Source organism: Thrips palmi, unplaced genomic scaffold, assembly GCF_012932325.1.
Source record: "Thrips palmi isolate BJ-2018 unplaced genomic scaffold, TpBJ-2018v1 HiC_scaffold_12, whole genome shotgun sequence".
In the NCBI taxonomy this organism is placed as follows: Eukaryota; Metazoa; Arthropoda; class Insecta; order Thysanoptera; family Thripidae; genus Thrips; species Thrips palmi.
In genome coordinates, this window is record NW_023144623.1 from 1,559,299 (window position 1) to 1,630,695 (window position 71,397).

Genomic DNA, 71,397 nt, shown 5'->3' on the forward strand with positions numbered 1-71,397 from the left:
GACTCCTCTGCTTTCACGCCAGAAATTTGTTTTTAAAATTACACCATAATGACAATTTGTACTGACTTATGATTGTCAACTTTTGAATCAAAGTTTTTTCCAGTTCATAGAATGTTATGAGTGCCTCAGATTAGTAAATTCAGATTTTCATTCATTCTCACTTAATTAGTAGGGTGCCGCGAAAAACACTTTTTTCTGAAATTGATATCGGCTCGGGTGGCAAAGTGTTCTCTCAGGGGCCAATATGAACGGTTTTAAATATCACCCCGATCGGATAATATCTTCAGCCCCCACAACGGCCTTGAAAATCGGAAAAATGGTTAAAAACGCCTTGTGGGTAGGCAATTTGTTTGCACGCTTCCGGCCACTTTCAGGCATGTCCTTAGGCGCAAAAAGGGGGTCCCCCTCAGCCTAAAATAAATTTGTGGACAACCTCACTTAATGATTAATACCAGTTTCTGCAAAGTTAACGCATGATATTTAACAATTCTGTCATGATTTGCCTGCAAATTCCCACGTATGTCAGTTTCGCCAATTTCGGCCGTCTTTTTCTCCGATCTGACTTGCTTCCTGAGGTCAGAAGGGTCGATTTAAGGGGGGTTCATTTTGGGTCGAAAATCGCTAGGACGCTCCGTTTGGCGGGAAAATTGGGTCAAAATAAGCGAAATTGCAGAAAAATTGAATAATTTGACCCAATTTTCCCGCCAAACGGAGCGTCCTAGCGATTTTTGACCCAAAATGAACCCCCCCCTAAATCGACCCTTCTGATCTCAGGAAGCAAGTCAGATTGGAGAAAAAGACGGCCGAAATTGGCGAAATTGACATACGTGGGAATTTGCAGGCAAATTATGACAGAATTGTTAAATATCATGCGTTAACTTTACAGAAACTGGTATTAAACATTGAGTGAGGTTGTCCACAAATTTATTTTAGGCAAAGGGGGGCCCCCTTTTCGACTTTTGCGCCAAAGGGACATGCCTGAAAGTGGCCGGAAGCGTGCAAACAAATTGCCTACCCACAAGGCGTTTTAACCTTCCGATTTTCAAGGCCGTTGTGGGGGCTGAAGATATTATCCGATCGGGGTGATATTTAAAACCGTTCATATTGGCCCCTGAGAGAACACTTTGCCACCCGAGCCGATATCAATTTCAGAAAAAAGTGTTTTTCGCGGCACCCTATTAATTAGTATGGATGTCACTTTATACTGTGCAAATTTTGTAGCCTATAGGGTTTGAAATTTCTTGTCACGATTTTGTTTGGAAACTGTGGACATGTGACTCTTCTGCTTTCGCGCCAGAAATTTGTTTTAAAATTACACCATAGTGACAATTTGTACTGACTTGTCAACTTTGAATCAAAGTTTTTCCAGTTCATAGAATGGTTTTGAGTACCACAGATTAGTAAATCATTTGCAAGTGTTACATACTTTTATACTACAAGCGGACCACCATTTGTCAAATATATTGAGATTGAATTATACATTGTGTCAGTGTGGATCCTGACTTCTTTCGACTTCTTTCGACCTCTGACTTCCGGTCTGAATTTCCTCCGAAGTACTCTACTGCAGGGGTCCGGAACGGAGCCTTCTCCGTTCCAAAATCCACGAGTTCCCCGTTCCGTTCCGGATCCGAATGCGGAACACGTTGTATTCTTTTGGAACCGCTCCGGCAACGGATCTACCTGACTGTGTACCACTCGGACCCGGTCTGCGGACCATTTTAGCTCCGTTCCGCGCTCGGACCCGTTCCACGGACCAGATCACTCTGTTCCACTCGGACCGGACCCGATCCGCGGACGAATAAGACGAGTCCGTTCCGCTCGGACCCGGTCCGTGCGCAAGGTCGCTCTGTTCCGCTCGGAACCAAAACGGCAATGAATCGGCTGATTTGATCGACCTGTTGATTACGGAAGACTAGGGCATCCGCTTTCTGCTCTTCAAAATACAAATCTTATCTGAGTCAAAGGCGGTGAACAATGCCATCGTGATGTCAGACGATGCGACCGCCTCGTCTGAGCCATCGTTGACTACTCATGCCAGCGAGCGACCCCGCGGGGCGCACCTGCTGGACGTTCATTAGAGCGCTCAGACCAGGCAAAATGGCAAAGTACCTCAAAACGCGAGGGTAGCGCCGCGAAACGACACTAGCGCCATCTAGCGGGCCGCCAAGAACGGGGAGAATCCAACAAAATGACTTGATAGAGCGACAGCCAGCCGTCGCAAATCCATCGGAAGCTGCACGACGTTGCCGTGCTGCTGGGAAGCGGCAACACTGCCCGTGAAAATGAAGTGGAACGTGGATCAAACGCTGAACGCACTCTAGAGTTCTTACGGATCACTTCATCCGTATTACAAAGGAATTCATCCGTACCTTACAAACATTTTTGCGCAAGCGTAATACGGATAGCCTGATTTGTAACTTACGGATGGCTTTGTCCGTAACAGATGTAGCTTTGTAACTACGGATAGTCTTACAGAATCCAAAGGAATTGCATTCATCGACACTCGTTAAACAAACAGAATTCATAAATTACTCGTTGCCATACTGAGCGGAAACAGATAAGCAGTATATTATACTTTTTAATGCCAATTATCTTTTTTATGCACTAGCTAGCACTTTTACTTTTATTTGGCACATAATAGAGCTATTGATTGAGTTACTTGCTGATACGATAGACACTCTTGGCTAACGGTGGAGCAGGGCCACAGCAGAAAAAGGTGTACTTACCGCCCAAATTTGGTGTTGATTATGAAATCACTGCATTTCAATAATCATACTGAGCAACTGTTCAATCTAACCAACCAGTTATTGTGGGCAGTTCCACAAAACATTCTACCATACTCAAGTTATACTGTAAATGTTTTCTTTTGAAGTTGGTGGGCTGGTGAGGTTATACTGTCTGCTGATCTGATACCATATGCTGGAAGAACCGAGTGACAACAAAAATCACATGCACTGACTTCTTCAGTGTATGCAAACAATGCCATCCTTGCTGGACTTTGGGGTGAGGCACCATCGCTGACACCAATTGCGAAGGCCTTAATTGTGCCTAAAATCGGCAGCAAAAACAGCGGAGCGGAGTGTTTTCATTTTTTCTAAACACCGTCCCGCTAAACTTTTCATACGTGAAAGTATGAGAAATCCAACATTCACAGTCACCCCTTTGTGTCTGTTTAGATTAACCTCGTTCAGGTTGGTTTAAAATCAGTAACTACGATGATTTACAAGTTTCTGGTTCATAAAAGTTATTAATTCACTTATTCTTTGAGAAGTGATGCTTGTGTCTGCGAAAACTGGACGGCTGTCAGTCATGTTAACACACACTTATCTGCTGTGGAAGATTGGAGATGTTGGGGGTGCTTTTATTATCACAGGTAAATTCTCTGCTTCCCAACAACATACATTTATAAATATAACTATACTTTTGTATATATTTCAATTCTTTATTCAATAAAAATGTTAAGTGAGGTTTCTTAGAGTGTCATTTAATAACTGTTGGACTACGGCCAAAATGGCACTTAGAAGATTTTAGTTTGGATAATCAATAGGTGAATGATGCAATATACAGGAAAAGTACTATTCTTAGTTTGAAAACTAATGAAACTATATTGCACCTTACTCGCGCTGCTCGCTGGGGGCTCCGCCCCCAGACCCCCGCATGTGTGGGGCGCGTGCCGAAGTATTTTCAGTACGTCCAAGGTGACCAAAGGCAAATTTTCCAAGGAAGTAAATGTACTGCTTCTTTGAAAGGTCTCTTTAACAACTTTTGACCATATAATTAAGCTACTTTTACTGCCCAAATAGATAGCTTTTATTGCATTGGCTACTGTGGCAGTCAATGGGTGCACACAAGGTCCGGAAAATATTGAAGACTGCTTTGACAAGGATAGAGGTGAATGGAAAAAACCGAAAGTCTCTACGACCACCCCTTGACCCCAAACATTTCTATGAGTGAGTCAGTCAGTCAGTGTCAGTCGGATTGCCGGTGACGGGACCCGATTGCGGCACAGTTTCGGAAATGTCTCGACCAGACCTGCCGATAGAGCGAATAAAAATTTTCAGTCGGTCGGTCCCCTTTTTTAAAGATTGAGTGGATTTTGTTGATTTAAGGCCTTTTTAATCGTTTTGAGAATGTTGCCGGTGACGAGGACCCGATTGTGGCATAGTTTCGGAAATGTCTCGACCAGGCCTACCGATGGGGCGAATAAAAATTTTTAGTCGGTCGGTCCCCTTTTTTGAAGATTGAGTGGATTTTGTTGAATTTAGGCCTATTTAATCGTTTTTGAAGATGTTGCCGGTGACGGGGACCCGATTGCGGCACAGTTTCGGAAATGTCTCGACCAGACCTACCGATAGAGCGAATAAAAATTTTTAGTCGGTTGGTCCCTTTTTTTGAAGATTGAGTGGATTTTGTTGAATTTAGGCCTATTTTATCGTTTTCAGGATGTTGCCGGTGACGGGGACCCGATTGCGGCACAGTTTCGGAAATGTCTCGACCAGACCTGCCGATAGAGCGAATAAAAATTTTCAGTCGGTCGGTCCCCTTTTTTAAAGATTGAGTGGATTTGGTTAATTTAAGGCCTTTTTAATCGTTTTGAGAATGTTGCCGGTGACGAGGACCCGATTGTGGCATAGTTTCGGAAATGTCTCGACCAGGCCTACCGATGGGACGAATAAAAATTTTTAGTCGGTCGGTCCCCTTTTTTTGAAGATTGAGTGGATTTTGTTGAATTTAGGCCTATTTTATCGTTTTCAGGATGTTGCCGGTGACGGGGACCCGATTGCGGCACACTTTCGGAAATGTTTCGACCAGACCTACCAATAGGGCGAATAAAAATTTTCAGTCGGTCGGTCCCCTTTTATGAAGATTGAGTGGATTTTGTTGAATTTTGGCCTATTTTATCGTTTTTGAGGATGTTGCCGGTGACGGGGACCCGATTGCGGCACAGTTTCGGAAATGTCTCGACCAGACCTGCCGATGGGGCGAATAAAAATTTTTAGTCGGTTGGTCCCTTTTTTTGAAGATTGAGTGGATTTTGTTGAATTTAGGCCTATTTAATCGTTTTGAGGATGTTGCCGGTGACGGGGACCCGATTGCGGCACAGTTTCGGAAATGTCTCGACCAGACCTACCGATGGGGCGAATAAAAATTTTTAGTCGGTCGGTCCCCTTTTTTGAAGATTGAGTGGATTTTGTTGAATTTAGGCCTATTTAATCGTTTTTGAGGATGTTGCCGGTGACGGGGACCCGATTGCGGCACAGTTTCGGAAATGTCTCGACCAGACCTATCCCCGGGTGGAAGGATCTGCAGTTAAAACTATATGACAAAACAGGAGTTTTTCTGTTGTAAAATGTATTGTTTTAAGTGAAAAAAAATTTAAAAAATTAAGAAGTTAAAAGTAACTTCTAAGAGAAAAAAAATTGCAGTTAAACTGTAGTTAACTGCAGTAAAACTGCAGTTTAACTATGCAAAAACTACCAGTTATTTGGAACAACTATAGTTTCTCCCTCATTTTCGTGCTAGTTAAACTGCAGTCAAACTGCAGTTCAACCTTAGTTTCGAACAACTTAAAAGCCATTTGAAATAACTAGAAAGAGAGTAGTGATGGTTCAGTTTCCGAAAAGAGAGTGAAAATTCAAAAGAGAGCGTCAGCCCTGCTATCAAGTTGCCACCTTAGGTGTTTTGAACCTAAGGTGTTGGTGAGTGGAGTCACCTCCTCTCGGAGTTGATCACTCGTAAAAAATATACTTCGCATCGAGGACTGATGCACATGGGGGCACAGCGATCGGAGCCTAACCAAACTACGACCCGTAGCCGTACGCGAGAGGAAAGTTGTACTCAAAGTTATTTCCCTAATATTCCACCAATCGAGGTCAATCCTTTTGTGGTAGAGTCATAGCATCTCAAATATTTGCCCTGCACAGAGTTTGATCCAAAAATATTCCTCTGATCGGCTGCAAGAACACTTTTAACTCGAAGACGTAAATGATGCGACACTAGCGCCACCTAGCGGATGATGCACTAAGTGTCCATTTTTGCGGTAGCCAATATGTTTTGCTCCAACTTCACTCAACGAAAGTGTTATTTAATACTACTAGCATGTAATATAATGTTTATTTTAAAAAGGATATATGAAGGACTTAACAGAATTACTTTGATTTAGATTTAATGAGAAAAATTCAAAACTAAGAATTTTTCTACATCTTTTAAACTACAAGCAATTTTAGAGTAATCCTATGTAAAGTTGTAGTCCTCTTCATGACAAACTTGCATTTTATGACCAATTTTAATTTTTAACTGTCAGTATAAAAAATGTAAGCGCAAAATATTTTGGACCTTTGCGACAAGTCAGTTTACGTAAACTTGTCGCAGACTTTGGGTTACTTTGTCTCTTTAGGGAGGCTAACTTTAAAAAAGGGGAAACTTGCATAAATTTTTAAACAGCGAACAACTATACCATTTAAAGTAAAGCCAACTGTATTAAGTATAAACCTTAAACGTTTGGTTTCAACCTGTTACTTTTTTTAAAGGGAGACGACAAAAAATTCAACGTAAACCTCAACTGCTTTAAAAGCAATGAAGCAGCCACTGTAATTCTGAGTTCCCCTAGTGGTATGTAACTTTTGCTTGATACAACTAGAAGATTGCATAGGAAGTATGGAAACGTACTAGTTTTGAGACATAACTATCAACGTTAGTATGTCGATAAGAGAATATGTTTAAAATACATACTAAGTACGGAAACATACTAGATGAGAGACAGTTTTTGAATATTTATTTTCAGCAGTCGCTTTACTTCCAGAAATGGATATTAAGTAAATTGTAACTAAAACTTAAACCGAACCTCCAACTGAACTTCAAATCAACACTAAAACTACATTGTACACTGACAGAAAACTACAATTTCAACTGCAAAGTGGAATTGTATTTAGTCTTCAGTTTCTTTTTAAAACTAACTTTAGTTCGGGAACTGCAGTTTTGGTACTGTAGTTGAAACTACAGTTTAACTAAAGATCCTTCCTCCCGGGTCGATGGGGCGAATAAAAATTTTTAGTCGGTCGGTCCCCTTTTTTGAAGATTGAGTGGATTTTGTTGAATTTAGGCCTATTTAATCGTTTTTGAGGATGTTGCCGGTGACGGAGACCCGATTGCGGCACAGTTTTGGAAATGTCTCGACCAGACCTACCGATAGGGCGAATAAAAATTTTTAGTCGGTCGGTCCCCTTTTTTGAAGATTGAGTAGGTTTGCTCGGAAACGGTGAGAAATTTGTTCCCCTTTTTTGTAGATAAAGTAGGTTTTCTCGGAAACGGTAAGGAATTTTCAACTTTTAAGATTTTTCCCAATTTTCCCATAAAATTTGGAATTGAATGGAAAAAACCGCAAGTCTCTACGACCACTCCTTCACCCCAAACATTTCTATGAGTGAGTCAGTGAGTCAGTCGGATTGGGGCTTTATAGGTTCTTGATTAGTCTTCATATTGAAGTTAAGTTGATGTTAGTATGGATTGGTAGGTTCAGATCAGGATTACGGACAAGTTGAGTTGATAATACGGATGGGTTTAGTAGCCGTAATTATGGATCAATAGTTGTGTTTGTATTTACGGATAATTTTGTCCGTACAGAAATTCTCAAAACCTGAAGATGCTTTTTATCCGTAATACAGATGTCAAACTCCGTAATATGGACAAGCCCATCCGTAATTACAATGAATCAATTTTGTCCGTAGCTTACGGTGATGACTTATCCGTAAGAACTCTAGAGTGCGGGCCGGTTCCGCCGACTGTTCCGGAACACGGAACCGGAACCGTGGTTGCACTCGTTCCGGAACGGCGAGATGGAACCACGGCCCCGTTCCTTCATATGAGCGTTCCATTTGGAACCGAGCGGTTCTCGCTCCGCTGTGGAATGGAACGACACAGCGATTGCAACGTGTCGTTCGATCACGGAACGTGGAACGGAATTCGAGAAGCCCCGTTCTGGACCCCTGCCCTACTGACGCAGTGTCGGCCGAAACTTTAGCTCGCGGCTGTCTGCACTCAAGACTCCTTACGGACACCATGTATCCGCAATACGGACGGTTTTGTGCAAGCGTAATTACGGATGGATTTTGGTTGTAATACGGATGATTTTATCCGTAATACAAAGGTTTTCGTGTCCGTAACATACAGACGAAAATATCCGTATGGTACGGACGTAAAACTCTTTGTAATACGGATGATTTCATCCGTATTACAAGCAAAATCTATCCGTAATTGCAATTGCACAAAAATGTCCGCAATACAGATAGGATGTATCCGTAAGAAGTTTAGTGTGATGAACGTTGAAGAAAGCGGTTCAGCTTCCAACCATCCACACACATGCGTTGTAAATCATTTGTAAACAACCTATACGTTGCATAAGGGTTTGCTATCACTGATGAACCAGAAGCATTAATGCTATTCCCTGTAAAAGCGAAAATGATGAACGCCCCTGGAAGGGCGTGAATCGTTAATGCCATTGAAAGGGCATATCAGTTCCGCATGCTCTAAAGGTGTCTCGAGCGACCTGCATTGGCCGCATCACTAACGGACGCGGACTTGCAGAGCAGGACCCAATTATTCACCGAGATAACTGTATTAGCACTACAAATCCAAAGGTCAGACTACTCGCCACTCTAGAGGCAAGATATGAAAGTCTCGCCAAGTTTTGGTCAGATCTAAAAGTCTCGCCAAAATTTGGTCAGACACAAAAAGTCTCGCCACAAAACGGTCAGACTCAAAAGTCTCACCACAAAATGGCGAGACTTTTGTGTCTGACCGCCACCTGGGCCGTAATACGCCGGATGGTTACGGCCTAATGGCCGTGGTCAGACACAAAAGTCTCACCGGTGAGACTTATGTGTCTTACCGTTTTGTGGCGAGACTTTTTTGTCTGACCAAATTTTGGCGAGACTTTCAGGTCTGACCAAAACTGGGCGAGACTTGAATGTCTCGCCATATTTTGGCGCGAAGTCTTTCCATCCAAATTGCAGTGAGTGCAATTAGTGCCAACACCGACCAACATGGCGTCTTCAGACTCCCTCAGTCTATAGTCCTTTCTGTCAGCCTCGGTGATAAGCCTTTCAAATCGATAGGTCGGATTTTGACACAGCTTGGTGGTAGTGCTCTTGATAGCAGTGCTGTCGAAATACTACACAGAATAGCGAAAGACATTGCTTAACGCTCGGATGTTAAACCGTCGTGAACAAAACGATCCAAGTGTTCGTATGCGTACACTTGTAGACCGCAGTAGACCGAGAATATAGTTAGGACACGTCCGAACGGTCAAACAGCACGTATCAGACCACACCCCGTCCTCCCGTATTTACTTGGTCAAAAATCAAGCGCCAGGGAAACTGCTAGGGGCTCGACCCTCCGAAGAGAAAGTGGATCCAGTCAGTACCTGTCAAATTACCTTGAAAGTTGTTCTACCGTCCACGGAAAAAAGTCCCAAAACATTGCAGCCATCCTCTCCCTGGTCTAATCTTTCAATGAGAAACCGAACCTGAAAAGTTAAAACTTCGTTAAATAGGGTAAAGTTTCTCTCCAAGCGAAATTCGTCAAAATAACTCAGTGGTAGTTCAAATGTCAGCTGCACCACTTCAGCCTAGAGAATCTTCACTCAACAACCTTTAGAGTGCAACCAAAATAAAACAAAGGAAGAGAAAAACACATTCGTACTTGGCCGGACATCTGCCCAGAACTGAGGAAACCTCGGTTTGTTGGTCACTTTCATCAAAATGAACTGCCGATAACCCCCGGGGACGAGGTGCTACCACGAACCTGTGTTTGCTAGAGCTTCATAACGCTCGAAAATGCGCCTTCGAGGGTTTGGGAATGTGGGATGGTGAAGCTATTGGCGACAATATGTCCCACAAGGGGCGCCAAATCAGAAATTTTTGCATTTTTGAATGAGGTTTCGTTCAAGTCAGTGCGGCGTTTCGTTTCGCCAAGTTAGGCAATTCCTCAATTTAGACGAAATACACTATTCCTATACGTTTGCGAAGGTTTTCGACAGTTCGCATCAATGAAAGGAGACCAGAAACTGGGTTTAGTTGTTCTTCGGTCAAGTGTTTTCTTTGGGCGTGGAGCTTCACAATTATTTTTTTTTAAGATTAGATACTCACTTGTTTCCTAATAAGTGGCGTCGTGATCCTGCCGTGAAGGAACGAGACCAACTCTACCTTCAGCTTCTGAAACTGCATCAAGGAAACCTTCGTCTCTTTAGTTTTAGAATTTAAGTCATAGACTGTTGTAACGGCCTGGTTTTGTTTCGTTATGGTTTCTGTTGGCATCGACTGATTAAAGTCAGTGGGTTGTCAACGCGTTTCCATCACTGAGAATGAAAGAGTCACCACCATCGCCCTTTCATTGGGTCACGCACGCACCGTTGCCAAAATTTGGGAGACGAGCCCGCGGTGACCAAATTTTTGGCAGTCATAAAATCGTCGCCCAAATTTGGGTAACGTCGTCGGCGACGCCGTAAGGTCCCCGATGACGCTCTTCCGGGGCCAGCACGATGACCCAATGTGGCGTTGAGGCCTCCGGCCATCGTGGTGGCCCCGGAAGGACGCCATCGGGAACCTCACGGCGTCGTCGAAGGACGGCGTTACCCAAATTTGGGCGACCAAACGCCTATTACCAAATTTCGGGTGATGAATTTTTCGTCACCAAAATTTGGGCAACGAAGTTGCATCACCCATTTAAAGGGTGATGGTGGTGACCAATTCATTCTCAGTGATAGTATGAGCTCAGTTTCCCTCTCCAAAGTTGATTCGAGTAAAATCAAAAAGTTATCCTTCGTCAGAGCGCTGAGTCTGAAGCACTACACTCTCAGCCCCGTTCTGACCCAATGGACTTTACCTGTCCCTTAAGTTTAGAGCAGACGTAATTTGTACAATTTTCCCCATTTCTTTGAACGATTTTTCAATTTTATAAAGTATTCAGTCCATCAAACTTGACATTTTGTCATTTGCAACGCAGTTTTTGATTTCTACATGATTCATTAGCAGTTTTATGTAAAAACGATCACTGTTAAAAAAAGCCTTACATTTCGAGGGAAAAGGTCCAGCTAGACGTTTTCTCACGGTGTACAGACCAACTGTACCCAAAAACCGTGCTTCCCATAAGAGCCCATGTTATGAAAAACCGTTCTCTGTACCCCAAAAGCCGTTGGCTGAGGTACGGTGGTACCAGGCAAATTGTCTACCAGACTGAGCTTGTACCTTTCCCCGTGGATTTTTTCTACAGTGATGGACATTGGTCTATAGAGAAAATAGTACATTTTACGTCTACTCAAAACTTAATAAGCCAGAGAATGAAAGTTTTTACGGTGAACATTGTTCTACAGAGAAAATAGTACATTTTACGTCTATACTCCAAGCTTTACAAGCCAGAGAATAAAAGTTTAAAGTGCAAGTTTCAAGCTCTTTGTTTATCTTGATTTTCATCTCTTGCGCTGTTTTTGTTTATGTTGCACGACAACTCACAACTTAGAGCCCTTTCCACAGTGCACTGACCTCCAGTGCCGGCCACATGTGCAGGGCGCACATGAGCCCGAGCTGCACCACCGAGGTCGCGGCCATGAGCAGTGTTCGGCCGAACAGCCACAGGTTGTTGTCGACGACGAGGTAGGCCAGCGCGTCGGCCGAGTTGACCGTGATGAGGAACGTGAGTCGCAGCAGGGCGGACAGCAGGGCCGGGCCGTGCATGGCGCACGCCCAGCGCAGCAGGTCGCGCAGCAGGCCCAGCCGCGGCACGTGCAACGCGCTGCAACGGGGTGATTCTGGGACATGTCGACGAACACCACACTTACAAATGCATGCTTGGCGCACTGAGAAAACCTTGCAAACCATTTTGGGCCTTACAAAGAAAAGTAGTTTGTATAACAAAGTATTTTGAGCATACGTAAGCTTACAAAGAAAATACTAATTAATTTACGAACTATTTCTTCGTATAACAAAGTATTTTAGTTTGTTATACGTATGCTCAAAATACTTTTTAAGGTTTTAAGAGTGCGCCGTTTAACTCCATGCCAAGCATAGGAGTTTGTAAGTGTGTACTTGCCTAGCATGCATTTTGTAAGTGTGTACTTGGCCAAGTATGCGTTTGTAAGTGTGTACTTGCAAGCATGCATCTGTTTGTGTGTTCATAGTAGACAGTTAGGTTTGTATTGCACCCAATCAGCAAAAAAAGGCTGAAAATCCATTTTATTGACGCCATCCTGGACACTGTTAAAAAAGGTTGATGTATGACACCCTCCAACACAATTACCAACCCTGACAACGCTGTTGTTTTTGAGAAAATTTCCTTGTTTAAAACGACGAATTCGTTTAAAATTGATGCTCACAAGGCTGTCTACTGGGTTACTAACGTATTGTTGACGAACAACGTCGTGAGTCATCAAAACAACTTAAGCCAAGGCAACTTTGTTCATTCAGAAAATTGACAATATATTTTCTGTAAAATTTCAACACCATTTTTATCAGTGGAGAAACTGCTGGCCGGAACTTGTCCAAACTGTGTTCCCAGGTGGGCCTTGGGGACCTTCTCCCGAAACACAACCATGAAGTCAAAAGTCCCGGACTCCAGATACTTGGTTCGTGACTAGAGGTCGAGGTCTTCTCGCGCACGCTCAAAACCTTACGAAGTATTCTGAGCAAACCCAATACAAATCTACTTCTGGTACGAAGAAATAGTAAACTTTTCTTTGTAAGGCGTGAAATAGTTTGCAAAGTTTTGCCAGTGCGGACACGGGGTGTCACCTCAGCTGTGCTGGATTCCGTTGGCGCAGCAGCGGCTTGTAGCGCCGTGGAAGTCCTGGCGGCGAACCAGTCCGAAGCAACGCAGCTAGCTGACGTGGCTCGGCGCACTGGGCTGCCTCTCGTGTACACTCCGCGCGGAGCGAGCGTGCCATGGCCCCCACCTTACGAGTGTTTTAAGATTTACACTCTCATTCCAGGAACGTGACATCACTTGGAAACGAAAGTGACTTTATGCCACGTTCGTTTGAGCATTGTGTCGCACATTCGTTTGGATGTGAATAAGCTAATTTAAAGTACATTGGCATATCCACTTCCGAAGGAAATAAGACACGACGTCCAAAGAAACGTGACATTTTGTCACGTTCCTGGATCGAGAGCGTACCGGATGTGTCCTGAGTTTTTCAACCCTTAAGGTTTTCAAAAATATTCTGTTTTGTTCTATCGCTTTCCATGCTTTCTCCGTTAATTTCACATGTTTTTGGTGTGGGCCGGAGTGGTTAGCCCCTACTATTCCTTAAATCTTTGTTCGTCACTCAAGCAAAGCAGTAAGTTAGACGAAATAGGTCACCTTAGAAAATCTTCTAGACCTCGACTCTCCTTAACACTTAACGTGTCGTCCAATAGCGGATATGGCGGACATGGCCTTCTCCGCGATCGGGAACCATGTTCTTAAGGAAAGAACGCTGCTCTAAACGAGTTGTACTACAAGGAACACCATGTGGAGTGCACTTTTGCAGCTGCACCGCACCATGGCTGGGGGCAGCACGATGCGCAGGTACAGGAGGCTGACGCACAACCGGCCCACCGCCGAGACCCACGTCCTGGTGGCGAAGAGCGGCCCTAGGGTGAGCCAATTCCGCAGCCACGCAGCCGAGAGACCCAGCGCGGTGACGCCGAGAAGGACCCACCACGAGCTGCGGCACAGGGGGTGGCGTCGGCAGTACGCCTTCGGCACCAACATCGAGGTCAGGATTAAAGTTTTCTGAAATGTGTATACTGAGTACTTAGCATGTCTAGAAGTTTTCTTGAGTACACTGCAAGAAAAAACCACAACAAAAGTACACCCATTCCTGGCAAACTTTTTATCAGGAATTTATTGTACTTTTAGAGTACAACAATTCTTGCTCCAAGTACTGTAGAATGGAATCGCCATGATGAGTGCTGTGCAGTCCAGGCCCCGTCGTGGTTTTTACAATCCTCGTTGTACTCTCTACAATCCCTGTTGTACTTTTTTTGTATAGTTTTTGTTGTACTATTCACACTTTTATTGCGGTGTAACTGTACTCCTGTAGATGCGTACTTGTTTTAGCAGGGGCCGCAACGGCCTAGGGAAGCGCGTGAAGCCATGCGCGAGTGAGGTGCAGGGGTCACTTATTTTGCTTCGATTGTAAGAACTAGCCCGTTGATTGCGAAACGCTTTGCACAGATCAAAAGAGCACAAAATTTAGGGTGCATTAGGCCTAGTAGACTGCCCGATACTTCCAATTCAACCGAACACAAGGGCGGAATCATTTACGTCAACATGGCGCATTCAAGTTTTTTCCTCAATTTTATGATTTTTGTATTTTTTGGTGTTTTTACTGCACCTTAATATTAGGTAAAGGGGGAGTTTCGAGAAGAGCAATTAGCCTAATGCACCCTAAATTTCAAGCCCTTTCCATCGGTGCAAAGCGTTTTGAAAAACCAGTCTGTTTTCATAATCTCGAACAAGTGCGCAACCTCTGCACTGACGGCGCGAGCATCGCTTCACCCTCTCCCTAGGCCGTTGCCACCCCCTGGTTTATGACACTCCTTGGGGGCTCACTCTCATATCATCTAAGATGATTACTAGTCTTGACACTGCTACACATCTGTACATGGCACGGACACTCCAATAGGTGTGTTCTCTGGTCAAACTAAAGCGTAGTATTGTTTCCAAGCAACAGGCTCATCCAACAAAATTTCCCCTTTCTAAATGCATGGGGGAATTTCCAGAGTATGCTCCATTTCAAGCGTAATGTCTTCAACCGTAACTTAATGCTCGACTCGAGCTTAAAGTTACGCTTTAGTTTTACCAGTGTACTTGTTACAACACTTCTATGTGGACTAAGATAATAGTGTATCTTGCAGTGCAGGGCTGCCACACTGCAAGAAAAAGTGTGAATAGTTCAACAAATGCACAACAAAAACTGTACAATAAAAGTATAACAGGGATTGTAGAAAGTACAACGAGAATTGTACAAACCACAACGAGGCCTGGACTGCCCAGCACTCGTCATGCCGGTTCCATTGTACTTTGTACAACAATAGTTGTACTTTGAAAGTACAATAAAAACCTTGTGTACTTTTGTTGTGGTGTTTTTCTTGCAGTGCACATCGCTCGCCCTGGTGCCTGCACCTCGGCTGCCCCGATGAAGGTGCAGAAGTGGCTGCGGCGTCGCACGGTGGTGACGCCGTCGATGGCGCCCGCCACCACCCAGGCCACGAGGGCGAAGACGAGGCGCGCCTCGCGGAAGGGCGCCAAGTAGAGCCACGCCGAGGTGGCCACGTACAGGAAGGCCACCGAGGCCACGGCCGGGGCCAGGCGGAGCGGCCTCGGCCGCGGCGTCCACACGGACACGGGGAACACCCCCAGCAGCAGCGCCGGCACGCCCAGGACGCGCCACAAGGCGAGCGTCACTCGCACCAGCATGGCCCGCGACGAGCACTGTGGCAAGAAGCTTCTGAAAACTCTGTAAGCAGCTTGTGGCAGTCCTCTTGTCAATATCCTCCGTATGACCTTGCAGTATTATCCGTAGGACCGCACAGTCTTCTCGGAGGACCTTATAGTGTTCTCTGTAAGACTGTAAAGTCTTCTCCGTGGGACCTTTGTGCAAGTCCACACACCGCCCTCAGGCTGTTTAGCGAGCAGTGCCTATGGGCTTGGGCTTGCTGGATTGAACCCAGTTCTGGTCTGGGGGACCTTTTCGGTTTGAAGGTTGTGGAATAAAGAAGCCTGGGTTACCTGGTTCAACTCCCCGTTTTCCTCTACACGGAAAAAACTCCGTGGTCGTGGCGACCGAAAGTCGATCGCCACGACCATCTTCGATAGTGGTGGGACTACCGGATTTCTGATGTGAGAAACCAAAGCGCCGAGCTGAGGCAAGCTGGCCATCAGAACGACGGTGTTGATTGTGACAAAAAGAATAGGGGATCCTAGAACCGTCGTCCATAGTTGCAGGGATAGAATAATTTTGGAACGCTTCGAGAAGACCAGAAAGTGGGCGAGAGGACCACTCATTTGACACTTTAGTCAACGGATCTCGTTTTTAAGGAATTTTACCCTGACGCTGCGCTCAGCATAGGATTGGTTAAAACTTTTCTTTGTGGTCCTCGCATTCTTAGCGTTCTTGCACTTTCAGTGGGGTTTTTGTATAAAAGTTGGGTGGCGATGAAGCCACGAAAATCGCGCCTCACTGCCCGATACAGGTATCTGTTTCGACGTGAGAGCGCGAGCGCGACCCGCCCAGTGGAGGATCATGCCTGCACCTAACCTAATGGGCGAAGTAGACGCCAGCGAGAGGCAACATGAAATGCGTTCTTCTCGACTTCAGTGTCATTTTTGTTCAGAACTTTTAGCTGACAGCTAGAGAAGATATTTACCAAGGCAAAAGAAACATTATTTGCGAAAATTTTTTACTTGAGTAAAATAAATCGGAAATTCTAATAGGCAAACGGACCCCCGTCTCCAAGCTGCAGGCCCGTGAAACCTCGACTCTCAAAAACCGAATTCCTTGGGCAGAGCGGTCGGTTGTGACGATCGGCTCGGGCCGACCAAGTGACTTGTAAGAGGATAGATACGCTAGTTGGTTGCTGAATCAAGCCTTTTGATGCTTACAACCACTGTAACGACAACTGGGTAAATCCGATCGTGAGGAACACGGTTTTTTTCCGTGTAGGTCCCGGCCTCCCCCCGGAGCGCTCTGTGCCCCTCAGCTGGCGCTTACCGACTGACGAGCTCCGCTCGGTCAGGCGGGCTCGGTGCAGCCTTGCTTACGTTTTGGAATTGGGTTCGGGCAGTGCCCCGTTGTGACAGAACGCAACACCTCATAGTATTCTCCGCAGTCTTCCGGAAAACTGTAAGGTCCGACGGAGAAGACTGTATGGTCCCACGGAGAATATTGTTAGATCCTACGGAGAATATTGATAAGAGGGCTACGGAGAATCGTGGCAAAACAATTAACTGAAGTTTGCGCACCTTTCAGCCACAGTGAGGCAACTTGAGTACAGAAGATGTGGAGAGGGAAGAGATTTCGTTGGCTATCGCAAGATTTCGACCGATTTCACGCTCAAAATGTTCTTGGCTTTTGCTAACTAAGGGGAAGATTAAAGATTTCGGGTGCTGAAGTGGAAGGGGAACCGGATTTGACGAGTGATTGCTCCCTCGACGGCCCCAGTGCCGCGTCGCGTCGAGTTGGCGGTAATGGGCCGTGCAGGACGTCGCGGCCGCCTGCACCGCCATGGCCTCGCCACTCGCTGCGGCTCATCCAACAGCAAGGCAGCCACGGATCAGTGGCGCCAACAGAAAAATCGACAGATGGTGTGATTCATGGCAGGGACCCACCCACCCCACGACCCCCCTCGTCTTCCCGCCCCTACCGGCGTAATATTCTTCAAAGATACATGTTAGGTATTGGTATAACTTAATGCTAAGATTCAGTTTTATCAGTTTTATTGATTCCTTGGTACATGGCAGTACAGGTCGAAAGAAAATGAAACATTGACAAAGTGAAAAGGGGGAAAAAAGTACAAACAAAAACAATAAGTATATACTTTAAAAAAATTCCAAAAAACTCAAAATTGTCCCTTAGCACTGGGGCTTGTCAGGGACCAATGATCTATCCTTAGTTAAGTCACAGACTATAAGTCAGTGGACGCAAAACATTGTTTTAAACTCTTATATCTCCTCTAAACTCAGAAAAATAGGGTTTTGTAGAAGATGAACGCAAACCCATAGACCCTCATCCCTCGCTGAAACAGTATTGCCATTGCCGAGACCTGACGAAAGTTACGGGCAGTTACTGAACACAGTTTTCAAAATAAAATCAAATAACTGTTACAATTTTTTTATTTTTATTTTCTTAAAAACTATTGCAGGTTAAAAGAGCATTCCAGTCAATTCTATGACTCAACTAGGGATGAGTATCCCTGATTTTCCCCCCACAGATCTCAGCAAGTATGCGCACTGTGCGAAAAAACCACAGCGAATCCCGTTAATTTTTTTGCCGGGATTCACTGTAGTTCAGAACACAGGGTTTACTGTGCCTGGCTACAATACTTACTGTACCTGGTACAGGATATTCCGTACTCCATCCCCGTGGTACGATAAATCCCGTACAAAGTACAGTAGATCCTGTAAAAAAGTACAGTAAATCCTGTACTCTGAACTACAGTGACAGCTGTACTAATCACAACAGGATTTACTGTGATTTTTCCCCACAGTGCGGTCAAAATCTTACGAGAACCAAAATTTGACACGTTTCTACTAAATTTCCAAAAAATTACTAAAGTCACTTAACCTTATGTCAACATGAAGATTACTAAATTATGTAAAAGGGTTTTAATGCAGAAAGCATAAAATTTTGATCCTTCTAGACCTAAAAGTTGTTTTTACAAAGTGCTTTTAACATATGTGTCCCTTTAAACATCCAGCTACCCTGAGGTACATCAGAGAAGAAATTCGGGAGGAGGGTCGGGAGAGCGCGCCGAAATATCCAATGGGTCTTCAGCTTGACTTCCTGGGTGACACTCGTTCAAAAACGACACTCTAGCGTGAATCTGCATGTCAATCAGCACTGCACTGTCAGCCAGTTCCGCTAGAGCGGCCATGGACTCCTGGCGTTTCCGGTTGCTTATGCTTGCGAGCCACGTGGTGAAAGGGCTGAGCAAAGGACGACTTTCCATCAAGGTTCTGCAACAAACGACAAGACGCTGATAAGACATAAAATCCTTGTTATCCACGGACATAATTGTAACATCATAGCACACCGCTCCGCCAAACGCTGTTGCCCGTGGGTCAGCAACGAAAATAATAGTTTGAAATTATAAGCTCGTATAGAACGTTAATATTAAAAATGCAACTTTTGCAAAGAGAAGCGTGCGCAGCGAGTCCAGCAATGTCTTGTCCCCGCGCTTCCCAACGCCGCCCGAGGAAAGGGCGTCATTTCAACATGGTTAAGATCCAACGGTCTGGGTCGAGAGTCTTACCTCTTGCGTTAAAAACGCACTGAAAATCCAAGTGTGGGACAGGCATGCACTAGATAACGTGGGACAAAATGTCCCACGCTTGCAAGCGTGGGACACGGTTTGTCCCACGCTTGCAAGTGTGGGACACGGATTTGTCCCACGCTTACAAACGTGGGACACCGTTTGTCCCACGCTTGTAAGTGTGGGACACGGATTTGTCCCACGCTTGTAAGTGTGGGACACGGTTTGTCCCACGCTTGTAAGCGTGTAACACGGTTTGTCCCACGCTTGCAAACGTGGGACATTTTGTCCCACGCTTACAAGCGTGGGACAGTTTGTCCCACGTTATCTAGTGCATGCCTGTCCCACACTTGGATTATCAGTGCGTGAAAAGGTGTCCCAAGTTACCCCCGTTGACGGTAGTTTTACCACTGCATGATAATACTTCGCACCGTGCTCTTACCTGTAAACGAGACTCGAGTAAGTAGGCTCTGACTGATTATCGACGGCAGTTGTGTACATCAACGGTACAGGGGGAGTCACTACGTGGCGTATGGTGTGTCCACAGTGGTAAAAGTGTTGACCCGAGTGGGTAAGATTGAACTGAGCGCCTCGCAGAGCCTTGTCTAGCTTCTCCTGCAGCGAGCTGTTTCGAGAGGACAGGCGGAGTTGCGTTTCACCGACCTTTACTGCGTGAATTGAAATATTCTGAAACAAATCACACAGAGAAATTAAATGTTTTTACCGTATTATTCTACTTACAGAGAAATGATGCAACATTTATGAAGCATTTGTAAGACATGGCAGACTCTCCAACCTGGGTCCGCCTTTACCTGGAGGGCAGCACCAATCGTGTCAATCAGCACGATTTCTCCTCGCAGGAGCTGATAAATTGTGTCAGTGTGCCTGTCTCCACGCCAAAGGAAAAGGGCAGACTCCTGAGGAGGCAAGTTTGACAGGCCGGAAGATGTCATCCTGTTGGCAGACAGAGGAACATGCTATTGGAATCACAACAAGCAGCAGTGAAACCTTTGCGTCACTTTGATCTGGACCAGGATGGGATCAGCCATGCACTCAAATAGTCTTACGAGAAAAACCAACACCAGTTCGAAGAACTTTGTGCATACATTTGGAGTTCCCTTCGCTTTTTCTTTGTGCCTTAGAAAGATAAACCGGAAAAGATCCGTAATATTAACAAATTCAGTTCGTACTATATTTGCACAAATTTCTTCGTACACTGCTTCCAAGTTCACTGCAAGGAAAAGTGCGTCTTTTCATTGTGCGTTTTTCAAACCATACGTTCGTAATCGTAAGCTTGTGCAGACGCTGAAATTAACCGAACTTAAAAACAATTGTTATTTCTCATTAGAATAAAATTTTCCGATCAGGCCAGCAATTTTTCGTAAAGGGAAAAGGGATCCCTCTCCGAAATGGCCAAGACCTACCCGAGAAAAAGCTTGGCTCGTTTGAAGCTTGGCTCCTCCGAAAAGGGACAGGCCCAATCCAGTTCAGGGCCTGCACTGTGGGGAAAAATCACAGTAAATCCTGTTGTGATTAGTACAGCTGTCACTGTAGTTCAGAGTACAGGATTTACTGTACTTTTTTACAGGATCTACTGTACTTTGTACGGGATTTATCGTACCACGGGGATGGAGTACGGAATATCCTGTACCAGGTACAGTAAGTATTGTAGCCAGGCACAGTAAACCCTGTGTTCTGAACTACAGTGAATCCCGGCAAAAAAATTAACGGGATTCGCTGTGGTTTTTTCGCACAGTGTGCTCCGAGGGGTTATGCACTCGCGTAATAGTCGGTTCACTCTATCTGTAATAGCACGCGTAATAATACGCGTAATAGCCTAAATTGTCAAAATTTTATCAATTTTGGTGTGTTTTAGGCCGTTTTTAGCTAAATTCCGATTAATTTGTGGTGTAATAGAGCGTAATAGCGTAATAGTCGGTACACAGGTTCAGAGAGCGCATACCCCCTCGGCCTGCTCTGCACGAAAAGTTGGGGATCGGCCCCATGGACTTACGGGAAGGCCCAATGGACTTAAGATAGAGACCCTTCAGATCGCAGTAGGGCCCCTTTACTCAGTCGGGCAGTGCACTGAGGCAAAATGTTCAAGAGGCAGATGTTTTTGACAGCTCGCGGCATGTCCCTTACTCAAAAAGATATTTTGCGGGGTCATTAAAGGTTTCAAGGTTTAAAAACTCCAAACACGAGATCACAATAGGCGATGCCCACCAGTCCACCCAACCCACACGAGGTGGTGACTGTCATGGCGGCCAGCGGCAGGCGACTGCACACGGTAAAAACGGTTCCTGGTTTTCCCAGGAACTCCCTGGAAATCTCCTACGCCTTCACCATTGGCTTCCTGGGAAAACTAGGTTCCGTTTTAACCGTGCAGGCAGCGTGAGGTGGTGAGTGGAGGGGAGAGTACGATGGGCTCGCATATGCTGTGCTGATCCACCCTTTGACCCATGCTCGGTAACCGACCCACACAGGTTTACTCACCACAGTTTAGAAAAAGTGCTGCTTCGCATGCCTAAATCCAGTTTCATTGCCGCGAAGTCGTCTACAAAGGCACTGGCACTTATGATTTCGTTTGTATTTCCTACTGCCAGTTCAGGGACCTGAAATAAAACATTATCTAAGCGCTATCCACGCCATCATTTTCTTTCGAAATTAATGATTGTTAATTGGTAGAAGGTCAAAATCGCTTATGAAACTGTGGGAAGCATTCAGTCGGACGATATTAAGCTCCTATACATCCTGATCACCGTGTAGGGGGATACGGTGGGGACACTCGGGCCCTCCGCCACGCGGCCGAGTGAAGCTCGTTTTTGGGCCGTTTCGCAGTTCCGAATGCTCCGCTAGTAGCGCTGTTCTCCAAGTGGGCCGAGGTGGAGGGGGAAATGGCCCGGCCCACCATTGGCTGGTCACTGTCCCACAGGCCGCCGCGCGAAAACGACAAGGCATTCAAATGTATTCTCGTGCGGTACTCACGGAAACGCGACAATGCCCCAAGTCTCGCGGGTGCTGCGCGGCCCTGCGCCCCCGACCACCTCCGAGACACACACCCCCAGCGCCATCATGCCCTCGCCTACAACGCCGGTGCCCAGGCGTAGGCCGAGCCAAGGTACTCCTGGCGTTGGTTGGGATGGTTACAGTGATACCCCAGACATGTCGACAGATTCGAATTCATCTGTACATAGCCCTTTTGAAAAAGAGGGTAGCAAAAAATAGTTGCAGTAGTTGATAACAAACTCAGACTAATACAAGAAACTAAAAATATTTTTTGACGTTATCAGTTTTGTCAGAAAGACACTCCACCAGAGACTGCATTCAGAAGTGACAGTCAGGTAAAAGCTTTTCTATGGTAGGCATAGAATAAGGCGCAAAAAAATAACATAGAATTAATTCATTGAATTTATAAAACAATCAGCAACAGTCTCCGCCAAGTCCCTGCATTCCACCTTTCCGGCTTGAAGTGGAAGCACAAGTACATGCAGAGCCAAGTGAGGCAACCCGAACGACTATTCCCACACATTCCCGACTACTCCCCCCTCGTTTGTCATCACAACCAAGACGCATCATGCAAAGCGAACAAGACTTAGACAAAATAGAATTAATAAGCACTGAAGTTACGGACTATGTGAATGTTCACAAGATTGCAGAGTCCATAAAATTACCAGGAGAAATGTGGAAACAACAGTAAGAAATCACAAAATATAATTTTTGTTTTACAGTTTTTAATATTTTCTAGTGTGAATCTTTTTCTTACTCAACTTCACTGCTTTCTGCTGTCACAAAACAACTGCTACACGTGAAAGATGTGATCTTCACAGGGACGGAAGAGATTGAAATCTATATTTATGGTCGGCTGTACAAAGCCGACAGCCACTTTATCAAAGAAAAGTCGGACATTGAAAAGTTGCAGAGAGATGTGAGTAAACAGTGCAAAGTTAGCTTCACAAAAAAATCATTTTGAAACATTAACAGTAATAGCAACATTTTTTTAGGTGCATTATACATATGAGTGTGTGCCCTGGCTACACAGATGTGGGTGCCAGAAAGCCCTTACACTCATCTCTTTGTACAATGGAAAAGGCTCACAATTCTGTCTGTTGCCAACACTATCGGCACATAAAGCGAGCAAACAGTTAAACGGGGAAAAAACACAGTGGAAAGCATGAAATGCGCAATGAAGACAGTTAAACAAAAATTGCGCATAAAAACAAAACAGGTTGAAAATTAAAGAAAGTTGAAAAAAATAGGGCAAAACTGAAATAAGCCAGTATGATCTTACTGTCCACAGAATATCACATCGAATGATAAATTATCAAGTGCAATAAACCGTCTCAATTCAATAAAAGCTGAGACCATACAACAAATTATATCAGACCTTCCTGAGGAGAAAAGGTTACTTGTCACAACTTGCATAGAGATGGCAAAATGCACAAGGAAAGGCAGACGTCACAAAATTGAATGGAATTACTCATCGGAAAACGACAAAAGACAAAATCACGGACAAAGTGGCGAAATGTTTAAGGGGCAGGGGGAGCGGGGTAGTTGCGCAAGGTGGCGGGACGCGGCGCGCAGCAGCCGGCCAATGGTGGGCCGGCCCACTTCCCCCTCCGCCTCAGCCCACTTGGAGAACAGCGCTACTAGCGTTCGGAACTACGAAACGGGCCAAAAACGAGCTTCACCCTAGACCGCCTAGTGTCCCCACCGTATCTCCCTAAACCGTGATCCTGATATAACGTGTCTTCCTTACGCTTAACTATGCGCTGACCAGAAAACTAAGACCTCTGAGTTCAGGCTGTCGAGGGCGAGGGCCACTAACGGTGGTCAGGTCGGCAGTGGTCCTCGACCGCGAGAACTCAGAGGTCTTCGGTTTTTGTTCAGAGTGTATGTAACCTTTTAGTGTTTGAGAAACTGACACAGCTTCTGGAAGCTTCATTTCCCTCCGCTTTTCCCCCTCTCCAGTCGTGTGACGCAACACGGCCGTCTGATCTCAGCACATTTCACACTTACCTTGAAAGTCTGTAATTCAAAGGGAAAGGCCCATTGGCGGTAACCCGATAATGCGTCTAAATAATTTGACATCAAAACCGCCTCCGAGTACAATGCGATTTGTTTCGAGTGATGTTTTTCTTTGCAACCTGATGAGAGAAAAAAGAAGACACAAATTAGGAAACAATTTCGGAAAAATGGAAGCTTGCGCAGCAAATAATAATGTGTATGCATCTGTTACGGTTTATGTTCGGTCGCCGGCTAATCTTACACTGACCAACATATTTCCAAACGGTCTAAAAAATTTACTTTATTTTTAAACATGAAAATTTGTTTGTGTAGTTTATGGCACTATTAGTGGGAAGGACGGGTAAAGGACGACAGTGATTAGAGGTTGACTTAGTTTATTGGAGAGAACCACACGGCTCGAGACTAGGCTACCTATTGTTGGCCGTCTCTGAGGAGCGATTCAATTTATAGTTTGGGCAACAGTGACACCTTGCTAGGTTGGTGAATTTAGAAAGCGAGACAATAGTGGAACCTTCGTCAAGGAAGGGAATCCACACCAGAGTCAGGAAGACGAAAAGAAATCAGAACTGACACTTGTTGCTTTTCACCAAGTACTGTAAATAGCTACATTTGTCTCGCAAGTTAATAGATTTTAAGAAATCACCAGTCGTGCTTTAGATCAGAAGTCTATAAATGTTCCGAAACGTCCAAAAACACGTTTTGCAACTTCAAGATCAATATTTCTTTGATAAAACATTTTGTGTATATCAAAACTTGAATTTTTAAACAACTTATTAGAGCATTTGATCAAGAAGTTGTGATATCGTCTGGAACCTCAAAAAATATCCCTTTTTCCATTTTGGAAGAAATCTGTGTTTGGTCATCCAAAAGTACTCGCACTGTAAACAATATGTTGTGACCTTACGGTGGAACTTTCTGCAACGGCTCGTTGAAATGTCCAAAGTTAATTTGAATATGTTTGATTTTACAGCGTTTCTCGCAAATGTACGGAAATCAAATGAGAACACCAGTTTACATTCTATCAAATTCAATCATTGTTTTGTCATATTGATAAAGCAGATGTTGGGACAAATTCCTGAAATATCGCTGACATGAAAAGCATCAAAGAAGTAAGTATAATTTGCTTTCTATCAGAATTTGAATAGTTCTCCTTTTTCTCGGAAAAGTACACTTTGTCGAATAATGTTTTAGATTTGCACATAACCGTGTCATCATATTCCCATTAAAAGTTAAACATTAAGAAACAGATAAAGTGCTGGTTACTTTAAGGTGCGTAATTAGTACAGAAGTGGTTGTCTCGCAAAAATTGATCGGCACACAAACTATGCCGGCGAATGTTAAGGCGAGCTAGGGGTTCTCGGCTTATGTTGCGACGCTAGCCGGCGAGACTCGGCTAGTGTCAAATAAAGTGAGAGGGCACAGGACATCATCAATTTTACTTGCTTGTGCAGGGCCTGCTTCTGTGGCACTTGGAGGTGCAGAGGCGCCCTGCCCTCCTGCACCCGCACCTGTCTGTACAACAACCAGTGGTGCAGTTGCATCGCTGCTGGCCCTGGCCCCCAAGTTGCTGTCACTCGCAAAGTTACTTGTTATCAGCTTGTTATTCTGCTTTTGACACCGTGGCCTACGGCAAGGTGCGCTTCCAGGAGTTTGTCACACAGCTCCTCGTTGGTGACGTTGAACTTCATCTGTTGCTCCTCCCCCTTCATTGGCACTATAAGCTACGGGTCAGCGTTGAAGCCTTGGGGTTTTCGCGTTGATATTGGGCATCTTTCACTTGTTATAATTTTGTTGTACTGTTCTTGGTCTTAAAAGCCGGCGTTATCTACTAGTTTCCTGCTCAGCAATTCTTAAATTTTGGAGTCTAAAATTGTGCGATCTTTTGGTTCCATGTTTACTTGGAAATTGTTTTTGGTGCCCCTCCCCCGTAACTCACGCTAACTCGGGTAATTCTTTTCCAAATCGCGGGAGCCCCGAAACAGGTGAGAAAAAAGACCCGCTCCGGACCCGCCGGGCCCGCTTCGAGATACAAGTGTCGATATCTCGTAAACTGTGGGGCTTTCGAGTGTTATGTGAAGAGTGACTTGTTTTGAAAGTTTTATTTCCATTCGATGTCTTGACTTTACTATCTCCGTGGGCCGTTGCCTGCCGCCCCCTGAATTGACACCTAAGATATGTTACTTACACTGGTAACCAACGAATGTGACGTCTTATTCGTTCAAATGTGAATTTTGTCACGTTCGTTTTAATATGATGTCACATTTTTTTGAATGTTGATCAGCATTCAAATGAATGTGACACCCCACTTAAACGGCCGAGTGACGTTTAAAAGAATGTGACATCATATTCAAAGGAACGTGACAAAATTCACACTCCTACGAATATCACGTCACATTCGTTGGTTACCAGTGTACCTGTACCCTTTGGTATCTGCCTTTGAAAGTTTGCCAGGCATGATTTTAAAATTAGGACACTGTTCAGCCCACAAATTTAGTTAATTTTCACAGAGTACTACTTACTTTCACTCGCCAGAGCTGCAGACAAATTGGCAGCCAGGACATGCGTCGAGACGAGGTCTAGATCGCGGAGGACCTGTGCCTGATCTGAAAGCGCTGTATCCAGCACACTTATGTACGTGGAAACTGATTGTAGAACAGCAAAGGGAATGTCCCACCTTAAGAAAACAAAACACATAACAGGTGCAAATTTGGTTTGTCCGAAATGTCGGTTTAAAAAAGACAGTAAAGATTCTTAACTTCACGTATCGTTTTAACATATGGGTCATTTAGGCACATTCAGTATATTTAAAGGTGTGCTGGAATCTCAGTTAATTCTCTTCCTTCTTGGTTAGAAGCGAACGGAGTACCGATCGAACGTCACTCCGCATTGAGCCTGCCATGATGAGCAAACACTGGACTTACCGAGAAACTTCGAGCTTTAGGTTCATTAGTTTTTTTGCCATTCCATCGTAATTATTAATATTACTGCCATTCAGAAATTCAGTAAACAAGTCAAGCATTATCTTGATGTGTTTGAAAGGAGCCAATTCAGTTTTAATTGTCTTGACTTTGTTTTTTAGATCTTCTAAGCCCAGCTGACCAGCAACGAACGGCCCGGCTTTCGCTACAGCGCTAGCTACCGCATTACCGGAAGCGGCCCCCACGGCTCCGATTACTTCAAGAACAACTTTTATCACTTGCTTTGTCTTGATAGAGGCTTCCATTTCTGTCAAGGAGGCGTTCGTTTCTTTGTTGTGTGTCGCAATCCGCGCGCTTTGTCTCTCCAAGTCGTCCTGGAAAACAGTACCAAAAACTTATATCAGGGTAAGGTAAGTTTCATCCAAGCCCAGGATTGAAACTGTTGAAAGTTTCAATACATCATACAATTTATTGAAGCCCGCACCCAAACCGTCTTCTACACTGAGAAAATGGACTTTGCCCCATCAGAAACGTGGTCAAATCTTACAGACCATTGACCACACCATCTCGTGCGGAATAGACCACGTTTGTTTTCTCAGGGTTATGGTACGATTGCCCGTCAGATTTGAAACGATTCCCTCTCATCATACTTCACCTGGAGTCGTCTTAGAGTCTGTTGCACGTTGGAATACACAAACATCTGCTTTGATTCAGCTCTCTCTTGCAGGCTGCTTATAAAGGTTTCGTGCTCCCGGTGAACCAACTCATGACACCTCTCACCCAATATCGAATTGAGATGATTCCTCGCAGTCTCCAGCAAAGCATCGATGAACTTGGCGCTGTCGGTGACGAGAACAGAGGCGCCGCCGAACTGCAGTGACCTTTTCACGTTGGCCAGAATGGATTGGTACCATTGCAGGTCCACCGACTTCGGCGGGAGACAGGGGCTGCAAGAAGGGATTCAATCAGAGAGTCGGCGTTAGGTGAGTACTACCAGTCGCAAACGACCCCTTGGGCGCGGCTTTCCGTTCACAACTTCGAAACCGTTCACACTGCCAATCCAAGTATGAGACAGTCTCACACTATTTACTGCGAACCACGATGTCTCACGCTAACAAGTGTGGGCTAAAGACTAAATTGTCATCAATTATTGACTATTTTTTAAGTCAATTGCGTATTGACCGTTTGTCAATAGCAAGTTGACTTTACGTCAATATAACGAACAAAATCCTACATAAATATTGAGGAAATAGTACTTTTTATTGCTGTGTAAAATACTCTTTAACAAAGGACAAAAAGTCAATAACAATCTGAGAGTGTGAGACAAATGATGTCTCACATTTTGCAAGCGTGGGACAAACGTGGCTCACACTTGTAAGCGTGAGACATCGTGGTTCGCACTTAATAGTGTGAGACTGTCTCACCCTTGCATTGGTAGTGCAGTTTGGAGGGGTAAACAGTACACTGAGATTCAAAACGCTATGAAAACAGCACGAATGGTGCAAATGCACCGGCACCATACGTGCAATGCGTCCCAAACATGACCTAAGCTGATGCATGGGAATGCAAAGGCACTGCACCAATGGACGCTGTATCCATTGCGTTTGGATTCTGAGTGGGAGAAAGCTACGCGCACTTATTGAAAACTTACCGGAGACTATTTAGATGCCGCTGAACAGATGCCACCAGCCACTCGAGGTTTGGGAGCGATTCGCGTGCAAAGACTTTTGTCTTCACACGTTGAGCTAAGTCCACGAGGCGCTCACCCACAAATAAAAGCTCGATTGGAGCTCTTGTTGCAGTCCGAGGTACGATGTGACCTTCATCGATATGCGAAAGAAACCGCTGTCCCACTACATCTTCCATTCTTATGTTGCGAAACCGTTGGGTGACGGCATCCTGATACAATTTCAATGCTCGGTAAGGCATCTCAGCTTCCATGGTCAGAGCGCCAAAAGCCTTGCGACCAGAATCGTTGGCGCCAGAACGACCTTTCTTGCCACTTTTGGCTCTGCCACCAGGCCTTGTGCGCTTCAAAGCTGTTTTTCTCCCTACAATGGTACTGAAAGATATGTACCACATCTGATCAGGAGCGTTTTTCCCACCCTCTCCACCCTCGCCCCCTTCACCATCACTGCCCTCTTTTCCCTCTAGGACAGAAATACGCACATTTGATGGTTGCCGTGTAAAGACTTTGACAACTCCAGCGGGACCTCCAGTGCCGCCTTTGCCACCGTCCCCACCGTCAGCTCCAGGATCCCCTTTCCATCTTACGTCATTTTCGACTTTACGTCTGCTGCAGTAAGCTTCTGATAAGTCGATTTGCGAGCATGCGCGTTGCAATTTTTCAGCATCAAGATAGCATACGAATCCATTAGTGGTGTGGTACTCTTCAGAATCTTCATCTATACAGATCCTTTTTGCACGAGATCTAGTCGCTGCAAACGCATCGTAAATAACGGATCCTCCAAGTGTAAGAACTCCACCGACTATTGTAGCAACCTGCTCAGTGGCGCTGTAATCATCTATCAAGATCAAAGCGCCGTTGCTGCTCTCGTCAGCGCCGTCTGCACCGCGGCCCCCTTGCTGCCCCGGCCCGCCGTTCCCACCGTGTGCCTCAATGGTTAACTGTTCCGAGTTAATAATTGTATCGCTCAGCAAAATAACCCTGCCACCAGGGCGACCAGGGTGTCCGGGTTTGCCGTTTTCGCCACGCCAGCCAGGCACGCTGGCCTGGCGCGCCGGTTCCTCCCACTTCCCTCCTGACAACCCGTTAACTTTTAACGAACGAATACCGACCACCACAACCTGCGAAAAGAAAAGCAACAATGTTAAACCCAGCAGGGACCCTTAACTTCGCATAAAACACAACGGACAATGGTTAAATATCTTACTGTAAGACAACGTTGGTCAAAGTACATGATAGGAAAAAAGCAGCAAACTTACCGTGGGAGCAACTATGGTAAGGTTCGAAACTGTGTCCAGATCTGCGTCAATGATGAGGGAATGTATGGCAATAATTTCCAGGTTGGGTTGGTCCGCAGGTATTAATGACGAAATTTCACTTATTTTTAATACGTAACCAGTAACTGAAACAGAAATAGAGTGATAGTATTTGACCATTTCAACAAGTTACAATTGTGGCTCCTCAAAAAGCCAAGTTACTAGAGAGGATTAAACATAAAACTGACCCTGCCTTAAATAACATTTAAGATGGGATCGTATTTATGAACAACTTTTATATCGGTGGCCCTTCACGAGATGAGATACATAAATTAACTTTATCGCAAGATTGAACTTCAGTTTGTACCTTGAATGGAACTCAACCGTGTATCCGAATAACCAGCCAAAATCGAAAATTTCATAAGTCCAAGTTTTCAGAAGAATGAAATGAAAGTGTGAAAGTGTACTCTTATAACAAATCTGAGCGAGAATACTATCACTCTAAATGTCTTACGAAGAAATTTTCCATAATACGAAGAAAATAGCGCAAGCATAATACGAAGGTGGTTTTTCTTCGTATTACGAAGGTTTTTCTTTGTATCTTACAATGAAAAAGCTAAAAAGATTCGTATTACGAAGGAATATTGCTTCGTATTATGCTTGCGCCGAATTCACTGTAACATACGAATAACATAGGTCAAATTTCATTGCAAGACATTTAGGGTGATCTGGCCATAAAGGTACCCGGTTCCAAACGCTATGAGTTCAGCACGTATGGTGCAATGCAGCTGAGATATCGCACCATACGTGCATTTCGATAGCCATATCGCACCTTACGTGCGATGCGTCCCGAAAATGCCCTATGCTAATGCATGGGAATGGGGAGGCATCGCACTTCATGAGCAATGCTTTTGTATCGCACCAATTGACGCTATGCTCATAGCGTTTGGATTCTCAGTGTACTCCCTTTACCACCTGAATTCGGGTGAGGATACCTTCCTCAACCGAAGTTTGGCGAGGATATAATCCTTTCGGTAAGAATATAAGCCTCTCCCAAATTGGCGTGATGAAGTATACCTCGCCCAACTCAAAGACTTTTTCATTTTCAGTGAATTCACTTCAACTCACCCTGATGGACTGACATCTGCACACTCATGGCCGACTTTATCTCAGAAAACCACGATTTCCCGAGTGGGCAGGCGTCAAAGGCATTTGTTTTTAAGGGATATTGTTTCCACAAACCTGGACTGGATAATTCGTTCAAAATTGTTTGCATTGCTTGTCCGCTGCGGGAAAAAAAATACATGTATAATTTAGTTAGAATCTGAACAAACAGTTAAAGATTTTCGTTACACGATTTGCGCTTGTATAGTGTATAAAGAGATTTCCTTTTTATTGAATTGGTGGTGTAGGATAGTTGCAACGAGGCTACATGCCGGCGTCAGGAACACCTTGAGGTGCACGTGCAAGTCAAAACAGCTTAGGCTATGCAAGAGACAAGGGCTTATTAGAAGGTTCATTCTCAAAACCTTACCAACTATTGCAGGCCTTACAGAAGGAGCTTGTTCTAACAAAGTATTTTGAGCAAATGTAAGGTTAGAAGGTTAGAAGGAAAATACTTCGTAATTTACAAACTATTTCTACATAGAACAAACTAAATACTATTATGTGCCTTACATATACGCCCAAAATACTTTAAGCGTGTAAGAGGATTGTCGTTCGGAAGTGTTTCCTCATTCCCGGTGGAGGAGATTCTGTTTCACCACGCAAAGCTGCATCTCACCTCCACACTTAGAAACTATTTGGCGCGGAAGATAATTGACCTGAGCATAGTCTAGGAAGATTTCATGCTCGTTTTTGAAGGAATTTTGTGCGGAGGGTTTGTACCACTCGCGTAAATATTTCTGGCATGGTATTCATGTTAACCAGTAAAGAACACACTAAATGTCATGGCACTCTTTTTGTCCCACGATTTATGCAATTTTAAGCACATCCGACGCCGATACAATTTTGTTCCTGTCTGGTGACACATTTTGTCCGGCGCCTGCTGCAACTTGTACTTTCACTAGACAATTTGTCCCGCCTGGCGGACACAAAATTGCATCACCACCGGATGTGCTTAAAATTGCATCATTCGTGGGACAAAAAAGTCCTATGACATTTAGTGTGAAACTTCTTTACCCCCAGTGAAAGAAACTGCTTCTTTACCAGTGTGGCTACTTTATCTTACCAAAGTAATAGATTGGAAATATTAAATTGTTCAAGCCGGACCTCAGAAACCAAAGGCATCTCTCTAGGAAATATTTCGCCAATCATCTAAGAGTCACAAAGATTAGATGAATTTTTACAGCACTAAATTTTCAGGGGTAAAGTTAAAATGTAACTTTTCTAATGAATAAAATCACACCTTTGACAAATCACTCGTGATTTGACGGATTCGAATCAGCATACCAGCACGATGTTGTAATTTCAGGAACCAATCGCCCGCTCTGCCTATGCCACCTACGCTGCACATCGTAGGAACTTCACTTCGATGGAGGAAGGACTCTGAAAAGTCAAGAAACGTAAAGTGCTTGTCTTCTGTTCCACCCACTTAGTTGAATAAAAAAGTAGTACAATATTAGAAAGTGCCCAGGGTTTAAACGATACAAGGAGAAGCAGCTTCATACGAGCAAGAGAAAGATCGTGTTCTACACGAGTCTCATTGGTTTTCTTCTAAACAGAACGTCTTTAAAAACAAGTTGAAAGATTACCTACCAATCTGGATTTGGCATCTTTTGATTGAGTATAGCTGCTCCATGAAAGCGTTGACTCCAATAACACTGGTGACATGCATTTGCAGCTCACCCTCCCAGCCGACGACAGCACCATGCAAGTTAATAGCTGCCTCTTCTTTCGTCAATCCAGCAGCCAGTTCCAACTCCAGCTTCTTTTGGTATCGTTCCCTATCACGGAATGAAACCTCTTTACTCTCAAGGAGGCCCACTAGACGCTCAAAGAGTAGATTTGAGTTTGTAAGGCGCCACACCTAGAAAGCACAGGTATTTGGAACGGAGATTAGTTCACGGTCTGAGGAGAAACGTCTCCCGGCAAATCATCTGCAGTGGGTGGCTCCAAATCTTGAGTTATATTGCACGCTCTTTCTGATAGGCCTGCACCGGACACCTGATCATGATCTTTTATTGTGCATTGCCATATTTGTGCATACGGAAGCTATGTAAATCACGGACGATATTCCTCCCCCATATTGTAAGTAAGTATTTGTACGCAAGTTACAAATTTGTACTGCAGTACATAACTCATAGGCCTACTATATGCACAAATATGGCAATAATTAAGGACAAAACGTGCATAGGCGCTTACCGTGAGGAATTGAGCTTAGAGCATTTGGAAGGAAATGCAAAGCTCAAAGCAGAGAAGGTTCACTCGTGTGCAATGCTCGTGTGTCAGAACGTCAGAAACCTATTTGAAGACCTCATAAAAATTCGCGCACTTCTGAAGGCTGAAAATTTAATCCGACATTCTGTAGAACTGAGGCTATCAAATTTAGAATAAGTTATCAGAATTTCAGCTTTCAGAGGTGCGCTAATTTTGATCAGGATTTCAGACATGTTTCTGACATTCTGAAAAAAATTACATGAGTGTTGCAATTTTTGTTTTGTAGACTCATGCGCATTAGCGAGCGAGCTTTTATGTCCATTTTTTCTGAAGTGAGGAGGGACACATACCTTGTTGGACGCAATGATGACACATTTCAGTTTTGAGAGGAACCAGGCAACGTCATTGATTGGTTTCAGCAACTTTGTGGAGTCACTTGTCCAAGCACCTTCTAGAAGATCTTCCATTTGGGAGTAATGCAATAGCTCGTTCCAGAGCGACGGCCACCATTCCAAGGACGTAATCTGATGCAGACGTTCAGAGACAGAACAGGGATCACTTGAAGAGAGGGCCTCGCCGTGACCGCTAGAACACGAAGCAAGGCCACATCTCGCGTGGAAGAAACGTATAGCAAGATCGATATGAAGACAGTAAATTGCTCGTTTCCTTCCATTTGAAAGTCCGCTAGGCTTCCTCGTGACAGATGCTGTATAGAAAACAAATACGAACCTGAGAGCAATACAAAGTTTCTACGGTGGCCGAATCCGCCGTATCCAGGTCCACTAGGCAGTCCTCTATCTCACGGAAAGAAAGAGTTGGAAAAGACGAGTCCCGTTTGGTGGAACGGAGGTAGTCGATGAGATGATCATTGAGCTTCCTGGCCAAGGTGTCGGATGATTGATGCAACAGGTGTGTGATTTTCATCTCGGAAAACTGTTTAAATAGAAAGCAGAAATTAGTCGCACCCTCGTCGCTGACTGATACGAAAAAAATGTTCGTAACACAAATCAAACAGCTTAAGTATTACAAGAGAGTTGCTTTGAAACTTGGTTCCTAAAAATACAGAAGAAAAATTTACAAAAGAAGTTTTATGCAGACTTAAGTTTCGTAGTACAAAGAAAAATCATTCGTGCGAGCTTCTGAGTGTCACGATCATCCCGTTTCCACGGCAGTGCCTGTGCCTTACCTGAATTTGTCGCTTGACCTCTTCGGCAGCAAATTCCGTTAGACTGTATCCAAAGTCGGTTAGTGATGTCTCCACGAACTCAAGGTCATATTTTAACAGGTGCAAAATATTTGAGCGAACCTGCCATGGAGGAAAGAAAGGTAAGCTGGATAAATGCAAGAAGGTTGTGCATGCGACTAGTTTTAATATTCGTGTAAAAGATGACGCCGCCTAGCAGGTGGAAGTACACACTAAATGTCATGGGACTTTTTTTGTCCCACGGTTTATGCAATTTTAAGCACATCCGACGCTGATACAATTTTGTTCCCGTCTGGTGACACATTTTGTCCGGCGCCAGCTGCAACTTGTACTTTCACTAGGCAATTTCTCCCGCCTGGCGGACACAAAATTGCATCACCACCGGATGTGCTTAAAATTGCATAAACCGTGGGACAAAAAAAGTCCCATGACATTTAGTGTGTAGCTACTTCTGAACGGAGCAGCAAGAAAGCGAGACTGGTAAAACTAAGGCGTAACTATACGCTTGAGTCAAGCATAAAGTTACGCTTGAAATGAAGCATAGACTATAAAGTCTACCATGCATTTAGCTAGGGGATATCTCGGATCTGCCTGTTACGCTTGGAACAGGGGGTATTACTAAGGTTTAGTTTTACAAGTGAATAAAAATGGACTTCCTAAAACGCAATGAAGTTAGCCGCTAAAAACACTCAAAACTTCAAGTTTTCAAGAAAAAATCCTAAAAGTAAAGTACAGCTCGACAGCATGTTTTGTTTACAGTCATTGCAGAGAAACCAAAATATGTATAACTGACTACATCACGTGTGACCCAGGCTCAAACCTATCACGACACAGTGCACTCTTAGAAATTAGGGTCACTCAAACGGTTTAGTCGAGATACGTGATCGTGATTCCGCATACGGACATCGATTCAACGAACCGACGTCATTTCGAACACCTCATTCTGGCTGGGTCCTTACCTTGAGAAGCATTATTACCTTTTGCAGAGACGGAATCTCAGAAGCACGTCCCGACTCGTCTTCAGCAACGCCATGGCCAAAAAAGGCAAATTTGGGGTTATCCAAGAGCTTGGACATATTTTCGCGATATTGCTCAGGTACTGTCGTGAAATCGCGGTTTATGTAGCTTCGTACATTTTTTATTGCATGTCGGGCAAAATTTATCATTTGGAACTCTTTTTTCGTTCGTTGAGCTTTCGTAAAAATGAAGCCAATCGATTTACTGTATTTAGGACTGTTCTTAATCAGTTTAACTGTATACAAAAGAAGTTGTAAGAAATCATTGGCTCTATCCTCAAGAGACGAAAAGGGTGCGGTCAGAAGAATTTTAACCCTTTTTGTTTTACGGAAGTGTGCGTTCATAGCCATTGCCTGCTCCACTTGGAGACACGAGCCTCTGTTATCAGAAAATCCCGGAAAATCAACAAACACTAATCCGTCTTCTTCCATAATGAAAATCTCTGGAAATTTTGTTTTAGACGTCACGCCATTTGACGTTTTGTTCAGATCATCGTGAAAGGTGGTAGTTCCATGATTTTCGTCTTGTTCCACAAGAAGGTGGAATGGATGGGTCAAAAGGAGGCTAACTGTGGTCTTTCCACTTCCAGACAGTCCTAAAATGAATGTTGCTGAACCATTTGCCGAAGTTTCTTCTGGAAATGAAAACGGCGGACAGGAAATCTGTAGGCAACGAAAGAGTACTATGTAAACAGTAATGTATAGCCGATAAAACTTTGCAACCCCTGTGCTTTTTTTCGTCAACAGCGTTAAGGTGGCAGCCATAAGAAAATAAGTATTATTTTTATTGACACTCCACCACTTTCTGCGTATCAAAAGTCCACGCCTAGTGGCTGGGGCAAAGGCCAAATTGACCCTGCCAGTATGTTCGAACCCCGCCGGTTCGGACGCCCCTGGGTTAGGGTGGCCCACGCGAAAAAAAAAGTTTCAAAATCGAGAAGCGCCGCACGGAATCTTAAAGTTCGGCCCAAAATAAAATTTTTCCGCATTTTTTCGATTTTTTTGGAGCATTTTTAGGGGTTGCGCAACGCGCTCAAAGTTTTTTAAAAAATAATGAATTTTAGTGAATAATATTTTTTGGTGCTGTAATTCGAGTTTTGGTCGTAAAGAGAAAAGCGAAACGCCGAATTGTTCGTATTGATGCCTAGAATAAGTTAAAAAATACTGCATACCGAATATGCACATGGCCTACTTTCCAGGGGCCAAAAACTGCAATAAAATAGGGGGAAAATGCCGTATTTTCATCTTTGTAGGCAGATTTGACAACTTTCCCGCCGTCGGATCGTCTTCTCCTATGCGCCAATCGATTCCTCACACTGAGAGGACCCCTAGAAACACCTTGGACTATGCAAGTAAACGACTGCCTATTTTCTAGGGGCGATCAATTTAAAGAAACGTTCGAACTTTGTGCCTTTTTTCACCTTAAAGGGCCAGTTTGACACCTTTCTGGGCGTCCTATCGTCTTGCTCTGTGCGCCAATCGACTCCCCATGATGCGATAACCCCTAGAAACAACTTGGACGATGCGAGTAAACGAGTTCCTATGTTTCAGGGATGAACAATTTAAAGAAACGTTCGAAATTAGCGTTTTTTTCACCTTTTGGGGTCAGTTTGACACCTTTCTAGGCGTCCTATCGTCTTGTTCTATCCGCCAATCGATTCTTCATGATGAGAGAACCCCTAGAAACACCTTGGACGATGGGAGGAAACGGTTAATACCTGATTGGCGGTGATCAGATGGCGGTTAAGGCTGCAAATTGTGCGAAACCGGCCAAAACGGCTTAAAAAGAGGTCCCTTTCATGCTTTTCTTGATTTGATGGCACCCGACAGGTAGCCAATCCTCAACCCATTGTATCAAAGTTGTGTTCCAGGGTTCTCTCATCATGGGGAATCGATTGGCGCATAGCACAAGGCGCTAGGACGGCTAGCAAGGTGTCAAACTAACCCCAAAAGGTGAAAAAAACGCTAATTTCGAACGTTTCTTTAAATTGTTCATCCCTGAAACATAGGAACTCGTTTACTCGCATCGTCCAAGTTGTTTCTAGGGGTTATCGCATCATGGGGAGTCGATTGGCGCACAGAGCAAGACGATAGGACGCCCAGAAAGGTGTCAAACTGGCCCTTTAAGGTGAAAAAAGGCACAAAGTTCGAACGTTTCTTTAAATTGATCGCCCCTAGAAAATAGGCAGTCGTTTACTTGCATAGTCCAAGGTGTTTCTAGGGGTCCTCTCAGTGTGAGGAATCGATTGGCGCATAGGAGAAGACGATCCGACGGCGGGAAAGTTGTCAAATCTGCCTACAAAGATGAAAATACGGCATTTTCCCCCTATTTTATTGCAGTTTTTGGCCCCTGGAAAGTAGGCCATGTGCATATTCGGTATGCAGTATTTTTTAACTTATTCTAGGCATCAATACGAACAATTCGGCGTTTCGCTTTTCTCTTTACGACCAAAACTCGAATTACAGCACCAAAAAATATTATTCACTAAAATTCATTATTTTTCTAAAAACTTTGAGCGCGTTGCGCGACCCCTAAAAATGCTCCAAAAAAATCGAAAAAATGCGGAAAAATTTTATTTTTGGCCGAACTTTAAGATCCCGTGCGGCGCTCCTCGATTTTGAAACTTTTTTTTTCGCGTGGGCCACCCTACCCTGGGTGTCAGCCTGGAACGTCAGGACAAAAACAACGTTAACGCTTAGTGAAAGCAGATGATACTGATGCCATGTTAACTTGATGTATCGCAATTCCCGATAACACATGCATGGTTTAATTTACGAAAATGTTAATTTTGATTCAACTATATTTAATGTTCTGTGCGAACAAGTTTCTCTTTCACCTATAACATATAATACCTCGTACGCGGTTCAGGATAGTAAGAATTATAGGTTCTTGTATTTTTAGGATTGTGTACGAAGTATTGTAGGAGAAAGTGTCGTGTATGGCAAATTACGTGATACGTATTATATACGGCTCAACAAGGCCGTGACTTCCGGATGGTTGTACTCTTCTTCTTATCAGTTCAATGAAGTTACTTCTACGAGAACCGGTGTGTTGATAGACGTGTCTCCAGTCCCCTTGAACACCTTGAAGAAAACTAAATCAAGCTTTATCGGACTAACGGCTCACAAGCCTACCCAAAACTCGGAACACGTTTGTCAGCCCCCTTGCTTCTGCCTTCACATTTTTAGCCCTACTTTTCACTTTTCAGTTTCCCCGTGATTAGCAAACGAAGACAAAGGCAATATAGACTAAATGTCATGGGACTTTTTTTGTCCCATGAATGATGCAATTTTAAGCACATCCGGTGGTGATGCAATTTTGTGTCCGCCAGGGGGGACTAATTGTCTTGTAAAAGTACTATTTTCAGCAGGCGTCAAGCAAAATGTGTCCCCAGACGGGAGCAAAATTGTATCAGCGTCGGATGTGCTTAAAATTGCATAAATCGTGGGACAAAATAAGTCCCATGACATTTAGTGTGAACAAACCCCTGCACTGTTTCCGATTTTGGGGGCCGGTCCAATTTCTGTGAAAGAAAAGAAGGATGCAGTTAATGATAAAGTGTCAAATGTCCCATTCCACGACCAGTGGTAATCACACCCGTCTCAATTGAAGGTTGATGTACGTCGGCCCATGATGCTACGCCCGTGACTGGAGAGATTGTCTGGACAGTTGACAGGAAGGCAGGCCAGGGGCCACGTACCTTTCTTCGCCATGTTCATCCGATTGAATTTGCCACTTGATATGATGGACTCAAACTGGGTTACTGGGTTGCGGAATCTCTAATTTTGCGGACTGACTGAGGACTGAGGAACATGCTCCAGTGCGAAACTTTGCTTTGAAGTTGCTTCGCACCCTGACGTCTGATAAACACCATTAAGGCTAAATATGCTTCTTATGTAATGCCCGAGAGGCATGTCAGGGAAGAGTTAATTGTATCTAGTAGATTTCAAGCAATCGTATGTTCAGTTTTCGGCCATTTTTAGTGAGAGTAATTGAGTCACCACTGTCACTCATCACATGGTGATGCAAATTTGAATGATCAAAATTTGATCACCCGAAATTTCACTTCGAGATCATTGGTTAAGCGCTTGCAAAGCGCAACTCGGCTTGGGTTATAAAGTCTTGGCTGTCAGTGCGTTGTTGTTGTCGTCGTCGTGGTCTGTGCACAAGGAAAGATCTGAACCAGCGTTCCCACATTTGGAGGTTACTTCAGGAGTATACCGTCTGTCAATGGTGTCGACTCTGTCAACCTCAGTGTTGTACATTTGTAGAGTTGGTGTTGATGGTACTCACCAGCCAGATCGGCCGCTTGGACGGCCGTGACGAGCACTAATGTTTTCAGGAAGCGCAGCATGAGTACCTGCGCCCACTGGGCGCGCTGTCCAAGGCAAGGAGCAGTCAGCATGCGTCCATGCGACGATCCCACCTTCTCTGAACTGGCACTCTGTACACACGGGACGCACACACACACATTGCCCCTCCCGCCCCACTCGATATCGCTTCATTTCGAGCAAAGCCCTCACAGCAGTACACGTTATCGGCGGCGCGAGGAGACCACTTTTCCTTCAAAACAATAACACGGAAATTTCCCAAAGGCCGCAGCGACTGCGCGAGGCGTAGTTACAGCATTTGTTAATTGTTTGGTCCCTGCGATTTCTCATCCTTAAAGAACTGACAGCTTCCACGCAGTCATCATCCATAAAAGTTCCATCGGTACGTCATCATTGAATTTATCCGCCATCTCATCTGAAGTTTTAGCATTTTCTGGAGCACTTGCACTACCTGTTTTGAAGATGTGGAAGAAGGATTCAGTGGTCTGCCCACCGGACATGATGTGGTACAAATTCATTTTTGTGGCTGGGTCAGCAAAAGGTAAAACCTGTGAACTTGAAAGGTGGTAGGTTTTTACAACAGCATGAAGATGTTTGCACAGTGACCCTCCCACACCTGCTTCACAAGAACACAATTCTTGGTTTCAAGATCTTTTTCATGTGTTTTGTTTTTAAATTTTGGTTCGTGAAAAGTTTTTATGAAGTCTAGAGTCTTCATTTCGTTGTGACGGACAATTTTTTTTTTTTTTGAAGAGTTTTGCAGAATGGGAACAAAAAGGGGTGTTCCAGTGCCGCAGATTCGTGTGTTAACGCAAAATCAAAACAATTTTAGTTTTGTTTAAGTTTGGTTGCAGAATATTTATTGTGTCTTCACAAAGCATGGTTTCCTTTCGGTGTTTGGTAGCTATTAATAGGAGAAGAAAAGAAAAAAAAAGATCATTCCGCCTCAAAAGCATTAAGAGTCCTCCTTTGACGAAACCCCTCTGAAACTGGGTTGGTTAGAGCCTGGAGTCTGTCTCCACAGGATCAGACTGTACTATCCTAAAGCTGCACAACTGCCCATAAAACGTTTCGTGGCGAAATTAATGCACAATAGCACTTCATTAAGCGTTGACGACTAAGGACTCCGCCGTGTGGCTTACTGATTCGCTCTCGCTGAAAGCCTTACGAAGTATTTTGACCATACGCACTGCACGAAAAGACCACAACAAAAGTACACAAATTTCTGGCAAATTTTTTATTAGGTATTTATTGTACTTTCAAAGTACAACAGTTGTTGTACAAAGTACAATCACTGAAAATCCATCGGCGCGACTTCCTGCCGCTGCAGGGGCGTGAATTCAGTGGCGGATCCAGAGGCGGCCTGTGGGGGGGAGGCAAAGTCGCACTGTTTGCCTACTTACAGGGGCAAAGTAGCACTTTTTGCTCCCATTGCTACCCCCCCCCCCCCCCGGTATCCGCGCCTGCGTGACTCCAAAATTCACGCCAATTTTTGGCGTGAATTTCTTGTCATGCCGCTTTTTGGCGTGACTTTCTCTCATAAAACGCGTCGTCATTCACGCCAAATGAGGTTGTGACTCCCCTGTCACGCCGTTTTTCGGCGTGAATTTGGTGTCACGCCAATTTTTTGCGTGACTTCTTGTCACGCCATAATGTGGCTATGTGTCCGACCATTACGTTTTCAGTGATGGAACCGGCATGACGAGTGCTGTGCAGTCAAGGCCTCGTTGTGGTTTGTACAATTCTCGTTGTACTGTTTACAATCCCTGTCGCACTGCTATTGTACAGTTTTTGTTGTACATTTGCTGTACTATTCGCAATTTTTCTTGCAGTGCATAATACAAACTAATTTACTTTGTTATACGAAGAAATAGGTCATTAACTACGTAGTATTTTCTTAGTAAGCTTATGTATGCTCAAAATACTATTTTATAACAATAACTGCTTTTCTTAGGAAGGCCCAAAATCGTTTGTAAGATTTTCTCAGTGCTGTGCGCGTGCAGCTGGAAGTCTAGCCTAGGCTGGCGATGCGGCCGTTGATGCAGCGCTGCAGCTTGAAGAACGCAGCCGGCTCCACGCAGCGCTTCATGTTGGCCAGGTAGTTGGGCAGGTCGTCTTCGTAGAGGTCCGCGTGGCAATCCGTCAGGTCCGAGTGGGGCTTGCTGCCCGAGCTGAAGCCCTTCTTGGCCAGGGCCATGCACTGCGTCACGAACTGGTGGGCCTGGGCGGACGTGGGCTTGGTCACCTTGGTGCTGGGCTTCGGGAGACCAATGGGTCGGCGGGCCGCTTCCACCTGCGCCAAACAACACATTCGCTCTTCCACTGCACTGTTAGACCTATGTAGACTATTCTCTCTCTTGCTTATGACGTTTTTTGAGCAAACATTAAATGTACTATTTTCTCTCTAACTTTGCACAATTTTGATCGTTGTAAAGATAAAATTGTCAATAGATCATGTAGAAATTGAAAAGTACACGACAAAAAGTCAGGTTAAATGTATTTATAAAGACATTATAAAATGAACAAAATCGTTCATAGCTAAAGAGAAAGTACACTCTAAATGTCTTACGAAGAAATTTCCCATATCACGAAGGAGATGGCGCAAGCATAATACGAAGGTGGTTTTTCTTCGTATTGCGAAGGTTTTTCTTTGTATCTTACAATGAAATAGCTAAAAAGATTCGTATTACGAAGGAATATTGCTTCGTATTATGCTTGCGCCGTATTCACTGTAACATACGAATAACATAGGTCAAACTTCATTGTAAGACATTTAGAGTGTAGTACAAATTACGTTTGCACACAAACCTTTATAGCAAGAGATGAAAAGTCAATACGAGACTGAGAGAGTAATTAAAATCACACGGTAAGAGCGGTTCCTCGTTTCGCAAGGAACTCCTTAGAAATCGCCCACCGTAAGCCGGGGTAATATGAGACCATTTCGGGCTACTATGAGACGGAGTTTGGTTATCGTAATATTCACTCTGAGCCCGTGGTTAGGCCACAAAGAGGGCCACCACTATAACAATGCTCTTGATGATACCATTTTTCGGCGTGAAGTTTGACAGGGATGAGTCATCAATGCCACGAGCATTATATTTCTTACGGTGAAAATCATGCGTCTCATATTACGCTTTTTTTAAGGGGTAGGGGTCATTATGAAAAGATCCAATGTCAAAGGGTTTTGCGATCTCTCCCCGTTCGGCTGTAATAACATAGCGAAGTTTCCACTTTGGTCAGAATCGTGATATTTTCTTTATTTTTCTCCGTACTTACTGAAAGGTTTCAGATTTGTTCCGAGAGTGGTTCTTTACGTAAAAAGAGCTGGGGAACACGATGGAAATAGTTTCGAGACGATTGGGTGAAGTTTTGATGTCGGTTTCTCCAAGGGTTTCTCCATTTAACGTAATTTCTTTCCGAAAATTCCATGTTTCCAAAATAGCTCATCTTTGATTTCGATGTGACATTCCTCACATGATCCTCTCACATATTGTAAGAAAATCCTAAAAGGATTTGGTCGGCCCACCGTAAGTTTTTTATTTGCACTAGAAAAGATGTATCATTTTGTACATCATTGGATTCGTCTCGACAAGACAAAATTTAATTTCTCACGGGACATAAGCTTTAAATTATGCTGCCGTTTCAGAGGGGAACAGATTTTTTCGCCTTTGCAATTTGCAAAGCCATGTGAACCGCCAATAGATGGAGTGTTGAAGGACTCTAGCAGCTCCAGCAGCAGCTCAGGGAGTTGGCCCAGCTCTCTGCGCGCTGTGCAAGCGGCATGCCGCGCAATGCTTACCGCGACGCAGAGCGCGACGACCAACACGAGGAACACGCAGTGCTTCGAGGCCATGGCGTCGTATGTGTCACGCCGCCCGTCCACTGCCAATTTAAGGACTGCAAGTCGTGCCTCGGCGTCACGCAGTCCGCTTGAAAGTCGTTAAAAACCCATACCTTGGATACCTTAGATGGTTGTTTACTCCCTAGACGCCAAATTACATCATCGGCCTGTGAAATGTGAAAGCAAGTACGTCTGAAGTAGCAGGCAATAGTTCGATGGGTCCTATGAACAAAGACCGATCTCCATACCCTAACATCTCAACGCGTAGAAGCGGCGAATGCAGAAACGGCCGAAATGGATAGATCGTTCTTTGTTCGAGCGACCCAAAAGACATCGGCCTTTGTTCATACGACCCATCGAGTTAATCCCGTTTTCGTAGAGCAGTTCTATATTTTTTAGCTGCCCTAAGTTGCTGGCTGAGCCGTAGCGAAGCCGGTTACTCGGGTGAGGTTGAAACGTGTGTCACTCTCTGTGGACAATCTCATACCTGTAAAGGACTTTTGTCTCTTGCTTATAACGTTTTCTCAGCAAACGTAAAATTACTATTTTCTCTTTAACTATGCACAATTTTGATCTTTTTAGAGATAAAATAGTCAATAGATCATGCAGAAATTGAAAAGTACATCGCAAGACAAAAAGTCAGGTTTAATGGATACGTACAGTATACTATGAAGAAAATAGTGCATAGCTAATAAGAAAATAGTTCATATTACGTTTGCACAAAATACTTTCTGACAAAAGATGAAAGACCGTGAGAGACTAAGAGTGTCACTGTGAAAAAAAGATTCTAAAATTTCAGTACAATTCGTTCAGACTTTGCAGTCTGAATCGGTTATTCAGACAGTTGCTTGAATTTTCAGACAAGGAAGTCTGAAATTTGAGATCACACCAGGTAGTCGAATTTTTGAAAGAAGGTCTGAAAATTCTGATTACGCTTTCAGACTTGTCGTCCTGATACATGTTTTCATAATTTTGACAGATTGTCCACCTATCAAGTCTAGGCGTGAGGCATTGTATAAATTTATTGGATATAATATGAATACCCGTTAAATCTGTTACACTACTTTCGCATAACTAAGCACTCTTCATGTACTTCTGCGTAACTATGCACTTCCTCTGCGAAATTATGCACGCACAGATATGGACGCAAGGTGTGAATAATATTATGCATGACTGTTCTTTTCATGATGAAATCTCTTGTTTGTTCGATTGTGCACTTCAGACATTTGCTTCAAGAAACTGGCCGTGACCGTCAGTTTTGCCCGATCCTTTGGCATGACACTGTGTGACGTCGCAGATTTGTCGTGTACCTGTTGATCAAGTGACTCGACTCCCAATGTTGTCAACAACAAACATCTGAGGAAGGCCGGAGTCAGTGATTGGCTTACGAAGCTACAAACACAATAGTACGATATCCATCCCTCCAACCATTCATGTAAGTGGGTCATTCTACAGAAATGTTACAATTTCGCAGTTAGAACCGTGAAAAAAATAAAAGTTGTCCGATTTCATTCATATTGGGCTTGTTTTTCTTGTTTCGGCATGCAGAATGCGAAACGATATCAAGCGTCACACTTTTCGAGAAAAAAAATTTTCTCCACTGAAATCATAGGCGAAATGTCTACGGAGTTTACATAAATTGACGCCTACGGAGTTTACATTTTGAAGCAAATACCTGGATTGCAGCCGTATGAGTTGGAACAGTAGAACGCGCATACACAGCTGACTAAAGGACCACCAAAGCATTGTTTTTATCCACAATTCGAAAGTTTGACGCACAGGGGATCCGTGGCAAATCGGGTACGGAGTTTACATACAAAAAAAATACGCGACCCCCTTTTTGAAATTTGGGTACCAATTAGATGCTAGCCATTGGACTCACATCCTTCAAACTTGGTGGCTAGATGTGTTTTTTCATCCGGAATCCATTGCAGTCTTCAGATTGAGGCTGCGACGTCCCGTTTGTCTCCTGTAGTGCCAAACTCGTTACACTGCACATGTGGATTTTAGGGAAGTAAAAACTTCGGGACAAAAGTTAATCCTGTGCAGGCACAAAGCTTCAAACTTTTTACTAAAGTCAGTGGGATTAAGTTAAAGTATAAAAGTGCCTTAGCAAATAGAGCCGTCGGGAATTATTGTCCTGCGTCTCGTTTAGACATACGAGAGGCGCAAACTTAGTGAACTACGCATCGGGACAGCCACGGAGTTTACATTTTGCACCTTCCGGAGGCCACAGCCATCTGAAAACCTCAGAAACTTTCAAACCCAATAGTGGATCATTTTGAAGCACAAAAAGCACCATCTCACCGCGCAAACCGCGTCTTTCTAGGACGAACCGTTTCGTCACAAAGGGGCAGGGACATCAAATTGTAACATTTCTGTAGAATGACCCAAGTACATGAACTAATAAAGAGACTGCACGGCTGTGCTGCGAGACTTACGCAAGCGGATGTGAACGGAAGGCAGAGCGATCTAGCGGCTATCTACCGTTACTTCTGGAACAGATATTTGCCTCTCAATATCATTCAAAAACGAATTAATTTTCATAAAGAGTCTATAATTGATGAGAATATTTAATTTGTGTTTCCTCACATCTAATTGATGGCAGGCAATTATTGCCATATGTCGGCAAACATGCGATTCCCGCCCAAATCTTGCCGAGAAAGTTGACTTTTGTATCTCGCCACAGAATGTCGAGACATTTTTGTGTCACCAAATTATGGCCATCGGTCTCGCCATTCGATTTTCAGTGCACAGTAAAGGCACGCTTCCGCTTGGCGTAGGGGTCGTTCAAGCGACAATGTGGCCCGGCAAAGTTTCTCTAGAATTGTTCTTTTAGCGCTACTGCACTGGTAAAACTAAAGCGTAGTCTGACCCTCTGTTTTCAAGCGTAATCAGGTTAAGGGAGAGTGGGGTGATTTGTAACAGATTTCGGAATTCTTTGTAGAAATAAAGAACATTCTGCATATCGGTGCCAAACTTGTGCCAGGTGAGCAGTCTGGCCCTTCATCTAGACTGTACAGCTCCATTGGATCAATCCGGAATCTTGGAAATCAAAGACGTTTTCCAAACCCTTGCATGCTGTTACGAATCGCCCCACTATGGGGTGATTTGTAACAGCCTCGGGGCATTTTATAACATCCTACACAATGAAACAACGTCGGGAATGTTATCTCCTCCAGCAGTTGTTCTTCGGTTGTCTTGCAGACGCCTTTAAATCCATATTACAAGCTGGCGTTGACCGCCTCAGCATTAATTAACTGATCGGCTATGTCAACCCTAACCTCACTTTTTTCAATCGCAGAGTATAGATTAGAATAACTCGCTTTAAAAAGCGTTTTGTGCTGTCTAAATGTATTGAAATAAGGCAACAGATGATTTGAGAAATAGTTCAAGCACTTAATTACATAAACTACGTTAATTCTTTTTCTTATGAGTCTGTCACGAATTACCCCAAATGCGTGTTACGCTAAAAGTACGTCCCCAACCATCACTGGACAAAGTTAGGGCAACGTATGCAGCGTGGTTACATTATAAAGGGGTCACGTCTCAAGGCCCCAACGTTACTTTGATGGTGATTCATACCTGGGGAGCCTCAGACAGAAACTTCCCGGAAGTCAAAATCTAAGATTTGCCTGTTTTCGGTGTACTCTATATTTCAGACTCCCTCCAAAACTATACCTGAGCACCGATCACATCCGCTTCAATTGTTGAAGGACCCTCTACTTATAGCGAATGAGGGGCTATACTAAGATTTTCTTCTGCACCCTCCACTCACATTAATAAACGGATTTGTTACGAATTGCCCCACTCTCAATTGACTTCAAAAATAGTAATTAACTAATGACAATTGAGTCTTCATAGTGAACAATATTGTACATGGTTACAAAGGACATACTACATATTATGGCTGTTTAAGAAAACTACGTAAGCAAAGGACAAAAAGTCAATGATAGGGAGGAAAAAGTCAATACGAGTCCGAGAGTGTATTCGGGCTCCTTTTATGCACCATTTTCTGAAAATACTGTGGGGTTTACAAAACCTGAATGTACCGCTGCTTTCGGCCGCTACGTGCTCCAAAACCTGTTGATTTGACGTTGAGCGTTGAATGGCCCGGTTAGGTTCGACGTGTGGCGAGGTTGGCAGTGTCTCGCTCGCAACAAGACCCCTGGCGACGGGCGAGCACGACCCACGGCTCTGCTATCGGGATTCCTGGAAGGCTGTAACAGACACCTGTCAGCCGCACCTGTCCGCAACGGCGGGTTTAGAGGGGGAAGTACTTTACCGGGTACCAGTGCATATTATATAAGAGCTGTTTGAACCTCCGAACAACTACTCGCGAGGTCTTAGCGCAATGTTCAAGCTCTTCTTCGTATTCGCATTGGTGGTGGTGTTGGGCTTGGCCCTGGCTCAGGTAGGTGTTGCGACCGATTAGAATATCTTGATGCAAACCGGTTGACCACTCGGTATGAAGACTAGAAAGTACGAAGCGAAACGAGGGCATTTCAGAATTACTGAAGAAATATTTCACCCACGGTAAAAACGGCACGGTAGAGACATACAGGGTGAGTTTTCTCAATGTGTCAATAATTTGTAGGTAGTTTGGGCACCCCAAGGGGATCATTTTCTACCAATGAACTAATGGGCGCAAACGTCTAGGTACGGAGATAATTGGTGTTTTGTAATTGGCCTTCGCGCCTGCGAGGTAGGCACCCGCTGCCACTGATGGGCGCAGGACCTCACGTGGGGGTGTCGCGAGTCTAGGAGGGGTGCTTCGAGTCTCGAAGGGGTGCGGCGGACCTTGCAAATGTCTTTTGGGAGGGGTTGCCGCGGGTCTCAAGGGGCTGCCATGGTGGCCCCCGTTACAGTGGATCTCACGCCTGTCTTTGAGAGGGTGGCGGGATTCCACGGATACTTCCGCGAGCTAAGTGGCACTCCCGCGAGTACTGCTAGTCCCGCGACACCCCCTCGACAGGTCCTGCCACCCTCAGTGGCACCGGGTGCCTACCTTGTAGGCGCAAAATCCAAATTCAAAACACCAATTATCTCCGTATCTAGACGTTTGCGCCCACTAGTTCATTGGTGAAAAATGGTCCCCTAGAGATGCCTAAACTGCCTGCAAATTATTGACACAGTGAGAAAACTCACCCTGTAGACTATTTCCTGGGAGTTACACGGTAAAAACGCTTCCTGGGAATCCCAGGAATCTCCTGGAAACTCCTATACCTTATAACATAGGGCTCCTGGGAATCCCAGGTTTCGTTTTTACCGTGTACTGGGAAAACCAGGTTCCTTTTTTACCGACACCTGACTAAACACATTTGCCGATGGGTTTAGTCCCTTAGGTTGAGATCCGATGATGATGAGGATGTGACCAGTTGAGACGCGGTTATTTGTGTTCGTTCCACGGCCGCCTGTAACGTGGTCAAGTGTGTAGTGCGAACAGTATATACTGTTAGTAAGGAGCTCCGAAATTTTATGGAGAAAAAACTATAATCACGTTCATGGAGACTCCGTTGTTTCCATCTTTTACCGGAGAGATTTTCTCAGGGCAGTAAATGTTCTTCGGAGCATTACTTGGGTCCTAATGGGAGGTACAAGGTAGGTGTACGCCGGACCGTGTCTTGCCGTAACAGGCTTCGCGATGCTGCGCCTGTTTCGACCATCCACGCCTGGCGTATTCACATACCTTGGCCTGCGGCGCTAACCTGCCTCGGCCGGCAGGCTGCTTTCCTAGGCAGACCGTAGAGATGGGCGTGATCCCCTCAAAAATAGCATTTGGTCATCAAAATCTACACCAATCGGATTCAACTTTCGGTCGGGGGTCCGAACGGGTTCTATTTTCGTCATCAGCAGCCTCAAAAACATATGAAACGATATGAAACTTGACACAAAGTTGAAAGAGCCTACAAAGTTGTCTTTTTTCTGCCGTTTTTTAAGTGTTTTTTGGCTAATATGACCGAATGGATTGAGATAGAAAGCTGAATTTTGGTGTGTGGCGAGCCAAGGACATACCTAATGACCCTGCAAAATCTCAGCCAGATAGGCCGAGCCGTTTACGAGGAGTAGTGCACGCACACACACACACACGCAGACAGACAGACAAAACTTTTCAACCCCACTGGAGTAACGGGCTTCGCTATCGCTCAGCCAAAAATATTTTTTCAGATATATTAAAGAGAGCTAAGCCGAAGCATTCTGAAGTCAGAAATGGCTAAAGAAGGGACAATCTCCTTTGAGCTCGTTTGACTTATATCCTGAAAGTATCCCTTAATATTATGAAAACTGGGCTAAAAACGAACTAAAGTGAAAAGTAGATGAAACAAACAAGCTTGAAGTGCGCACGAGAGAACCTGTCCGACGCTGTTCTGCTCTTTTCGTAGGCTGCTCCTCGCGAGAGGCGCATGCTCCAGGATGACATCAACAACGCCGTCGGAGCTGGCGTCAATGCCGCACAGAAGAAGCTCAACGACTACCTGAACGCAGCACAGCATCGCGGTTGAGCCGATTCTGATAATAAAGGTGGCGGCTTTGTCCTGCCAGAGTGTGTACTTCGCGTATCCATTGCACCAACGGGACCAAATCGAGGGGGTGTTAATTCACAATTCGCATGTCATTTCGATTTTTAAACACAGTTTTTGAAAGCTGAATTTTGGTGTAAGGCGAGCCAAGGTCATACCCAATGACCCAACAAAATCTCAGCCTCAGCCAAATCGGCTGAGCCATGCAGAAGTAGTAGTCCGGACAGACAGACACGCCGACAGACAAAACTTTTCAACCCTACCTGAGTAACGGGCTTGCTTTCGCTGAGCCAATAAGATGGACAACGTGACCTAATCTAACCTAGATGTAAGGCCTTTGTAGGTGGATGGATATTGCCCCTCCCATCATAATAGGGCACGACCTTGGCCATCCTATTAACATTCTGGCGAAAAAGATAATGCTATACAGGCGAAAGCAAGGCGAAGCCAACTTTCACTAATAGGGTGCCGCGAAAAACACTTTTTTCTGAAATTGATATCGGCTCGGGTGGCAAAGTGTTCTCTCAGGGGCCAATATGAACGGTTTTAAATATGACCCCGATCGGATAATATCTTCAGCCCCCACAACGGCCTTGAAAATCGGAAAAATGGTTAAAAACGCCTTGTGGGTAGGCAATTTGTTTGCACGCTTCCGGCCACTTCCAGGCATGTCCTTAGGCGCAAAAAGTCGAAAGGGGACCCCCTTAGCCTAAAATAAATTTGTAGACAACCTCACTCAATGATTAATACCAGTTTCTGTAAAGTTAACGCATGATATTTAACAATTCTGTCATGATTTGCCTGCAAATTCCCACGTATGTCAATTTCGCCAATTTCGGCCGTCTTTTTCTCCAATCTGACTTGCTTCCTGAGATCAGAAGGGTCGATTTAAGGGGGGTTCATTTTGGGTCAAAAATCGCTAGGACGCTCCGTTTGGCGGGAAAATTGGGTCAAATTATTCAATTTTTCTGCAATTTCGCTTATTTTGACCCAATTTTCCCGCCAAACGGAGCGTCCTAGCGATTTTTGACCCAAAATGAACCCCCCTTAAATCGACCCTTCTGACCTCAGGAAGCAAGTCAGATCGGAGAAAAAGACGGCCGAAATTGGCGAAACTGACATACGTGGGAATTTGCAGGCAAATCATGACAGAATTGTTAAATATCATGCGTTAACTTTGCAGAAACTGGTATTAATCATTAAGTGAGGTTGTCCACAAATTTATTTTAGGCTAAGGGGGGACCCCCTATTTGCGCCTAAGGACATGCCCGAAAGTGGCCGGAAGCGTGCAAACAAATTGCCTACCCACAAGGCGTTTTTAACCATTTTTCCGATTTTCAAGGCCGTTGTGGGGGCTGAAGGAAGATATTATCCGATCGGGGTGATATTTAAAACCGTTCATATTGGCCCCTGAGAGAACACTTTGCCACCCGAGCCGATATCAATTTCAGAAAAAAGTGTTTTTCGCGGCACCCTATTCACTAAGTTCTGACGACATGAGGTTCAGATCGTCTCCACCCCCTTGAGTCTACAAAAGTGATTCGCATCAGCCCCCATTAAGGGCCCGCTAAGGGGGCGTTCAAATATGACGTCACACTTTTTTGGGGGGGAGGGGTAAGCCAAAATATGACCAAATGTGACCGTGGGGAGGGGGGGGGGCAAAGGGCACGTGACATCACATTCCGTCGTTACTGCTTGAGGTGATAATAATGCTAAATTTGAAAGGCGCGCGCAATCCCCGGCGTTCTCAGCGCATGCGCTTGGCGCGATCTAGCGGCAGAACGCGGTACTACGCGCAGGCTCTGCGAGGTTGCCGCACGCGTCGCAACACGCCCACCATCTGAGTGACAGTGACAACTTTTTAACCTTCGTAAACACGCGGTGTTGTGGGCGCATCAACATGCCAGTGGACAAAGACAAACTGTTCCAGAGCCTTTTTGGTGTTTTCAAGAAAAGCCATTGTGGAAAGCCTGCTGGCAAAGTGCAGGCGTTGTGTGTTGCCGAATGGAAACAGATACGCCAAAAGTGCAAGCAAGATGACAGTCTCTTTGAGGCCGAAGTGAAGGCAGTGATGGCTCGCGAACAAGCGACAATAAGAAAGGGCAACATACTGAATTACTTGTCCAAGGTAAGGATTTTTTATTGGCGGAGTATCTTGCGAATTGACGCGGGGATTTGAGGTTATGTTGCCCTGCGTTCACGCCGTATAGTTCTTTCCAGGGGGTGGAAACGAGGCCGATTTCGGGGGTCCGCGCTGCGGCGATGCGTGCACGGCGCATACACTGGAGGGGGGATGTTTACATTCGGGAAGCGGCGGTGGCGTAAGACATTTTTCGCTTGGAATTGAAAACTACTGAACTCATCAGAATCAAAGAAACATGCATGGAAAGAAGAAAGATCGCCAAACACGACGGTGTGCTTGGTTTTGCGGTGGGATTATTTCTTCTGGTGGAAAAATAATGTTAAAGTTAATATTAGTTGCACCGCGTAGCAGAACTCAATTTTCAGTCCTCAATATCGGACACTTGGAGGCGGAATAGACCCATACATAAAGCGAGCCGATTTTAGGTTATGGTTTCCTCTTTCCATTGATGTCAATACATTTGAGGATTTCTCAGAAATACGCAATCCCCAGCCCAAAACCTAAAAAGTGAGCGCCGCGTCATTTCGGCGGCCATGACACTTGCAACTCGAGACGAGTGCCACCAGTTTGAAATTCAACTCATCGCGGTTCACACATTGTGCACTCCACTTACCACCAAAGGCACCCTACCGAAACAGAATTTCATGTAAAATCGATACGTGCCCGCCAAATCTTTCCAAAATTTCTAACAATGACGTCGCACTCACTTTTCTCGCCGAAGGGAACGCTGGTGGATGGATGTTGCCTTGCCGCCTCGCCAGCTGGGAAACCAGCCTGTACACAAACTAAGGATCCAATCGACAAAAACTGCACACGCACTGAAAGAGTAATGATGTACGGTCAGCAAATAAGAGTATGCGACCAATCCGAAAGACACAGAAAGATATTTCATTGATTTTGTGATAAGGCTGGGCCGCGAACTTGGTTCGGCGCCCTTCGGTGCGAACCGAGCCGAGCCGTGACGAGCCGAGCCGAACCGAACCCGAGCGTCGCCGAAGGCGCTCGGGTCTCCGTCATATTCACATTGCCGCGGCGGCGCTGTGACGGCGAAAAGTAAACAAACTAGCCAGCACATGTAATGCTGAGCATTGCTCGTTAAATTTTTGAGACGAGGCTCTCCTACTTTGTTGTCATTAGTATTTCATTGAAGTGTTGAGATGGATGAAATCTCAGTACAGGTTAAGTGCAAGTTTCTTTGGCGTACTATCGTATTTGCTGTGGTGTTTCTGTCTTGTGCAACTTGTGGTGTCGTGTTACAGGAGTCAGCCGATGCTGATGAAAACAATGATGTTTTGAATGAAAAAGTTTTGGATGAAACTATGGAAGTAGAAAACGAAGTTCTAAACGAAGTCAAACTGAAAGCCCTGCCAAAAAAGAGAAAGACGCCTGGCAGACGGAAGAAAGTTTCAAATAAGAGAAAAGCATCAAGAAGAGCACCTGTTGGTTGTGGTGACGTTACTGTTGATGCAGTTGAAGACACAGTTGATGCCAGTGATACTTTTGACACATTTGAAGAAAGTGATGATACACTTCCTTCATATGAATCAGCTGTACGTCTCTCTCTCTCTCTTTCTCTCTCTCTCTTGCACATTTTTAGGTATCATTGTCAGTGCACAAACTAATTATGTTTCTCTCTTGTCTTTGTTAAGGATGATTCCTGTGACCGTAGTGACACTGTCAGCAGTGTGCAAAGCTGGAGCACACTGACAGCCTCATTATCTAGTGTTGTGGAATATCAGAATGGTTGTTCTGAAGAAGAATCATTGACGGTGTCTTCTGAATCTAGTGTGATGTCATCCAGTGAATTAGAAACCAAAACAGAAAGTGAAGACGAGGAAAACAACTCAGGAGGAATAATAGTAAGACATATTATTTTCAATCTTTGCCTGTGAGCATGTTAGTTTCTATAATTCGAACCTGCTCTCTGTCCTAAGGTGGGCCAGAAGCTGCACCATCCCTTTTTTAAAAACAGAAAAAAGAGGAGGCGGGAAAGGGCTGAGACCCGGAGAAGAAAGATTTTTAAACGAGCCAAAGTGCAAGAGGGTGTTCGAGTGAGTTTTGGATTCTTGCTAGCTCCTCTGTCTGAACTTAAATTTATGAGTCCTGTTCATTTAATTCATTCTTTCCTAACAGTTAGTAAAGGCTCCAAAAATGAAACCCAGAGGCAAGAAAACTCATGGATGTTTGAGGGAGTACGTCTCAAATTTCTTCGAACACCAGGTGAGAGTGAGAGGTGGTTTGAATGCAAGTAGAAAACCTGTGTTCCAAATTATTTTATTTTGTGAAAAGGAAATTCTATCAAATGGCATATTATTATTTTTTAAAATAAGTATATGCTTGCAATAATTTGGTTTATTTCTTTGTTTCAGAATAGAAGTTATTCTTTCCCAGAAGATTCAGACGAATCCTTTCCAATGTCCATGCCTTCTCATGAGGGAGCGCACTTTCTTGTCACGGATCATGATGCAGATCCAACCATGATTCCTCCATTTGATGAAGTAAAGGTATATAAGCTAACTTCAATTTCATCTTTATTCTAAATTTGACATAAAGAAACAATGTTGTGATTTTCTTCCCTTTCTATTTCTTAGGAAAGCCCAGAAAGCATAATTGTGAAACAGGAAATCCTTGAGGCTCTCAAATTAGACAAACTCTGGAATACTGACATACAAGAAGGAATTAAAATAATGAAAATGACTTTGGACATGAAAGTTGAAAGAGCTATTGTGTACAACAACCACACAAAGTCAATTGAAGTGCTGATTCATGATCAACCACTGCCAAATGATCACCCGCTTTGGCAGTTGGCTGTGATTGATGATGTAAACTCACCGAGCAGCATCGCAGCTTGCCTAAGTAAATTGGCTCACCATATTATTAATTGGGAGATATGCCATGGATGCCCCAATCAAGAATATGCATATCTATGGAAAGATGGAGTCAAAGGAAAAATTGATCGAGTATCAGATTTGCCATGTTTCCGCTCCAGCAACTGTTCAATTTTACTCTTCCGTCCAGAAAGCTGCCCTCAATGCAAATATCAGACTACAGACTTCAAGAGGAAGTACAATCGGCAACATAAAACACAAGATCATAAAAAGGATAAAAGGAAGATTAACCATAGATTCATGACTACTGAAGAAATATCTGGCAAGACTAAAGCATACTACAATAGAATTAAAAGAGAGAAAGAGAGAAACCAAAGATTAAAAAATTACATTGAAGCTACAATCAATAGCATCCAGGAGCCGATAGAAAAGGAAACAAGCGATGACTTGGTAGTTTTATTGCAAGAGGTGCTACCTAAAATGTCCGATTTACAGAAATTATTTTGGGAGGAACAATTAAAAGCCATCAAGATGCAGGACAATCCTCGCGCTATTCACTGGCATCCCATGATGATTAAAATGGCGTTGGCCCTACAAGCCAATGGGCCACGCTATTTTGTAGACATTGGCTGTATTAGTCTCCCTTCCAAAAGGAGACTGTACGACTACAGTCACTTTGTAGATGCAGAGGAAGGCTGCCAGCCCGAAATTATACTGAATATCAAGAAAAAAATTGAAAATTTGAATTTGACCAATGAACATTACGTAAATTTGCTTTTTGATGAAATTAACATTCGGGGGAATGTGGTTTATAATAAAAAAGGTGAGTTGGTTGGTTTTGTCAAAATGACAGAGGTTGAAGCAGAGCTGGCTAAAATGGAAAAATCACTTGTCAACATGGACTTTGAACCCCCACTGGCAAAAAAAGTTCTCGCATTTATGGTCACAGAAGCTGGCACCATTCAATCAAACATCCGTGAAATAGTGGCCTTGTATTCTACTGGAGATTTGACAGCCGCTCAGCTATATGTAAGAGGATGGGAAGTCATGCATGTTTTAGAAGAAGCAGATATCAAAGTGTTAACAATGATTTTTGATGGTGCCTCTGTTAATAGGCGCTTTGTTCACATGCATACTTGCTCTGACAGTATTTCAGATGTAGTGTATGTAACAAAGAATTTAGCTGCTGATAGTGAGCGTCCACTATTCTTCATCCTGGACCCACCACACTTTATAAAAACAGTCCGGAACTGTTATTCAAACTCATACGCTCACAAGGGGACAAGAAAGTTATGGAATGCTGGACAAGACATCAAGTGGCCTATTCTTCAAAAGCTGTATGAAGTTACTTCAGCAAACCAGTATTTAAGCCACAAGTTGACAGCCAGTCATTTGAAACTAACTGCATTTAGCAAAATGAATGTTAGATTGGCTGTCCAAGCAATGAGTGGATCTGTTGAGGAATGTCTTTTGAAACTGAAAGATGATCCCAGATTCAAAGACTTTGGTGTCGAGGAGACTGCTAAGTTCATTGGCACAATGAACAAGTTTTGGGACTGTGTCAACTCCAGACAAAGAAAATCAACAGACATTAATGTGAAAGATAATAAGGAGCCCTTTTTATCCAAAGAAGACCCAAGACTAGCTTTCCTGACAGGAGATTTTCTTCAGTATTTCAAAGATTGGGATGAAAGTGTAGAAAACAGAAAAGGAAAGTTTTCAAAGGAAGAAAGAAACAAAATGAAAATTGGGCATCAAACAATGGAAGCCATGAAAATTTCTTGCAAGAGCATTAAAGCATGTACTGAATTTTTATTGGACAGGGGTGCACCATTTGTTGAAACTAGATCTTTCAATCAAGACCCTATTGAACAATATTTTAGCACAATGAGAAGAATGCAAGGTTCTGATGACAACTTGGATTTGAATCAAGCGCTCAATACCCGCCTAAATATAGCTGCCCAACAAGGAGCTGCACTTCCTCGACTCAAGGGCAACACTGAAGTTTTAAATCGAACTGTTACTATTGAAAATGAGCCTCTACCAACAAGAAAACGCAAGGCTGTTCCATCCACATCATCAGCCACAGAGTAGAGGATTGCGGCAAATCTTAGCTATTCTTAAGGAAATTCTATTAATTTAAAGTTGTTTCTTTTTAAGTCCATTAGCAGGGTTAACTTGTTATTTTTTACCTCTTAGTTTATATATTTATCATTCTTTTTTTTTTTGTTTTTATTTCTTTTAGAGTCATTGTTGATTTCTTTTTATGTCAAATTCTGCAAGTGTCATGCCTAAAGTTTGCATTTCTTTGAGGTGAGAGAAATTCCTGTTGGATCTCCAGACTAAAAATGTAAATGTTAAAAGATATTCAAGCACATTGATCTCTTTTCATCCTTTGGGCACTTCATCAAATTAAATAAAAAACATATTTGAATTGTCATGAAATTTGAGACATTTTATTCACAAACCTTCCAATATTATGTCCCCAGAATATTGATATTACAATAAGATGCTAATACAACAATGCAACACTGAAGAAACATTCAAAGTTAAATATAGGTGATCACTTGCAATAATATGTCAGAAAGCACAGCCAGTAATGACATAAAGGTACAACCCAAGAATAGTGACACTGACAAGTTAAAGAAAATTTTCAAAACAAACATGTATGTACAGAGAAATTCAAACATCATGTTTTAAACCTTTCCTCAAAGATACCTTCTTTAACTGCTTAGTGTTGTCGTATTTTCTTTTGATACTCTCAACATAAGTTTTATTTGAACTTTTCAGTAGCTGAGAAAGAACAGAGTGCATGAATCCAAAAGCACTCTTTTCAGACAGATACTTAGCAGTTAAATGAAACCATAAATTCATTGTTTCCTGACTCTCCTCTTTCAGAAACAAGTCAATCAGTCTATCAGTGGAAACAATTGCATTCACTTCGGTTCTCAAACTCCTGATCATAACCTCAGCACAAGTAAAGAATTTAAGAGCCATTGGGCTAATTTTTATATCACACTCAGTTCCTTTCCACATTTTTTCACTCACAAACTCCGATGCAGACAGTTCAGCATTGGACACAGAAAATGCGAATTTTTCACGCAGGCACAAAAGCCTTGACTTCATACTGTGCTCTTTAAACCTCATTGAGCCACTTGCATAGTAAACTCGAAGCAGGTGACCAACCTGTTCTTCAAAACTTTGTAGTTCATCACCCTGGAGAGGTTTGATTCTTGTTTCACTTCTTTCTTGAGCCTGTTGTCTTCTATGAAGTAGTTCGAGTTGATACTTGTCAAACACTTTGTAACAAATCTTGCTCAAAACCATGTCTATAAGTGAATCACTAATCTCATTGTCTGGATCAAAGCATTGGCGTAAACTGTTCCGCAAAGTCTGCAATTGATCCCCTTTTCCGTTCAAAATAGCATTGATTCGTTGCAATGCTTCTTCATACTTCAAGGCACTAAAAACACGCTGAGAATTTTTCACAACAGAACAAACCACATCAAAGAGAGATTTCACAAAAAAGGAGCCAGCTTCTGAGTGGATTTTATCCAACAACTGGCCAGACAAATTCTTTCTTCGTTCACCAACAGCTCCCAGGACAGGTTCCTTTGTTATGGCTTCCAAGGTTTGCACAACCATAGTAACCTTGAGGTCATCATCCAGTGGAGATGGGTTCTGCACAGCCACTTCTGTGAAAACGAATGAAAGCAATAGTCAGTAAAGATCTGTAATTACAAAGGCCCCTGAAAGAATGAAATACATGGCGATAATAACCTTCTTTGTGCTTGGCAGCAACATGCCATTTCAGGCCCCATGGAGTGGCACATTGTTTCTCACATCTTTCACATTGAAATATAGGCTTCACCTGCTCCTTGGGCTTGGGCGCGGGCATTTCTTCATTATCATCACTGTCAATGTCAGTCAGTGATTTTGGAGAATCCACACTGGCATCACTCTCAAACTCGGACTCGGAATTGTCCGTCATTTCAACACTACTCTCCTGCTCTGCTGCACATAAAATTAGAACACGATAAGTAAAGTTACATACGATGATTGCACAGGTGAGAAGGTTTGGGCAAACTTACAGTGAAATGTAGAAAGAAAGATAAGTTCTGATTTGAGCGAGCAAAACAGCTACAAGTCTGTTTATGTTTACTTTCCGTCGTCGCAGCGCCGCCGCGGCAATGTGAATATGACGGAGACCCGAGCGCCTTCGGCGACGCTCGGGTCCGGTTCGGCTCGGCTCGTCACGGCTCGGCTCGGTTCGCACCGAAGGGCGCCGAACCAAGTTCGCGGCCCAGCCTTATCACAAAATCAATGAAATATCTTTCTGTGTCCTTCGGATTGGTCGCATACTCTTATTTGCTGACCGTACATCATTACTCTTTCAGTGCGTGTGCAGTTTTTGTCGATTGGATCCTTAGTTTGTGTACAGGCTGGTTTCCCAGCTGGCGAGGCGGCAAGGCAACATCCATCCACCAGCGTTCCCTTCGGCGAGAAAAGTGAGTGCGACGTCATTGTTAGAAATTTTGGAAAGATTTGGCGGGCACGTATCGATTTTACATGAAATTCTGTTTCGGTAGGGTGCCTTTGGTGGTAAGTGGAGTGCACAATGTGTGAACCGCGATGAGTTGAATTTCAAACTGGTGGCACTCGTCTCGAGTTGCAAGTGTCATGGCCGCCGAAATGACGCGGCGCTCACTTTTTAGGTTTTGGGCTGGGGATTGCGTATTTCTGAGAAATCCTCAAATGTATTGACATCAATGGAAAGAGGAAACCATAACCTAAAATCGGCTCGCTTTATGTATGGGTCTATTCCGCCTCCAAGTGTCCGATATTGAGGACTGAAAATTGAGTTCTGCTACGCGGTGCAACTAATATTAACTTTAACATTATTTTTCCACCAGAAGAAATAATCCCACCGCAAAACCAAGCACACCGTCGTGTTTGGCGATCTTTCTTCTTTCCATGCATGTTTCTTTGATTCTGATGAGTTCAGTGGTTTTCAATTCCAAGCGAAAAATGTCATACGCCACCGCCGCTTCCCGAATGTAAACATCCCCCCTCCAGTGTATGCGCCGTGCACGCATCGCCGCAGCGCGGACCCCCGAAATCGGCCTCGTTTCCACCCCCTGCCGTCACCGACAACATCCTCAAACGATAAAATAGGCCTAAATTCAACAAAATCCACTCAATCTTGCAGCGGTGCGGGATTGGTGCGGGACACTCTCATAAAAAGTCACTGGCCGGCCGGCCGATCCAAATGGCCACGTTCGAAACGACATCAATTCAATTGTTGCATCTTCTCTAGCTGCAGTCAAAGAGATTTCTCATTTCAAACGTGCTTTTTCAGCTTTTGAAGCAGGGATCCTTAATTTAACTTAACATTTAACTAACACTACTCTCATAACGTAACCTAAGACAATGTTCGCGAAAGGTTAAGGGTACGGACTTATGAAAGTACTTGCAAAAGTATATCCACACAAATTCGAGCTATAAAAAAATAACCTACCCTTTTAAAAAGATGTTAGAAGTTAAGGGTAATAACTTTAACTCTTATGATAACGTTATGATGCCCTTATGAGGTAAGTTAAGGATCCCTGTTTTGAAGTCAGCTGTACAGAACCAAAAAGAAGCTCGGCTATTGGTCCACCCCGACTCCGGCTCCCCCCACTCCCTTTTTTTTCCCTTGACGAGTCGAGTTTTGTCATGGGAACGGCGATTTTGACAGCAAATTTCTCAAAATTGGCCGTTAACTTTTTAACCAGATTTCAGCATCAGAATCAGCGTTCAAAGTTCTACATGTCTGCAAAATCTCATTAAAATCGTACAGAAAATTTCCGAAATGCATAAAATCGAATCTCGGGCCGGCTGAATCCTGGGTATACTATAAGGCTACTTCGTGCCTAAAAATATGGCGTAATTTGGAAGGCATGAGGGTTCATCTGGAAAAATGGGCTTCTGCGATACTGTTCAGTCCGTAAAGCATCTCAGCATGCCGCCTTCTGAAGGGCGCAAGTTGTTCACGTATTCCATTAGAGCAGCTTTTGATGCACCTAATTTTTGAATGTTAATGAGAGATAGTTTGGAATCTACCGGGCACTGGCATCAAACCATAAGCACCATTCTCTTCCAAACGTAGATCTAAATGACCCTCAAGGTGAACTGGTGTTGGTTTGATGGAAGGCTAATATTGTTGAACACCTGTTGTTTACTCTGTGTGCTCCCAAAAAAGACGTCTAGAAATGAAGCATTGCAATACTTTTTTCGGATGACTCGTATGTTTCATAAGGTACTACTAACAGTTCTACAATTTGGGACGTTCATTGCACCAAAATGGTAGTACGAAACTAAAACTTTTGATAGTAGTTTTGTTAACGGGGCAGGGACTGTAGAAATCAGGTTGACAGCCCTTTTTTCAGCCCACTTACTTACCTTTCGGCCGTGTTGGCACTGCAGCCCAGTTGAGGTCCCCATTTTTACCCTGGCTGCCATGACTTCTTGGGGCACACCTTTCCTATCCTTCCTGATCGCGCCTTCCATTGTGGTTTGTCGCTGGAGGAGCTCCTCAGCAAGGTGCACGGTTTCATTTGCGTTTCATGTTCCTCCATGAACACACTTCAGCATCAAGTCGGCATTGGAGAGTCGCTCATTATGGCCTTAGGGCAGAAATCGCTTTGGCATTGATCAGTGGTGGATGGTTAGAGTGGGATGGTATCAAAGATTCATTACCATCTGCTTCTGCCACTGCCTTGTTGTACCAGCACAAAGATGTTTCCCCCAGTAGTGATGCTTGGGGCGATCATGCGTTGATGAATAGTGCTCCAATGGTGCTATCAAATTTGCTTGCATGACGTGGACATGAAAGGCAATGTCAACAATCGCATTCCTAAAATAAGATTGAAGGTGTTGAATCTTTGGAATTGGAGTAACCCCACCCCAAGGTGGACCGAGATCTGGGATTGGGTCACGGATTCGGTTCAAACTTTGTGGGTTGATTATCCTAACTACACATCACGTGAAAAGGGATGTTTTCTCAAAGTTCGTGACGCCAGTAAATTACTCGCCGAAGGGCTTGTTACAAACTTTCATCCTTATGTGAATACGTGGACATGGTATTCCAGATATATCGAGATTCTCTGATTTGCAGTGAAGATACTTCACGAACACTTTCAGGGATTTCTCGAGTTAGGATAGTTCTTTATCTGCACTGACAGTAAGGATTGTAGCCTATTGGATCAGCTCTGACAGTCTGTCGTAATTTTCGCTGGTTCAACACAAATTTCGCTAGAACAGAGAAATAATTTTTTTCCGTGAGGTCATAGGAAAAAGAAGGGGTAGAAGAGAGATAGCATACGGGATTTTGGATATCTTCAATAATTTCTTGAAAAAATGGCGTGGTATTTGTGCTATTTTAGTAATAGTGAAAGAAATTAGATTACAATCGGCGTTTTAAATTTTCGAAAAAAACCTGAGCTCTGGTTTTAATTTTGGCATGCTCTCTTGTTTATACCTCCCAAAACTACGACGAAGAAAGCTCCAGCTACTTTCCACATTCACAAGGAGAGTTTGAAGTAATCGACTTAAAAAAAAAAACTACACACACTGTAAATCTAAAGGCAGTACTTTTGGTGTTATTTTTGGCGATACAATTAAGTATCGCCAATAAACGGCCTTACGAAAATGTATTTCCTTCAATACGGCGATACACAAAAGTATCGCCAAAATTTGGCGGTACTTTGGAGTGCCACGATTTGGCAATAAACGCTGAACAAATCAAGGGGACAAGTTCCTAGTTCAATGCCGTAGTATTGGCGATACCTAAAAGTATCGCCAAATTTTGGCGATACTTCTGTGTATCGCCGTTCTGAAGGCAAATACTTTTCCGTAAGGCCGTTTATTGGCGATACTCAATTGTATCGCCGAAAAATGTACTGAAGTATCGCCTTTGCATTTGCAGTGCAATTAAGAAACCGATAGGGGCTGGAGATCCTGTCTTTGGCAGTAAAGAACCTTTGTAGGAAGCAACCGAACCACAACAAATAAATTCTACAGCAGCAATACTTTGGAAAATGGCATTTTCACCTCACAGCAACCATAATCTTGTTTTTTTCCCTCGCTGATATGAGAAGTCACGTAAGCGGTAACAGTTTTTTTTTCCAGTGCCATAAACGAAAAGTAGAACTGACGAGGACGGGGCGCAATTACATGGTGTTGACGGAATTTTCCTGGTTCGGCCGCATTACGCGGCATGCTCCGCGGCCTCATGCACTGTGCGAAAAAACCACAGTGAATCCCGTTAATTTTTTTGCCGGGATTTACTGTAGTTCAGAACACAGGATTTACCGTGCCTGGCTACAGTATCTACTGTACCTGGCACAGAATATTCCGTACTCCGCTCCTGTGGTACAGTAAATCCCGTAGAAAGTACAGTAGATCCTGTTAAAAAAGTACAGTAAATCCTGTACTCTGAACTACAGTGACCGCTGTACTAATCACTACAGGATTTACTGTGATTTTTTCCCACAGTGTGTCATGCGGACTCTTGCGGCGGTGCGTCCAGAGCAAACCGATGCTGCTGTTCGTAATCACCGCCATTTACAATGGTTGCGTTCATGCGGCTGTTGCGGTAAGGAAACGAAACACTTGCAACCTGTTCTCAATCTGCACTTAAGCTGCAAACTGGAGGTTTTGGGGTGATTTCTCGGGAACTAAATTAGATATGAAAACGGCTGGGGTCTCAAAAGTTGCGGAATTTTATTCTCTTTCGACTGACACTAGATACGCTAGGTTCAGGTACGCTTGATAGGACATTTTGGACAAGGAATCCGATTTTGCCGCTGCAAAGACCCTTATTGGTGAACTCAAAGCTAGTGAAGTCAAAAATGGCTGTTTTTAGGTAGTTTTCACGAACAACATAAATTCAGAGTTCACCCGGGGGTTTTGTACCTGCAAATTCTGATTCCTTGTCCAAAGTTACGCCTAGAAAACTTTGACCCACCCATCTATGACATTCATTACCCGATCTGCGACAGGTCTTCACATTTACTGCATTTCCACCAAGAGAAAATACCTTACGGGATTGCAAAACTTAAGAAGGCTGTCCAAACTACTGGAGCTACAGCGGTGAAATTTTACATCAGCTCTGACATTTTGTGGGATATTGTATTTAGGGTAAGGTTACCAAACATGGATCACTTTTTAAAAAATCTTCTCTACATCGAAATTAAGTATGGGTTGACTACTATTTTTGAATCTAATGTTGATGTTTACCCCACTGGTCATATGGCTACCAGAAATGGGACCTCTAGCTCGAATACTGTGAGGACTCGAAGTTGTGAGGACAAGAAAATATGGCTATTTTTGCTAAGGTTAGGTTAGGGTGGTCCAATCATGGATCACCCCACCAGCGTTTGGACTCAAAGCAAGGTATGCATTCAGTGGTCCCAAAATATCAAAGTAGTCCGTCTAAAGTGCCCGAGAGCGATTCTCACGTTTCGGGGTAGTTTTGGCGTCTCTGATTTGACGAAGGTGAGAAATATCCAATTAAGTTTTTCTGATTATTGGGGTCCTGGATGATACTAGAGTTATGGCAATGGTATTTATAGTAAAGACCTTGTACTACCTTCCTAAAAACATGAGCCATAAGATATTCCCATACGTTTTAGTGGGTGTTTTGATCACGGAAATTACGTTATCACGGAAGTTACAAAGTGTGAAAATCGGCTTTAACGGCTGACTCGGGCCTGCTGTGGCTTAAAAATCGTTCCAGGGTCAAATGATACTCTAAGCCCGACATTTAAGCGGAAAATTTTTTCACCAAGTGCTGCTGCAACATTGGGTAAAGGGTGCCACGGAAGTTACAGGTAATTGTTGATACACGCCATTTTATAATGCTCTAGCCCGCTTTGAGACCGTGTACAGCATCTTAGATTTCCGCGACCCATGCAATTATATCCCAGGGACTCCACTTTGATGGCTTGTGTCATGGAAAGTTTAAAGTTTGGCTTGGGGAGAAGTCCAGAGCTGCCTTTTCGAAATTTGTGTAGTGAAATTGAATGTACGGTGGACATTTTTCGTTGCAGCATAAGTACCTTTGAAAGAAGTCTGGCGTATTGGTCTTCGGTTGAAATTAGCTCGAGACATGCCAAGCTTCGAATCCCCATCGACAGTTGGCAGCATTTTCGAACCACACCGCCACACTGGGGGCGGAAAGTTCGACTATGTTCTCTTTGGACAATCACGGAAGTTACATTTAGGGTATTCCAAACGCTACGTAGACCAATCCAACGAACGTGAACTTTTCGAAATGTGTGCGTTTAGTGGGCAATGGCCCTCCCTAACATCGAGAACAAACCCCATGTCGATATCTGCGCTCGTTTGGGCACAGGAGTCAGAAGAAACGAAACTACCCCGAAACTTGAGAATCGCTCCCGACGAAAAATTTTGAAGTGACTGCGGTGATTGCTTGGCCCAGAGTCAGGGCTGCAAAAGTCACCTTTTTGAACGTCATTTTCCCATCGATTTTCGGGGGCCTGATTTAGGTGTCTTTCTAAACGCAACCCTGCAGAGTAGTGAGACGCAGTTGCAAACTTGTCAGACTCACATCGAACAGTCAAAGGGTCAGTCTAAGCAAGGAAAGACAGAAATTTAGAATCTGGCCACCTGGTCTTTAGATATAGACCCCCAAACAGAAATGATCCATGTTTGGTACCCCGATCCATGTTCGGCACTTTACCCTACTCAATATGGGGCGGAGATGGTAACGCGAAAGGTGGAATCTGGTCGAAAACTACCCAGAAATGATGAATTCTCAATTTATCCAGCGCCACTGCTTTTCACGTGGCAAACACAAACTTTTAATCTCGGAATATGATAGTTTGTACTATATATTTATAAAATCCACCTGTCCGATTGGCGAAAACCGATGCCCCGTCCTCGTACGAAAATGGTCGGAGGACGTCGAAACAACAGCCAAAATTGTTTTGGCCTTACTTCCCTACCTATGCAGGTTTCCTCGTTCTGGCCAGAATAAAAATTTGGCATAATACGAGGTGGCATGATCTCGTACCGCAGTTTTTGACCGCCCAATAGGAGGTTGCATGTTCTCGTATCGCAGCGAACGTGTTAGCATGTTTTTGAATAAGTTTTGTGGCTTCATGGTTTATCAGATCGAAATTGATATGATGTCGATTACGCAGCCGCCGTCAGAAAAGTGGCCAAGCGCCGCCACCGACCAACCTGCAATGACACGGTATCATTGCCTTACAACGGTATTTAGCTTTCTATTCTAGGGGCCGTATCTTCTCACCGTTCGCGAAATTGGGCTTTGTCCGGAATATGACACAGATGATGACCTCAAGTTGGAAGGTGTTTTACACTTCAACCGTTCCAGCAAGGACCACCTACTCTTCACTGGCTACTGCATGATAAAAAACGGCATCTTGACTCGAGGCGCAACCAGGGTGAGTGCCGTCGAACGGAAAACGTAAGCGACTACTAGAACAACCTTCTATATATGTATGAAACTATAATTGAGTTGCTGAGTCGTCTTGGTTCCTTAAGTCTTCAACATTAATATTTGCCTCTCATCGACAGGCCACTCTTGATTTCGCCAAGTGGGATACAGTGTCGGGGTGGAGAGAACACTACTGGGCGATTCCATGCCAAACCAACGAACGCTTGGAATTTCATCTCTCCGATTTTGATGAAACTTTTTTGGGGGGTAGGGGTCATCATAAAAAGACCCCCTGCCAAAGGGTTTTGCGATATCTCACCCCGTTTGGCTGTGGCAGGATATCAAAGTTTTAGCTTTAGTCAAAATCATGATATTTTCTTAAAATTCCTCTTTTCTGGCTGATTTTTTTTTTGATGTTTTTCCATAGTGTTTTTTTACGTAAAAAGAGCTGGGGAACACGATGAAAACGGTTTCGAGACGATTGAGAGAAGTTTTGATGCCAAAATTTTCATTTTTCGACATATTTTTTCGAAAAATTGCCATTCCCAAAATAGCTCATCTTCGATTTCGACCTAACTTTTACCAAATGATCTCCTAACATAGTGGAACAAAACCCTAAAAGGGTTTGGTCGGCCCTGCCCATAGGATCTGAGAAATCGCAAAAAACAAATTTTGAAAAATCACCAAAATCGTGTATTTGAGGTGGTGGTGTGGGTTCTTGCCTGCGCTGCGCAGCCGTCTGTTCTGGTCAACATCGACTTCCCCGCTCGGCGTGCGAGCGCCTGTGAAGCTCGGATAGGCAACCCGCAGGCCAGAGTGCGCATGTGCGTGCGTTGGGTTGCCTACCTTCCATTACCATTACCACTTAGGGCTAGACCACACATGAATTAACTGAACTTCACTTGAAAGGCTAGACCACAATCAATCGTGTGTACAAGTCTATGTTTCTTCTGTTAAAATGGTGAACAATTCATGTTGTAGAGGCGGAAGAAAAGAGGGAGAGTTAAATTAGATAACGGTTATTTAACCCATTATTTACTCAATTTTAATTTTGTACGCATTAAAAAAAACTTGTTTTTTCAATTTTTTAGAGTTGATTACTAGATTACTCTGATCTTGTCTGTGCTAGATAGCATACAATATGGTTTATTTGGTGGAACAAAAATATTATAATTGAAATTTATTATTTTACCACTGTGGATTTTCCAACTGTTAAAATCTTGTTTTCAGGTTCCATCTATTACTATCTAACGGACAATATTGAAGAGCCTGTGCAGCTTAAAAATGTTCTAGCTAAAGTTGACATTATTAAAGTACCAAATAAACCATATTGTATGCTATCTAGCACAGACAAGATCAGTAAAAGATGGCAACTTCTAGTAATCAACTCTAAAAAATTGTAAAAAATGAGTTTTTTTTGTTTTGTTTGCGTACAAAACTAAAATTGAGTAAATAATGGGTATTTACCGTTGTCTAATTTTACTCTCCCCCCTTTTCTTCCGCCTCTACAACATGAATTGTTCACCATTTTAACAGAAGAAACATAGACTTGTACACACGATTGATTGTGGTCTAGCCTTTCAAGTGAAGTTCAGTTAATTCATGTGTGGTCTAGCCCTAAGTGGTAATGGTAATGGAAGGTAGGCAACCCAACGCACGCACATGCGCACTCTGGCCTGCGGGTTGCCTATCCGAGCTTCACAGGCGCTCGCACGCCGAGCGGGGAAGTCGATGTTGACCAGAACAGACGGCTGCGCAGCGCAGGCAAGAACCCACACCACCACCACCACCTCAAATACACGATTTTGGTGATTTTTCAAAATTTGTTTTTGCGATTTCTCAGATCCTATGGGCAGGCCGACCAAACCCTTCAGGGTTTTGTTCCACTATGTTAGGAGATCATTTGGTAAAAGTTAGGTCGAAATCGAAGATGAGCTATTTTGGGAATGGCAATTTTTCGAAAAAATATGTCGAAAAATGAAAATTTTGGCATCAAAACTTCTCTCAATCGTCTCGAAACCGTTTTCATCGTGTTCCCCAGCTCTTTTTACGTAAAAGAACACTCTGGAAAAACATCAAAAAAAAATCAGCCAGAAAAGAGGAATTTTAAGAAAATATCATGATTTTGACTAAAGCTAAAACTTTGATATCCTGCCACAGCCAAACGGGGTGAGATATCGCAAAACCCTTTGGCAGGGGGTCTTTTTATGATGACCCCTACCCCCCAAAAAAGTTTCATCAAAATCGGAGAGATGAAATTCCAAGCGTTCGTTGGTTTGGCATGGAATCGCCCTACTTAGTAATGCCGGTTGGGGACTTTTGTTTCCTTATGGGCGACATCGCTACCGATCTAGCAGAGGGACTTTCGAAGCACATTGAAGGCTTTCCACGAAAGTGTCCTGTGCGAAACGTGAGTCAGAAGCAAACAAACCGGTGGGGAAAATCTTGCTGAAAATAGGCGTCGCATGCATTACAAGACGAGATGTGAAAGTTGCTTTAAAAACAACACACAGAAGGGGGAGGGGTAAAAATAATTTTTCCATCGAAACTATGGTAGAAAATCTTATGCCATTAGGGGCCTTATATTAGACGATCGTTGTTGTTGCAGGCTACGTACAATATCACCAACACGCCGTCTCGAATTGGCCAGCTGAGGCATTTTCCCGTCCTGCACTACGGCAGATTTCGCGCACATGTGCTCTGCTATCACGCCAAGAGACCGCAAGTCACGAAACCTCGAGCATGTACTAAAATTATCATGGACGTGTCTCCAAAAAACATAAAGCCAACAAACTAGGGAGAAACTTGATGCTTCTCATGGTTAAACGCCGACTGCACCCTTGTAATAAGGAAAATATATGGGCTCTTATGGACAAAATATATTGCTCAGCATGTAATGGTGAAGTATGTGGAATTGATGCTTAAGAAGAAAGATGTGGAAAAAATACAAGGTAGGTTTACGCCAGACCGCGTCTTGTCGTAAAAGGCTTCGCGATGTCTCGCGGCCTGTTCCTCCAATCCGCGCCTGGCGTACCTACCTTGGCCTGCGGCGCTAGCCTGCCTTTGGCAGGCAGTGGCTTGTCCATCGTCGGTTTCTTCTTACTTGTAGCATTTTAACTTGTCGAAGCTGGGGGGCTCGGCCTCCCAGAACCCCCTTTCTTCAAGTCAGATGTGATCTGTCAGCAGAAAACTCTATTTTTCACCGTTTTTTAGGTGTTTTTCGGCTATAAAAACTGAGCCACGTGAGCTAGGATGGTTAAACTTCGCGTGTGCTAAGCCAAGAACATACCTAATAAGCCTGCAAAATCTCAGCCAGATCGGCCGAGCCGTTCAGGAGGAGTAGTGTACTCACACACAGACACAGACAGACAATACTTTTCAACCGCACTGGAGTAACGGGCTTCGCTGTCGCTCAGCTAGTAGGGCATGGGCAGTGGGCTTTTAGGAAGTCACTGGCGGTGATGGGACCCAGAACGTTCTCTACTCACTGGGGATCAATCTCGCGGGAAGCTTGAATTTCGACGTCTTTCCTACGATATATATCTACGATTTAAGCGGAGGTTATGACTCGCCCACGAATTTATTGGCATTCGTGCCTTACAGGAACATGGATTCATTGAAAATTTTAGGACTTCATCACGTGAAACAAATAAAAGCTATGCAGCTGGAGGTTATGGACGCACTGCTTGTTGCCTACCCAGCAGGCGCTATCGCTGGGGGTCCTACTTTCATTAAGGCCAAAGTTTGATTAAAAGATCATTTTTTTTGCAACAATTTAAAAAAAAAAAGTATTTTGTTTTAGCATAAGGGGAGGCACCTATAAGAGGGACGTAAAAAAGGTCTGCAAAATCATACGTGGTGTCACTGCGCGCACGATTTCAGCCAAAGTTTTCAACATTTTTTCAATCGGTGAAGTGCATAAAAAAGAGCATAAAATTGCCTACAAAATGAACCACGGGGGTTAATATCGGGCCAAAAACGCTGGTAGAAAAAGGTCGTTTTTCACAAATTTTCCATTCAATGCATTTTTCTTGTTCGATACTAAATATCCAGTAGCATTTTTCATCCGATATGATCCCCCGTGGTTCATTTTGTAGGCAACTTTATGCTCTTTTTTATGCACTTTTCCGATTGAAAAAAAGTTGAAAACTTTGGCTGAAACCGTGCGCGCAGTGACACCACGTATGATTTTGCAGACCTTTTTTACGTCCCTCATATAAGTGCCTCCCCTTATGCTAACAAGGGAACGTTTTTAGGTCATACACTCCGATTTCGACCAAACTTTGGGAAATCGTTCGTTTTCATACTAGATTAAGATTGGCCATCAAAGTTGGTGCAACAACATATATCTAGAGGGTCAAATGGGGCTTCAAAGTTGAGTTTTTTCCACTTGTTTTCCTGCTTTTTGGGCCTTAAAGGGCGAGTTTTGGAGTGGACTCTCCGTTTCAAGATCTTCATCATTTCCGATGTTTTTTCGGTCGCTGATGCCGAAAATCACCACTATTTGAGCGTCCGATGAAGTTTTCGACCAATTCCGACCAAGTTCCAACCAAATTTGGGCCTTTTTCGACGTAAAATTTGCAGTTTGAGTGATATGAGTTATATATTGATACCTATGTTTTTCGGGTCGCCGAAACCAAAAATCACTATCATTGGAACGCCCGACCAAGCTTTTACCCTCCATTCTTTGGCATCCAAACTGGCGAAAAAAAAAAAGAGCTGCTCACCTTTCCTCCCCTAAAAATATAGTTGAAAGTAGTTTAAGCGACTCACA

The 71,397-nt window shown here is 43.9% G+C and overlaps 3 protein-coding genes across 5 annotated transcripts; 1 reads left to right on the forward strand and 2 right to left on the reverse strand.

Annotated features, from left to right (window-relative positions):
* Window positions 1–18,246: 18,246 nt before the first annotated feature.
* On the reverse strand, window positions 18,247–39,946 carry LOC117640681. The gene is made up of 20 exons (XM_034377481.1): window positions 39,789–39,946; window positions 38,981–39,018; window positions 35,456–36,157; window positions 34,461–34,580; window positions 34,004–34,207; window positions 33,625–33,798; window positions 32,654–32,924; window positions 32,304–32,443; window positions 32,127–32,212; window positions 31,025–31,182; window positions 29,900–30,042; window positions 28,605–29,761; window positions 27,609–27,900; window positions 26,957–27,327; window positions 26,555–26,709; window positions 24,027–24,154; window positions 21,504–21,622; window positions 19,820–19,961; window positions 19,450–19,694; window positions 18,247–18,711 (listed from the first exon to the last, which is right to left on the reverse strand). The coding sequence occupies exons 1-20, from the start codon at window positions 39,898–39,900 to the stop codon at window positions 18,468–18,470; spliced, it is 5,001 nt and encodes a 1,666-aa protein (XP_034233372.1). The 5' UTR covers window positions 39,901–39,946; the 3' UTR covers window positions 18,247–18,467.
* A 1,751-nt stretch (window positions 39,947–41,697) lies between these two features.
* On the reverse strand, window positions 41,698–47,834 carry LOC117640687. Of its 2 annotated transcripts, none has more exons than XM_034377490.1 (3): window positions 47,720–47,834; window positions 43,626–43,834; window positions 41,698–42,119 (listed from the first exon to the last, which is right to left on the reverse strand). In XM_034377490.1, the coding sequence occupies exons 2-3, from the start codon at window positions 43,677–43,679 to the stop codon at window positions 41,838–41,840; spliced, it is 336 nt and encodes a 111-aa protein (XP_034233381.1). In that variant the 5' UTR covers window positions 43,680–43,834; window positions 47,720–47,834; the 3' UTR covers window positions 41,698–41,837. The 2 variants fall into 2 exon arrangements, with proteins under 2 accessions (XP_034233381.1, XP_034233380.1); XM_034377489.1 differs by having other exon boundaries at window positions 47,710–47,810.
* A 5,572-nt stretch (window positions 47,835–53,406) lies between these two features.
* LOC117640683 lies at window positions 53,407–57,275 on the forward strand. Of its 2 annotated transcripts, XM_034377485.1 has the most exons (7): window positions 53,407–53,509; window positions 53,591–53,881; window positions 53,981–54,190; window positions 54,266–54,382; window positions 54,465–54,551; window positions 54,701–54,835; window positions 54,923–57,275. In XM_034377485.1, the coding sequence occupies exons 1-7, from the start codon at window positions 53,489–53,491 to the stop codon at window positions 57,251–57,253; spliced, it is 3,192 nt and encodes a 1,063-aa protein (XP_034233376.1). In that variant the 5' UTR covers window positions 53,407–53,488; the 3' UTR covers window positions 57,254–57,275. The 2 variants fall into 2 exon arrangements, with proteins under 2 accessions (XP_034233376.1, XP_034233375.1); XM_034377484.1 differs by having other exon boundaries at window positions 53,413–53,881.
* The last annotated feature ends 14,122 nt before the right edge of the window (window positions 57,276–71,397 follow it).

Coding starts and splice junctions, on each gene's coding strand:
- LOC117640681 (XM_034377481.1), bottom strand. CDS start 39,900: ATGCTGACTGCTCCTTGCCTTGGACAGCGCGCCCAGTGGGCGCAGGTA. Junction 27,901..28,604: donor CGGCATCTAAATAGTCTCCG/GTAAGTTTTCAA, acceptor CCCTTCTTGCAG/CCCCTGTCTCCCGCCGAAGT. Junction 21,623..24,026: donor TTGAATTACAGACTTTCAAG/GTAAGTGTGAAA, acceptor GTTTTATTTCAG/GTCCCTGAACTGGCAGTAGG.
- LOC117640687 (XM_034377490.1), bottom strand. CDS start 43,679: ATGGCCTCGAAGCACTGCGTGTTCCTCGTGTTGGTCGTCGCGCTCTGC. Junction 42,120..43,625: donor TCGTCGCGCTCTGCGTCGCG/GTAAGCATTGCG, acceptor TGTTTGGCGCAG/GTGGAAGCGGCCCGCCGACC.
- LOC117640683 (XM_034377484.1), top strand. CDS start 53,489: ATGGATGAAATCTCAGTACAGGTTAAGTGCAAGTTTCTTTGGCGTACT. Junction 54,191..54,265: donor ACAACTCAGGAGGAATAATA/GTAAGACATATT, acceptor CTCTGTCCTAAG/GTGGGCCAGAAGCTGCACCA. Junction 54,383..54,464: donor AAGTGCAAGAGGGTGTTCGA/GTGAGTTTTGGA, acceptor CTTTCCTAACAG/TTAGTAAAGGCTCCAAAAAT.